At 32.6% G+C, this 72,089-nt stretch overlaps 6 protein-coding genes, 1 long non-coding RNA gene and 2 pseudogenes across 10 annotated transcripts; 2 read left to right on the top strand and 7 right to left on the bottom strand.

Moving 5' to 3' along the window:
- Window positions 1–3,967: 3,967 nt before the first annotated feature.
- LOC144548361 (putative F-box protein At4g17565) lies at window positions 3,968–5,005 on the bottom strand. The gene has a single exon (XM_078297029.1). It carries the CDS (start codon window positions 5,003–5,005, stop codon window positions 3,968–3,970), a length of 1,038 nt encoding a protein of 345 aa, XP_078153155.1.
- Window positions 5,006–13,605: 8,600 nt separating this feature from the next.
- LOC144548573 (3-ketoacyl-CoA synthase 11 pseudogene) lies at window positions 13,606–15,327 on the bottom strand (annotated as a pseudogene). The gene has a single exon (XR_013509391.1). The product of XR_013509391.1 is annotated as a 3-ketoacyl-CoA synthase 11 pseudogene (transcript).
- A 4,628-nt stretch (window positions 15,328–19,955) lies between these two features.
- LOC144548574 (DNA-directed RNA polymerase subunit beta) lies at window positions 19,956–22,919 on the bottom strand. The gene is made up of 7 exons (XM_078297278.1): window positions 22,733–22,919; window positions 22,584–22,626; window positions 22,394–22,486; window positions 21,651–21,713; window positions 21,361–21,456; window positions 20,340–20,420; window positions 19,956–20,209 (listed from the first exon to the last, which is right to left on the bottom strand). Exons 1-7 carry the CDS (start codon window positions 22,870–22,872, stop codon window positions 20,123–20,125), a joined length of 603 nt encoding a protein of 200 aa, XP_078153404.1. The 5' UTR covers window positions 22,873–22,919; the 3' UTR covers window positions 19,956–20,122.
- A 2,081-nt stretch (window positions 22,920–25,000) lies between these two features.
- Window positions 25,001–28,508, top strand: LOC144548586 (uncharacterized). Its single transcript, XM_078297289.1, has 6 exons — window positions 25,001–25,142; window positions 25,239–25,278; window positions 25,363–25,443; window positions 26,240–26,441; window positions 27,430–27,697; window positions 28,076–28,508. The coding sequence occupies exons 1-6, from the start codon at window positions 25,083–25,085 to the stop codon at window positions 28,286–28,288; spliced, it is 864 nt and encodes a 287-aa protein (XP_078153415.1). The 5' UTR covers window positions 25,001–25,082; the 3' UTR covers window positions 28,289–28,508.
- Window positions 28,509–31,024: 2,516 nt separating this feature from the next.
- LOC144548360 (uncharacterized) lies at window positions 31,025–33,542 on the bottom strand. Its single transcript, XM_078297028.1, has 3 exons — window positions 33,532–33,542; window positions 32,363–32,909; window positions 31,025–31,942 (listed from the first exon to the last, which is right to left on the bottom strand). The coding sequence occupies exons 1-3, from the start codon at window positions 33,540–33,542 to the stop codon at window positions 31,025–31,027; spliced, it is 1,476 nt and encodes a 491-aa protein (XP_078153154.1).
- A 456-nt stretch (window positions 33,543–33,998) lies between these two features.
- Window positions 33,999–36,378, bottom strand: LOC144548359 (uncharacterized). The gene is made up of 3 exons (XM_078297027.1): window positions 36,367–36,378; window positions 35,753–35,799; window positions 33,999–34,976 (listed from the first exon to the last, which is right to left on the bottom strand). The coding sequence occupies exons 1-3, from the start codon at window positions 36,376–36,378 to the stop codon at window positions 34,295–34,297; spliced, it is 741 nt and encodes a 246-aa protein (XP_078153153.1). The 3' UTR covers window positions 33,999–34,294.
- An 839-nt stretch (window positions 36,379–37,217) lies between these two features.
- LOC144548683 (plastidic ATP/ADP-transporter-like) lies at window positions 37,218–40,294 on the bottom strand (annotated as a pseudogene).
- A 4,908-nt stretch (window positions 40,295–45,202) lies between these two features.
- LOC144548666 (uncharacterized) lies at window positions 45,203–47,023 on the bottom strand. 3 transcript variants are annotated; one of them, XR_013509417.1, is made up of 4 exons: window positions 46,815–47,023; window positions 46,424–46,724; window positions 45,494–46,117; window positions 45,203–45,390 (listed from the first exon to the last, which is right to left on the bottom strand). It is a non-coding gene; the product is annotated as an uncharacterized LOC144548666 (long non-coding RNA). The 3 variants fall into 3 exon arrangements; XR_013509418.1 differs by having other exon boundaries at window positions 45,655–46,117; XR_013509416.1 differs by lacking the exon at window positions 45,203–45,390 and having other exon boundaries at window positions 45,397–46,117.
- A 1,379-nt stretch (window positions 47,024–48,402) lies between these two features.
- LOC144548358 (TPR repeat-containing thioredoxin TTL2-like) lies at window positions 48,403–50,188 on the top strand. Its single transcript, XM_078297026.1, has 4 exons — window positions 48,403–48,671; window positions 49,195–49,390; window positions 49,513–49,697; window positions 49,885–50,188. Exons 1-4 carry the CDS (start codon window positions 48,403–48,405, stop codon window positions 50,186–50,188), a joined length of 954 nt encoding a protein of 317 aa, XP_078153152.1.
- Window positions 50,189–72,089: the final 21,901 nt, after the last annotated feature.

Raw genomic sequence — 72,089 nt, 5'->3', positions numbered from 1 at the left:
ATTATCAAGGCCAGAACCAAATCGGTGCGGGCAACTGCATAGGTGAATCGTGCACACAACATGGCTTATAATACATCAGTTCATTGAAGTCAAATATTCCAAAATTATGATTTGGATGATATGTTTCAGCATCATGAAAGCAGCGCGACATTTGATTAGTAAAATAAATGCAATTTTCTGATATATCATGACGATCGGAACTAATTGATACTACGTAGGAACTATTGGTACCGAAAAACAAAGCTTCACCCCCTAAGTTGTTAACAAAGCTACACGAAGATTCATCCCCATTATCTCTATGTTTAATTTCACACAATACTACTCGCTCCGGTGTGTGATTTTCCAAACCTACCCTTTCTTCCTTGTCTATGAACAACATGACAAGTTCACCTTTGCATTCTAGGAGGTACCCTGTCCACCCGTAGATTCCCAAATCGGAGATGATAGTTGGTTTATTATAAGGGCTTCCCAGGTTCCAGTAACAGATACCATCCATTGTAAGGGCATAAATTTTCCCTTCATGTACAGCGATATCTTGATAACCTTCATCGTAATAATTAGCCATTGAACTCCATTTTTTATCTCCAAGCTTCATAGAGAATAAGAGCCCTTCCTGGGTCAGACAATAAGCTTGCAATTCGTTGAAGTTGTCGGGATTCTGGCACATAATTACTTTCTTGGGGTGATTTTTTCTTAGTCCTTCGCAAGGGAGAAGGACATGGGTTCCCGTAAGAGGCTTAATCAGGTGGAGTTGGAGTTGACGGTCGAGAGTCACGAGCCATCCCTTGTAGGACCCTATCCAGTGGTGTTCGCAAAGCGAGGGAATAGGGATCTGGACATCAAAATATGTGGCATTTCTGAGATCATAAAAAGTGAAGACACTGGAATTGGGGTTGATATCAGAGTTTCGAGCAGAGAAAAGCAACCACGGGATGGATTGGTTCTGATGCATTGTAGGAAAGGAAGGGAGGCAAGGGAGGATTATAGAGGCCCAGGAGGTGCACACGGCGGAGAGTCGGACGGAGGTGGCGACATCGAAGTTTTCTATGATAGAAATCAGTAGGTCGGATGAAAGATTAGCCCAAGAGGACAAAGTCTGGCAGCTCATCCTGTTAATTTAACAGACATTGATCAGCTCATTGTCAACAAATGCATATTATATTTGAATTGGGTTGAGAATTCAGATACCTCTCATATGCCTTACCTTGACAGGTTAGATTTGAATCTAAACAGGCTCCAATTCCTTGCCCAACTTGATTTGGAGCAAACCTAACAAAGAATGAGCACTCATAGGGTTGGGGGAATGGGAGCCATATATATATGGGTTTATATATAGTGAAAAGAATATATTTTTTTTTCATTTTTTCAATTTAGGTTATATGGGTTTACATAAAACAAAAAATAGGCAATGCCTGTGTTAAATCATATTCCCTATTTTTATATGTATGTTGGTTTTCTATTCCGAGACATTTAAAAAGGTCTACTAATTGAACTCTTAAATTATTACATTTTTTGCTAATTAAACAAAAAAATTCTCTATAATTATGTCAAATGTACTCCAATTTTATGCTTTATTTTTAATGTTAATTAGATTATTGTGCATTAATTCAACTAAAGAAGTAAAAATAATATACAATGAGTTTGGATGTACATTTAGTAAGGCTGGCAATGAGCTGGTTCGGTCCGAACTAGATCAAGCTCATGGCTCATTCGTTTTAGCAATGAGCGAGTTATGAGAGAGTCAACATTCAGATCCGAGTTGAAAAAGTGGCTCGTGACTCGCTTGTTTTGGCAACGAGCTAGCCGAGTAAGCTCGTGAAAGCTCGTGGGCTAAAAATCCAAATGTATTATAAAGTCGACTACCATAAATTAAGTTTGTAACTAAATTCATACCTACTAAAATACTAAATCTCCAAATTCATATAAACATAGTTCACAAAATAAATTCATACATACTAAATTCATACAAATTCATACCAATTCACAAATTCATACTTGAACTGAGCTGGCTCACCAGCTCGCGAGCTAGTGATGAGCTGGCTCGTTAACTAACGAACGAGTTGTTAGCGAGTGAGTCAGATGCGAGTCACGATTGATCCACGAGCTACGAACTTTTTTGCCACCCCTAACATTTAGAATAGCTAGAATAGTCAAATAGAGATCTGTTTTATTAGAACAACCAATTTCTACTTTTTGTAGGAATAGCCAATTTTAATAAAACAAAAGATTTAGATTCTTTATTCTAACTATTCTAATCCAACGAAATATAGAACGAGTTATTCCGAATAGCTTAATTTCAAAAATAACCTATTTAATTGCTTTGTTTAATGAAGCTTTCAAAACATTCAATATTTCTACAAAGATAAATTTAATTACCAAAGAAAATAGCAACACGAGCTTACAAAAAAATGATCATATTTATTATTAGTTTACTAACATATTTTGATGAAATGGAGATATATTGTTTCCACCAATTTTAATAAAATTAATTAGCACTCAAGAAAAAAAGATATTTACATAAAATTTCAATAACCAATTAAGAAATTCTCTCATTATGTTTTGAACTACATAGCAAATTAAATGGATTACTTCGCTCTAACATATAATTTTTTTTTCTTGTTCCCCTCTCAAGAATTAAGCATTTAGTGATTTACTTTGTTAATTATAAACTTTAACATATGTGGGCAATTTGGGCAATTCATAAATTTGATTGTACACGTTTTTTTTTTTTTTTTTTGCACACTAATTTAATTTGTTCTCAGCATGTTCAGAACTAAGGATCAAATTAATTACTTTAGAGCAGTGCATGCTCACATAGAATTTCTTATTTTTCGTTCCACCTATAAGAAACATTTATTTAGCACTTAAAAATGATTTTTTTTGGGTAATTCATATAATCATAGTTATAAATGTAAAGATCAAGTTTAAAAGTAACAAGTGTTCAGAATATATCAAGAATTTTTCGAGCTCGACATTTTTTTGTGGTTCATTTTCAGTTAATATGATGAGTAATTAATAACTGTCATCTCAATTTTCTGAATGAATATATCATGCCATTCATAATACAAGAGCTTATTTTGAGTGCTTTTTAATTTGAACAATACTGGTATGGTAGATTAAATTAATTAACTTGTTAACCAGTTGATATGAAATTCACCACTAGGTGATCTATGGCAAAGCGCAGCTAACAGAGAATTCATCATTTGGAATGATTAAACAAGCATTAGTACTCAAGTTTGTAATGTAATTCGAAATTTAAATTTTGATAAATGTAATTGTCCTTGTTAAATTTCAACCAATATGCATACGAAGAATAACAAATTAAGTACCAAAACTTCACGCCATGTGGTACATAAATGACCAAATAAAAGGAAGAATAAAAAAAAAAACAATTAATAGAAAAAACTGTTACATAGACCTCCATTTCCTCGAACAAAATCAGTGTAACCTGCACCATACAGTCTTCATGACATATATATTTGTTGGTCTGCAAGAAATATATAATTTCTATCAGAGCTGAAAGTACTAAGCACATGCTAAATTTCAAATGAGAATAAATTTCCAGAAATGACAGAAGCAAATAATGACTCAAGCAGCAGCACTGTACCAGCTTGTACCAGTCCAGACTAACTTATCAGAATAAAATCTTATTTTTTAATGTTAATTTGGCAAACAAAAACCAGCAAGTTAAAGGGTAATCTAGTTTCCATTGCAATAAGACCTTCCACATAAAAATGAAAAAAAAAATTTCAATTATGTCAAAAGAAAAAAAAGGAAAATGACAAATGGACCAGATATGTCAATGGTGGAGAGTTTAAACAAAGAAGTAAAAAAAGAAGAACAAACTAAAGTCAATGAAAGAAGAGTACTACTTACTGTTTAATTCTTCATAATTATCAAGGCCAGAACCAAATCGGTGCGGGCAAATGCATAGGTGAATCATGCGAACAACATGGCTTATAATAAGTCATTTCATCGAAATCAAACATTCCAAAATTATGATTTGGATGATATGTTTCAGCATCATGAATGCAGCGCGACATTTGATTAGTAAAATAAATGCAATTTTCACGTATATCTCATCACGATCGGAACTAATTGATACTACGTAGGAACTATTGGTACCGAAAAACAAAGCATCACCCCCTAAGCTGTTAACAAGGCTACACGAAGAACGATTCCCATCATCTTCATGTTCAATTTCACACAACATTACTCGCTCCGGTGCGTGATTTTCCAAACTAACCCTTTCTTCCTTGTCTATGAACAACATGATGAGTTCACCTTTGCAATCTAGGATGTACCGTGTCCACCCCTCGACGTCCAAACCGTCGATGGTCATTCGTTTATTATAAGGGCTTCCAAGGTTCCAGTAACACATACCATCCGTTGTAAGGGCATAAATTTTCCCTTCATGTACAGTGATATCTTGATAACCTGTTCCGTCGTAAGAATTAGCCATCCAACTCCATTTTTTATCTCCAAGCTTCATAGAGAATAAGAGCCCTTCGTGGGTCACACAATAAGCTTGCAATTCTTTGAAGTTGTCGGGATTCTTGCACATAATTACTTTCTTGGGGTGATTCTTTCTTAGTCCTTTGGAGGGGAGAAGGACATGCGTGCCTGTAAGAGGCTTGATTAGGTGGAGCTGGAGTTGTCGGTCAAGGGTTACGAGCCAGCCCTTGTAGGAGCCCATCCAGTGGTGTTCGCAGAGCGAGGGAATAGGAATCTGGACATCAAAATATTTGGCATTGCTGACATCATAAAAGGTGAAGACACTGCAACTAGGGTTGATGTTGGAGTTTCGAGCAGAGCAGAGCAGCCACGGGATGGGTTGGTTGTGATGCATCAGAGGGAAGGAAGGGAGGTAAGGGATGATTGTGGAGGCCCAGGAGGTGCACACGGTGGAGAGTCGGATGGAGGTGGTGACATCAAAGTTGTCTGTGATGGAAAGCAGTAGGTCTGGAAGAAGATTAGCCCAAGTGTCTGAAGTCTGGCAACTCATCCTGTTAACAAACATTGATCAGCTCATTGTTAACAAATGTAAATTATATATATATAGTGAATGGTTAAGCTCAAAACATTTTTTCCTAGCCGGTTTTTCGATTTTCAAAGTCTAAAAAATCGATTCAAACCGTTAGATGTTCAATCTATATTAAAATATGCTTGCAGACCAAATTTACATTTTATGAAACTTTTGTAAATCTATGTTTATTAAGATGGTTTGGAAATCAATGTTTTCCAATGGGGCAGAATTTTAATAAATTCAGCGATTTTCAAACCATCTTAATAAATAGTAAAAAAAATTCAAAAAATGTAAAATTTGGTCTCCAAGCATATTTTAATATAGATTAAACATTTAATGGTTTGGATTGACTGTTTGGACTTTGAAAATTAGAAAACCGAGTCGTTTGTTCCAGGGACTCGGAAAAGCTTAGCCATCCTATATATATATATATATATATATATAGAGAGAGAGAGAGATGAGCTACGGTGAGTTGCGAAGTAAAGCAACTATTTTACTTCATACTCATATTTTGCAATTTTAAAGTTCAAAACGTCGATCCGAACCGTTCATCTTGTTCTCCATATTGAAATGTGCTTGGAGACCAAATTTTACAGTTTTTTGGAAGTTTTTTACTATCCGAAACGTTCATCTTGTTCTCCATATTGAAATGTGCTTGGAGACCAAATTTTACATTTTTTTGGAAGTTTTTTACTATTTATTAAGCCACTTTGAAAATTACCGATCCGGTGGTCTAGAAATTTTTATTGTTTCTACTGTTCACTCGGATTTTCAGATTTTCAAAGTGGCTTAATAAATAGTAAAAAAATTTCAAAAAATGTAAAATTTAGTTTCCAAGCATATTTCAATATGAAGATCACATCTAACAGTTCGGAACGACGTTTTGAACTTTGAAAATGAAGATATTGTGTGAAGTAGAAACGCGTTTTACTTCTCAACTCACCGTAGCCCATCTCTCTCTCTCTCTCTCTATCTATCTATATATATATATATATATATATAGATAGATAGAGAGAGAGAGAGAGAGAGAGATAGGCTATGGTGAGTTGCGAAGTAAGGATCTTATTTTACTTCACGCTCATATATCTGTTTTCAAAGATTAAATAATTGATCCGAACTGCTCAACATGATAACCATATTAAAATGTACTTGGAGACCAAATTTTATATTTATTGAAGTTTTTTACTATTGTTTTTAGATAGGTAGAAAATCATTGTTTTTGGACGTATCCTGGACCATAAAAATAGCGATTTTGAAATATTCTAAAAAGTTAGTAAACAATTTTCAAAAAAATGTAAAATTTGGTCTCTTAGCACATTTAAATATGGAGATTATGTTGAGAGGTTCGGATCGTCTCTTTGAAATATAAAATATAGAAAATATGAGCATGAAGTTAAACAAGGCCCTAATTACTTCACAAGTCATCATAAATCAACTCATACACACTTATATGTGAGTTGAGCAATGATGAGTTGCAAAGTAAGATACTTGTTTTACTTTACGCTTATATCTCCGTTTTAAAGTCTAAATTGCCGATCCAAATCACTCAATATGATCTCCATATTGAAATGTGCTTGGAGACCAAATTTTATGTTTTTTGAAAATTGTTTACTATTTTTTTGGATGGGTAGAAAATCATTTTTTTATGGAGTCTGAACCATAAAAAAAAACAGTGGTTTTAAAAATACTAATTTTTTTTTCAAAAAATGTAAATTTTGATCTCCTAGCATATTTTAATTTGTAGATCATGTTGAGTGGTTCAGATCGGCTATTTGAATTTACTAACATAAAAAATATGAACGAGAAGTAAAACAAACCTCTTACTTCACAACTCATCATAGTCCATCTATATATATATAAGTGGATTGGAATTCATGTACCTCATACGCCTTACCTTGACAAGTTAGATTTGAACACTGTTCATCTAAACAATCTCAAATTCCTTGCACAACTTGATTTGGAGCCAACCTAACCAAGAATATATGAGCATTCATTGGCTTGGGGGATGGGAGAGGGACCTTTGATAATATAAGAGTTTATGTATAGTAAAAAAGAATAACTTTTTTTTGTCAGTTTTTCAATTTTGGATGCTTGGGAGCTATATATGGGTACATAAAAAATAGGCAGCGTGTTAAATCATATTTTCTATTTCGAAATACATTTAAAAAGGGGACTACTATTTTGAACTCTTAAATTATTACATTTTGTGCTAAATTGTTCTCTTTAATTGTGTCAAATATATATATATATAGAGAGAGAGGTAGGCTAATATACAATCGATTGTTCGTGAGGTCCCGTACAACCAAGTTATTTTCCGATTTTTAAAGTCCAAATGATCGATCCAAACCGTTCATCTTGTTCTCCATATTAATATGTGCTTGGAGACCAAATTTTACATTTTTTTGAATTTTTTTACTATTTATTAAGCCACTTTGAAAATCGCTGATCCAACGGTAGCTTCTGGTTTTACTGTTTTGTTAAGCCACCGTTGGATCAGCGGTTTTCAAAGTGGCTTAATAAATAGTAAAAAAATTCAGAAAAATGTAAAATTTGGTCTCCAAACACATATTAATATGGAGAACAAGATGAACGGTTTGGATCGATCATTTGGACTTTTAAAATCAGAAAATGACTTGGTTGTACGGGACCTCAAGAACAATCGATTGTATATTAGCCTACCTCTATATATATATATATAGAGTAAGGCTTGGGTGCTATGGATAGCATAGAGGCCTACGGTGCTACGGCTTAATATTTAATTTTTTAAAATTCTAACAGTCGATCCGAACCGTTCATCTTGTTCTCCATGTTAATAAGTGTTTGGAGACCAAATTTTACATTTTTTGAAATTTTTTTACTAATTTTTTAGATAGGTAGAAAATCAAATATCTGAATGGTGCAGAATTTTTTAGATCAAGTGATTTTCTACCTAGCTAAAAAAATAGTAAAAATTTTTCAAAAAATGTAAAATTTGGTCTCCAAACAAATATTAACATGGAGAACAAGATGAACGGTTCGGATCGACCGTTAGGATTTTAAAAACTCAAATATTGAGCCGTAGCACCATAGGCCTCTATGCTATCCATAGCACCCAAGCCTTACTATATATATATATATATATATATATATATATATATATAGATAAAGAATGGCTAATCTCAAAATATTTTTTCCTAGCCCCCGGAACAAACTACTCGGTTTTCTAATATTCAAAGTCCAAACAGGTAGATGTTTAATCTATATTAAAATGTGCTTGGAGACCAAATTTTTCATTTTTTAGATAATTATGAACTATTTATTAAGATGGTTTGAAATCGTTGTTTTTATTAAAATTCTGCACCATTGAAAAACAGCGATTTTCAAACCATCTTAATAAATAGTAAAAACAATTCAAAAAATGTAAAATTTGATCTCCAAGCATATTTTAATATAGATTGAACATCTAACAGTTTGGATGGACTGTTAATGCTTTGAAAATCGAAAAACTGAGTCATTTGTTCCGGAGGCTAGAAAAAAATATTTTGAGATTAGTTACTCTCTCTCTCTCTATATGTGTGTCTGTGTGTGTGTGTATATATATATATATATATAGAGAGAGAGAGAGAGAGAGAGAGAGAGAGTAGAACTAGGGTGTTCTTAAGTTCACCAAGCCTCTTGGTGAACTCAAGATTAAAACCCATATAATCGTTTCCAAACGGCGAATCTGAACCATTGAAACCCGCCTACCTTACGAGTGATGCGTCTACATATAAAAAAAATTAAATTTAAAATTAATTTTGTATAGAGTAAAGTGGTCAAAAAAGATTAAAAGAATGAATGCATTAAAATTAATTTATTAACCTTCTATTTTTGACCGCTTGACTTTACACTAAATTAATTCGAATGTTTAAAATTTTCACACGTAGACACATCACTCGTAAGGTAAGCGGGTTTCAATGTTTTAGATTCGTCATTTAAAGCCGATTCGATGGATTTTAGACTTGAGTTCACCAAGGAGCTTGATGAACTTAAGAACACCCTAATTCTACTCTCTCTTTCTCTCATATATATATATATATAGAGAGAGAGAGAGAGATGGGCTATGGTGCATTGCAATGCATGGAGGGGTTTGTGCATTGGACCATAAATCTAAAATTCAAAATCCAAATGGCTGATCCAAACCGTTCATCTTATTCTCCATATTAATATGTGCTTGGAGACCAAATTTTATATTTTTCTGAATTTTTTTACTATTCATTAAGTATTTTACAAAATTGTTGATCCAACGGTGGCTGCTGATTTTACTGTTTTGTTAAGCCACCGTTGGATCAACAATTTTGTAAAATACTTAATAAATAGTAAAAAAATTCAGAAAAATATAAAATTTGGTCTCCAAGCACATATTAATATGGAGAACAAGATGAATGGTTTGGATCGGCCATTTGAATTTTGAAGTTTAGATTTATGGTCCAATGCACAAACCCCTCCATGCATTGCAATGCACCATAGCCCATCTCTCTCTCTCTCTCTCTCTCTATATATATATATATATATATATATACTATTTTATGCTTTCTTTTTAAATTTAGATTATTGTGCATTAATTCAACTAAAGAAGTAAAGATAATACAATGACATATTTAAGTGCTTTATTTAATGAAGATTACCAAGAATTTGGGAACTCTTTTTTCAATATTTCTAAAAAATAAATTTAATTACCAAAGAAAATAGCAACACAAACTTACAAAAATTAGATCATATTTATCAAGATTTAAATAGCGATTATCATGTCATAGCGGAAAGGCTAAAAAAAGTTGTCTCGAATAGCATAGCTATAGTGAAAGCTATTCTACATAGCATTTATTTGTTTAAAAAATTATATTTTATATTTCTACTAATTATCAATATTATCCAAAGTCTCATAAAGAAATAAGTAATACAAAATTGATTAAGAAATTAGAATATTCATATTGAACCAGTACAAAGTACAAAGTCCAAATTCCTATTCAAAATATCTCTAATAATATCATAAACTATCTATCTGTTTCCATTCAAAATAACCTAAGCATCATAGCATAAACTATATTTTTTTTATTAAAAATGCTAAGCATCATGGAATAAACTATCTATATTTTTCTATTTAAAAGAAAAATCAATCTATACCTTGAAAAAATGATCTTTAAAATTAATTTTCAGTTGGGCCTTTATGTAAAAGCCTATATAGCATAGCGTGTAATGTAAATAGCGAACCGCTATTACTGCTATAGTAGTCACGGCTGAAATAGCGCACTTTTATCCCATAGCTTAGCGTTCAAGGTCCAAAAACGCTATTGCGACACGATAGAGCGCTATTTGGAACACTGATATTTATTATTAGTTACTAACATATTTTGATAAAAAAAAATGGAGAAATAATATTTCCGCCAATTTTAATAAAATTACATAAAAAAAAATATTTACATCAAATTTCAATAACTAATTAAGAAATTATCTCAGTATGGTTTGAACCACATAGCAAATTAAATGGATTACCTCGCCCTAACATTTAAACTTTTTTCTTGTTCCCCTCTCAAGAATTAAGCATTTAGTAATTTATTTTGTTAATTATAAACTTTAACATATTTGGGCAATTTATATAAGAGGAGGGTTCAAATGCCTCAATTTTTTGTGTCTCCATCATGTCTCCATTTTTTCAAACTTTAATAATTCAAAATTTGAAACTTAAAAGTCAAAATAAAACCGTTGGATATGATTTACATCATTCTATCTATGCACAAGTAAAATATTACGACATTTTAACTTTGTTTTTGTTATCATCAAGAGATTGTAAAAAAAATGTACTAATGTTGATAATTTCTAGATGTTGATTTTTCAATTTATTAATTCACATAAAAATAAAATTGAAATGTGATAATATTTTATGAGCATATAGAGAAAATAACATAGATCACATCTAACAGTTTTAATTATTTTAATATTTATAATTTAAATTTTGAGTTATTGAAGTTTTTAAAAATAGAGACATTTGAACCCTCCTCTTCATATATAATTTGATTGTACACGTTCTTATTTTTTCACACTAATTTAATTTGATCTCAGCATGCTCGGAACTACATAACAAATGAATTACTTTGGAGCAGTGCTCACATAGAATTTTTTACTTTTTGTTCCACCCTTAAGAAGCATGAATTTCAGCACTTAAAAACGTCTTCTTCTTTTTTTGTAAGAAACATGTATTACAACATCTTACAATAATTTAGTTTTCTGATTTTCAAAGTCCAAACAGTTGATCTAAAATGTTCAACATAATCTTTATATTAAAATGTAATTGGAGATCTAATTTTACATTTTTTTCATTTTTCTATTATTTATTAAGTATTTTACAAAACCTCTGTTTTTAGACAATTCGGAACCACTGAAAAACAATAGTTTTGTAAAAAAATTACAAAACCAAATTGTTTGGTCTCCAAATTACAAATCCTTAATAAATAGTAAAAGTTCAAAAAAATGTAAAATTTGATCTCGAAGTACATTTTAATATAGAGATCATGTTTAACTGTTTGGACTTTGAAAATTATAAAACCAAATTATTGTATAATGCATTATATAGATAATAATAGATGACAGCCACCACGAATTCATACTTTTATTTTAGTATTTACAAAAGTATTGCATGAAATGCTTGCATTAATTAAATCATAGCAGAAAAATAGAACAGTTTTATTAAGGATAAAATTAGTATACAAAATATTATGTGTGCGCTTAATTTTAAAATTCATTCGATCAAAATAGCTCCTCCCTTTAAAATATTGGGATGTGATATGAGTATCCGCACTCTCATCCCTCCATTATCTTCCCAATTTTATTTGTTCAATCTCATCCACATTTCTCATGATCTATAAGGGATTTTGCGAATCTAAAATCACGAACGTCTTCTACGCAATTTTATCTTTCAAATGACATCCATGATGACATACTTTCGAGCTCGTCATCACACAAGTATTTATACCTCGTCATTTAAGTATTTATACCTAGTATTTTTCACATATGACACTGCTGACATTTAAAAGTATTAATATCAAGTACTACAAGTATTTATACATATGCACGGAAGTATTTATACCTATGTGGTCAACTATTTTTGTTAGAGAAAGGTTGACGCAGGGATGATTAGGGAAATGTGATGCGGAGATGAGGAGTCCACGATTAAAGATAAAATACTTACAAGTATAGGTATAAATACTTACAAGTATAGGTATAAATACTTGCACGATGAGGTATAAATACTTGCACAGTGAGGTATAAATACTTGTGTGACTATGAATCCGAAAGTACGTCATTATGGATCTCATTTGAAAGATAAAATTGCGTAGAATACGTTAATGGTTTTATATTCGCAAAATTCCTCATAGAACGTGAGAAATATGGAAGATATTGAAAAAAAAAACTCACCTCTAAAAACGTGTATGATTCTTCTCCCATGTAGTTTGAGTGGTCCATCTATATAGTTATATCAAGTTAGACATGCAAGTATTAACTTATTATCTTTCAAATATTTATACCCATGAATTTAATTAAACTTGGAAGATCACAGTGTTGTGAATAAATTTAATTAAACTAGTTAGTTAAGTTAGTTTATGGGAAGTTAAAATCTGTTTAAGAGATGGGGGTACAATGCAGGTACTGGAGTGTGAGAATTGAAATAATTATTCTAAAATATTAGAACCTCAACGCGTCTCTCTGTTTTCAGCTTGTGTGTTGGACCAAACAAAAAGTTTCTAAATTAGGAAATAGAGAAGTTTCTATATATCTAACCTAAACAAGAAACATTATCATGCACAACTATTTGTTTAGAATAAATTAAAAAACTTCAAACATGGTAAAGGAGAAGCTTGAGATCAATTTATTTTTCTCATCCTTTATCTTCAAAATTAATAAACCCATAAATTTTTGTTGTTATCTTTCCCCCTCATGCTAACTAACCAGACACTGCTTATTAATTGAAATTGAGATTATTTTTTCCTACTTTTTTTTATTTGCATTGAAATCCCTTAATTAGGCATCTAATAAGGGAAATTGGCCTCTAAGGTGCAGCAACGTGACAGTTACAATCATTATAATTAGGGTTGAAAACGGTATGGATAATATTCAATCCGTATTCGATCCATATTCGAAAATTTAGATGTGGATATCCCGATATCCGAATATCTGTGTGTATAAGGATACTGTATAGTTTTATATTTCAATTATTTGTATCCAAATTGTAGATATATATTATAATATTTTAATATATATTATGAAAAAATTTATGTTATTCACCATTATAATTACATAAATATTATGAACTTTAATATTTTTTATATTCTTTTCATAAATATCCGATCTAATATGGACCTGTATCTGTATCTATTTGATATCCGATTTGTATCCGTATTCAGAAAATAAAAAAGAAATATGAATATGATTTTACCACTATCCATTCCGTATCCGCTCCCTTTTAAACCCAAAATTTACAATTTACAATAGTCCATTTCATTAAAATAAAAAATATATATGATACTTTCATTGGTATTTTACATTATAAAGACACCAAAAACATATAAATGAAAAACAGAGCGTAAAATGAAAAAAAAAAAAAAAAAAAAAACACTCCATTTGATCATACATCAATCCGAAATGAAAAGCAAGTTATAATAGAAACAAAATATGAATGCTAAATTATATATTAATTAGGAAGCAAATTAAACAGGGTACTTGTGTATTTCATCTGTCCAAGGGTTCATCTCCTTTACCGGGTCGATGGTTCTAAGCGCCTTCCAAACCGCACTATTGCACTTAAAACCCGACCCGAACGCAATTTGCCATGTCCGGTCCCCTTTCTTCATTCTTCCTTTAGACTCGGCATATGCCAATTCGTACCAAATCGAGCTGCTTGACGTGTTACCGAACCGGTATAGGGTCATTCTAGAAGGCTCCAAATGCCATGGAGTCAGTTGTAGATTCTTTTCGAGTTCATCTAATACAGCCCGACCGCCAGAATGTATGCAGAAGTGTTCAAATGCTAATTTAAAATCAGGTATATATGGCCTGATTTTCATTTTTAGCACTCTCCTCAGAACTAGGGTTGCGAAAAAGAGCAGTTGCTCTGACATGGGTAGTACAAGTGGTCCCAAGGTGGTGATATTTGTCTTTAATGCATCTCCGGCGACATTCATGAGACTTTTTGAGAGAGAAATACCGATATTTCCCGCTTCATCCTCTTGTTGTGACACGCAACTAAATGCATTGTCATCCGCACCTTTGTGTGTACGCATTGTGCATTGCAATTGGTACTTTGATCGCCATCGATCGGACCGACGGTTAGATAACAAAATGGCAGCACAACCGACTCGAAAGAGAGCATTCGACACAAGCATTGACCGGTCATTACCCCAATAGCAATTCACATTTATGACCTCAACACTTACAACCAAAGCAAATGAATTGCTATGTGTTTGTAAGAGATCCTTAGCAAGATCAATGGCGATTACACCGGCACTACAACCCATTCCGCCAAGACTATGACTAATTATGTTCTCTCGTAATTTATAACGATTAATCACAATAGCAGAGAGAGAAGGAGTCGGGTTGAATGTACTACAATTCACTATCAAAATACCGATATCCTTCGGTTTGATCTTGATTTTGGCAAATAAATCATCTAAGGCACCAAACATGTCTGTTTCGACCTCCTTACGTGCCTCGGTTATTGAATGGATAGCGGGTGTTGTAGTAACTGCTGGAGGAAGATAAGTTTCATCACCGAGCCCGGATCTCTCTATAATTTTCCTCTGGAATTGTATATTCTCATCAGTGAACTTGTTTGATAACTCCAAACATTTCATGTATTTCGATCGAGGACACTTTAGTTTGTCGTCTGGCTTGTAACATGCATAATTTACCAAGTAAACAGGTCGAGGACGGGTGAGGAAATACACGGTGCAAAGAAGGATTAGGAGCATGGAATAAAGCAAAATGGAGACGAGATCAAACTGGAGATGCGACCAAACAGGGGAAATGTCATCGATAGAGAAAGTAGAGAGGTTAACTAAAATGGCGGTCGCAACGAAACAAAGGATGAAGTTAAAGAAGTGTGTAATCGCATAGTGATAACCGAGTTTTACGTACTTGAGTTTTACGGATTGATTCAGGTCGGTAAGTTGAGTTTTCGGTGAAAATTTGATTTGAGGTAATGGATCAGTGCTTGAAGCTTTCAATTTAGTTGATTCAGCCATGTTTGAGAGAAGATACCTTAAACAAAGAAGAAACAAATAACAAAACTTAAGAGATTTAAGGTAGGAAATTAATTTGCATTTTATAAAAATAAATAACCCAACAAGCTAAACTAATTAAGAATAAATAGATATATGTTAATTAGATGTAACATAATGAAACTAACCTTGAGTTCTCAACTGCTATTTTGTTTGTTTTTTGAGCTGATAAGAGGAATCATATATACCCTATTTTATAGCCAGCCGAAAGCGGGTTTGGATTTTAGTTGTTGTAAGATCCACTTTCGGTTGAGTAGCTTACGGCTACTAATTAAAGTACAGTACTAATTGTCAAAATTCAATCAATTTTAAGAGAATTGTTTAAGGACACCACTTTCTGGTGAAGAAAATTTTGAAAGTAATCTTACAAATCATAAAAGCAATATATAACAAATTAAATATAATCAGTAGTTTTTTTTTTTAAGAAATATTATAATTTAGATTGAAATATTGAGAGACTATTAAAATATTTATTTTAATAATTAGATAGAATGAGAATAGGAAATATTTATTGTTTAGTCTTTTTTTTTTCTACTATGATAGTTTATACTTGTAATAATTACACACAATATTCTTGCTAGAAATCTTTTCCATCAATAACCATCCAAGCAAATCAATAATGACTGTCTATTTTTCAAAATTGATATTTGATAAAAAAAAAAAAAAAAAAGTGTTAAGCCATCAAACTTTTAGTTATCATTTAGTCAACAGCTCCTGACCAAACTTTTACTTATACACCTCACATTGTCAATAATTTCTATCCGTTCATATCTATTTTATTTTTTAATCTTCGTAGAGGCTGTGAAGTCGTGAAACTCAAAGTCTCAACCTTTGAATAATCACAAATCATAAGACATTTTTTTTCTAATAAACTCTTCGATCCATCCACATCAGTTTGTTTCTTGTCATTTTCAATTAGATGAATATTGTATCATTTATCTCTATCATTTAATGGGTGTGTATTTTTGTACCTAAAATAGAAATGTTTAAATTTTTAAAACAACATGACTTTTTTTTGTTCTCTGTAAATTATTGTATATGTTTTTAATATTTAATAATATATTTTTGATATTGAGTATGACTTAAAACCGTCCAATCAATTCTCTGGTTTTTGATGATTTTGAGGTAGCAAATGTTTGGAGTTCGTGTCCCCTCAGGTGCCTGAGGTACAATTTAAAAAGATGGACGGTCCAGATTAATTCCAGCTGAGGTAAATTTAATCCGGAACTAGTTGGAACTGTAGGGATCTGCATTGAGATTCGTGCCACATAAAAAAAGGGTCCAGATTTATGACTTGCACCTCAGTTACCTGAACTTCGGAGTAGGTCCGATGCCCATTGGACCTACTTTGGTTCGATAGGTGATCTGGTCATCCAATTGCATCAAGAATTGTGCACTATGTATTAAAATCCGTATGAGTTTTTATCAATTTCCGTGCGCACATATCTTAATGCTAATCGTACGGTGATAGAGCTAATTGAACCTTAAAGTAGGTCCAATGCCCATCGGACCTAACCTGAGGTGATATGGATTCAATGTTTGAAATTCCATTTGAGCCACCTTCTGTAGTTTTGAGTTTTAAACTTTTAATTAAAAAAAAAATTGCATGCCAATATTTAAAAAAGAAAAAACAGAGAGAGAGTTTAGAAGATACAATATGCAAGTGTATATTTAATTATTTATCAATTAAATTAAATGTATGCTTTACAGATATTTGTAAGATGTAACCCGTTAAGGATTTGTAGTCTGATATGATTTGTCATTTGACCCACAAAAATTAATATCAATAAATTTGTATTAGAATATATTGAATCCCACGCTTAAAAATATATTGAATCAGACTATACAAATCCTTAACGGGTTACATCTTACAAATATCTGTAAAGCATACGTACATTTACTGATATAAATTTATTGACCCACAGAAATTAATATCAATAAATTTATATTAGAATATATTGAATCCCACGCTTAAAAATAGTTGACTGTGATATTTAAACAGCATTGAAACTTGAGTCAGGTTTACAGAAGAAGAAAGAGTGCTTAATGGCTAATTGGTTCTAATTTAGTAATAATTCTCCTTCAGATTCAATCTCAGATTAAATTCTTTAAATTTAACTACTTCTCACTAGGGCTGCAAACCAATCAAACCAAATCAAACTTATCCCAGTTTGAGTTTGAGTTTGAATAAGATTCGAACCGAATTAGTTTGATTTGTTTCAGAACAAACTAATTTTGAATCCAATTAATTACAAATTTTTTATGAATCATTATCAAATCGAATCACAAACTACAGACTTTTTGTGCAGCCCTACTTCTAACTATGATCATTTTTTTAAAAAGTCGCTAGTGCATTCACAAACCTACGCGTACAATCCGTTAAACCTAACATATCAAGTTTTTTTATACATAATATATCAAAAAAAAAACAGCGATATGAATAACTGGAAAACAATTCATTATGCATCTCATTTGAAAGAGAAAATTGAATAAAATATGTTTGTAGTTTAAGATTGGCAAAAAAATTCACATATCGTTAGAAAAATGGACGAAATTGATTGGTGCAAAAAAAATTGTGGTTTCAAGTCTTTAAAAAATTTAAAGTGTGGTCTTTAGACATGACATATCAAGTCTTTATATTTAGCATATGAAGTCTTTAAATCTAATATATGAAATCTTTAAATCTAACATATTAAATTTTTATACATAGCATATCAAAGCATATCAAGAAGAAAAACAAAACAGTGACATAAATATAACTTAAAAATATTTCATTATAGATATAATTTAATTTAAAAGAAAAAATTCTTCAAGGTCATCGGAAAAATAGACAAAATTGATTGGAGAAAAAAATGGGTAAAAATATATATAGAGAGAGGAGGGTTCAAATGCCTCCATCATGCTTCCATTTTTTAAAACTTTAATAACTCAAAATTTAAAACTTAAAAAGTCAAAATAAAACCGTTAGATATGTTCTATGTTATTTTCTCCATGTGCTCATAAAAAATAATCATATTTCAATTTTGTTTTTATGTGAATCAGTAAGTTCAAAAATCAACGTCTAGAAATCATCCACATTAGTGCAATTTTACAAGTTCTTGATGACAATATAAATATAATTGAAATGTCATAATTTTTTACACGTGCATAAATAAAATGATGTAGATCATATCCAACGGTTTTATTTTGACTTTTAAGTTTTAAATTTTGAATTATTGAAGTTTTTAAAAATGGAGGCATGATGGAGGCACAAAAAATAGAGGCATTTGAACCCTCCTCATATATATATATATATATATATAGAGGTCGTTATTCTACTTCCATAAACATATGTAAGCATATACTTATAACTCGTTTTTGTGTTTCCAATGTTCAAATGGTCGATCTGAAGTGCTTGACATGTTTTCCATATTAATGTGCTTGGAGACCAAATTTTACAGTTTTTGGAACTTTTTTTTTACGCTAAGCATAGAAGGCCTCCATGCAACAGCTCAATATTTGAGTTTTCAGAATCCTAACGGTCAATCCGAACCGTTCAACATGATCTCCATATGAATATGTACTTGCAAACCAAATTTTACATTTTATAAAAAAAAATTTACTATTTTTTTAGATAGGTAGAAAATTACCTGATCTGAAAATTATGTACCCTTTAGATCAAGTGATTTTCTACCTATCTAAAAAATAGTAAAAAATTCTAGAAAATGTAAAATTTGGTTTGCAAGTACATATTCATATGGAGATCATGTTGAACGGTTTGAATTGACTGTTACGATTTTGAAAATTCAAATATTGAGCCGTTACACGGAGGCTCTCTATGCTACACATAGCAACCCTCTATATATTTTTAGTTTTGGGAGCAGATTGAGGAATGGAAACGTCAAGGCCCAAAAATTTTCTCTATAATTTAATCTGATGAAATAGTGAATTAGTGATATGTTGAATATATTATAAATTTAGAATATATTGAATCCTACGCTTAAAAAACATAGTTGACTAGGATATTTTGAACTGCATTAAAACTTGCGTCAGGTTTACATAAGAAGAAAGCAAAAAGAATACTGAATGGCTAATTAATTATAATATAAAACTTGTGTTAGGTTTATTTTCCATATGGGTTCCGTAAAAATAGTGATATGTTGGCTACATTGAGGCCAAGCAAATAACAGAGCATAAATTATCATTGTACATTTTTCTTGGAAATTGTGAGAGGTGGTAGGTTTCTATAATCAAATATAAATTATTGGAACATGCTTCAGATATTTAATAAAAATGTTAATTTTTTTTTTTGCTTAGAAAAGAAATGTTAAGTTTGCCCAATTTAGTTATCTTTTAACATAATTACACTCTATTTTTTTAAAATCAGTCTTTATTCTAGTGACAAAAGTTAATGTTTTCTGTTTGAGACATTAATTTTTAAAATTTATGTGCTCATACATAATTTTCTATAAAATTTTAGAGTAAAATGCAAGGAGCATGGTAAAAATTAACCTCCATTAACTTTTATATAATTTACATGAAAATTTTATATAATTGACACTCAACGTGTATTTTGACCACAGAGCTTGAAAGTCTAGAACTTGACTAAAGATAATATTAAACAATTGAATGGATTTACCTATTAAAAAAAAATCAGAATAAGAACTCGTAACAGAAGCAATAATGCTCCTTTATACAGTTGAGCCTACCAGCTAAGATATACACATATACACACTTAGTTATAAATCACATAATTAAAACTAGTAACAGAGGCAACATCTGTACATCACTATGCTTATAAATTCATTCAATAATTATATGAATTTTGTTAATAAGCAACACCACCCGAAAAACCGTCGCCATCATGGAGCAAACTCTCTGTTAACCAATACCCATCCCATGAACCCCCCATTCTCTGCATAATATTCAAAAGGAAAAACAAAAAATTATTGTAAATTATATGAAAAAATAATAATAAAGAGGAGATTGGACAACAGCTTATTACAAATGTTATAAATTTATAATACAAATATAAAACAAATGACCTGAACCATGGTGAATTGGAATACTTCTTCTTCCTCTGGCCTTGACCCTCTCACCCATACCCTTTGGTTGAACCGATTCTGCTAAAATCATAATAATACATGTAAATATTAAAGTATGTTATACAGGGAATATTCTACTGTTCTGATGGGGGTAAACAAAATGCTTTTTTGTTTTCCAGGGATGCACATTTCGAGTTTGGATCTCCTAAAGTAACCCAATTTTTTAGTTTATATCCGAACTGTCATATTTCAATCGGGCCGTCAGATTAAAGGGGCCCCATGTGCTCCACCTCGGGCCGGATCTAAACTAAAAAATTGGGTTACTTTAGTGGATCCGGACCCGGACATTTCTGGGGCATACTCACAATAGCATTCTTCTTTTATTTCAACAAAAAATAGAAGTTTGTGTTACAAAGCCTTAAAAGGTAAATCCAAATTTAATTATTGAGTTTTGACCTTTTGAGTTCTATTTTGCATGCAATTTTTCGAAAGAAACATAGAAAAACATGCTTTGAAAAATTTAACAGAAAAATACAATACAATGCACAAGCCCAATTGGGTTGAACTTAAACTCAGCTTTAAAAATGAAAAATGAATTATAATGGCAAAACATGAGCTCCATACAAAACTAAAATTTGTAATTGGCAAATGTCAGCGACTTGTCATATTTTATGGCCATATGATTCATTTCAAATAATATTCCTAAACCTGATCCAAGCCTACATAATTTCTCGGCCTAAATTTATAAAAGCCCAACCAAAATTCGGCCGATTTACAGCTTTCCTCATAGTTTCATAAGAGATGAACCTTTTGAGGTTAGTTGGTTTTTACAAATGAAACACACACTTAAACATTTTAAAAAGCAAAATATATGGATAAAGAAAAGAACAAATCTGACCTAAAATTTTAATAAAAAGGAGGATGAAAGCTCGTGAAAGTTGATGATTGAATAGATTTTAACATATTTCAGAAGTTAAAAAGTAAAAAATTTGCTATATTTCAAAAGAAACTGAATACTAACCTCTTTAACCCATAAGCTGCTCAAGATCTTTCTTTCCTTGTGTGAAAGAAGAACCCTATATGTCGAATGGTGAAATATTCGTCTGAATCTCTCAAACTGAGTTTACAATTTAAATTTTTTTAGCATTGGGAAAGAATAATTTATTGCTTGTAAAAGCGGTAAAGAATAAATTTCAAAGGAAAAAACTTCTTTCATCATCACCCAGAAAGCATGAAAAATACCATCAATGCCCAAAATAGATGCAAATGTTATTTTAACTAACGTACACTTAAAGAAGCAAATTTCATTACCTGACCAAGATCAAAATGACGGCCAAAGTAACTTGACCTTTCAAAAGGATCAAATCCTGCAAACTAACAAATCAAACACAAAAATTAACTTTAATAGATAACATAAACTAAAGAATTTATCTATATGTGCACAATATTTAATTTTGTTACTGTTCAAAGTCTGGTACCAGCAACAAATGCAATGTTGTCTGATTTAATTCTTATATAAACCATGACCAGTTACAGCATATGATACCAGTACTGGTAAAGTATCCTAATTCAGACTTAACCTTCAATTAAAATAAACAATGTAAGAACTTGAGAATACTTATTTTGGTACCAGCAACAATTGCAATGCTGTCTGATTTAATTCTTATATAAACCATGACCACTTACAGCATATGATACCAGTATTGGTAAAGTAATCCTAAGTCAGACTTAACCTTTAATTGAAATAAACCAAGCAAACAACTTAGAATACTGGTAAAGTATCCTATATGTGCACAATATTTAATTTTGGTACTGTTCAAAGTCTGGTATCAGGAACAATTACAGCATATGATACCAGTACTGGTAAATTATCCTAAAGACATAACCTTTAATTGAAATGAAGGAAGTCAAAAACTTAAAATACTGGTAAAGTATCCTACATGTGCAAAATATTTAATTTCGGTACAGTTCAAAGTCTGGTATGAGGAACAATTGCAATTACAGCATATGATACCAGTACTGGTAAAGTAATCCTAATTCAGACTTAACCTTACCCGATACATGACCTCAATTCCATAATCCTGACGAGGCTGATCATTGTATTTAAGAGCATCAAGTTGGCACTGCACCGCCTCCTCTGCACTAAACTGAAAAAATTATACCACTAAATGTCTAAATTATGATAAGATTTCTTACAATTACAAGTTAAATATAATAGTTATAATTGTGAGCAAATCGAATTACATTAAGTCGGGGTCCAAATTGCTTTTTCTTCCGCGTCTCTAGCCTGTTAGGAAAGAAATGGTAAAAAGGAAGAGAATCAGTGTTGGGTTTCTCTCAGGAAATATAGAAAGAAAGATAAAGGGGGGAACTGGAGAGGAGAAGTGAAGCACCAATTGGAGGAGAGGAAATCGGGAACGGGAACATCCGACGAATCTTTGGAGCAAGCCATTACCTTGCGAGTGTTCAATCGGCCTGATCGAGTGGGACCCGCCGTCAGAGAGACCGATCGGAGAGAAGCTGAAGTTGCCATCTCTCTCGGCTCAGCCTGAGGTGAGTGCTCGCTATTTCGCGGGAGTTGATTGTTCTATTTATTGGGTAAAGATTTTAACATAATGGTTTTAGCTTCAAGCAGCGCAATTACTGTAGAATTAAAACAGTGTGTACCTGGTTTGTGTGCTGTATGAAGCCAAAATAAATCTGTTAAAAGTTTTACCCTATTTATTTATGACCGTTTTTGGCTTCATGCAGCGCACGGACTGTAGAATTAAAACAGTGTGTACCTGGTTTGTCTGCTGTATGAAGTCAAAATTGCTCTGTTCGACGTTTTACCCTATTTATTTATGAGGTCATGAAAAATCTGGGAATGTACACTTTGAGTTTGAGGTCCATAAATTATTACTATGGTTCTTTATTCAGTGATTGTAGATTATTCTCTGAAAGTGATTATAACATTTTTCGTATTGATTTTGGATAGAAAATATTCGTAATCTGTGCTTTATAAATGAATTTCAAATATTTTTTTATTATTTGATTATATACTAAATTAATTCAAAATTTTATAAAATTGACATGTAAACGCAGAAATAAAAAAATGATTTCATGCTGGAAAGGAAAGGGATGTAATTGATTTTGGAAAAATGGCTGACACCGCAATAATGGTGCGGTTGTGCGGTGTGAACATAGAGAGTTGCCTCACACTGCATAAAAAATGGTGTGGTTCCTTCAAGCATTCATACCGCACTAAAGTATTAGTTTTTACATTTATTTTGTCAAAATCGTAGAACTAAAGAGTTTTCAACTCTATGGAACGAGCCACAAACTATGGTACAAATAGATCGCAAAATAGGTGAATATTTTGAAGAAATAATTTTTTATTTTAAAAATCACCAATAGAGGGGAGAGAGTTCGGCTAAAGAGAGAAGAGGGAAGAAGATGAGGACAAAAAGGAAAAAGAGAGAGTCACGAATTGAAAAATTTGTAAAAAAAAGGAGACTTATTCCGCATTGTTGGTATATTGTAAGAGAGTTTTGAAATTTGTTGAAAAATAGTCACACCGAATGGTGTAGTGTAAAAAAAATCTCGATGTTTACACCACGTACACACTAACAGTACGATGCCATTTATTTTTCAAATATTAACTTCAACCCTTTTCTTTCCAATAGAAAATATATTTTTATTTTCAAATAAAAAATCATAAACAAATTACTTGTAAAGCAGATTGATTTCAACGATATAAATTCATTTTTTGAAGTCAATCCAACAAATTAATTAATATATATATATATATATATACAGTTTTTCTATTTATTTGGTTAAAGTTCGGTTACTGAAAAAAAAAATTATTAATATGATATTGGTGAGCGGTTTAAAAAATTAGTTATTAATTTGTTAATAAATAGGGATTTATATCATGTTAATTAGTTCGTAGAGAAAAAAAACGGAAAAAAAGGTTAGTATATTTTTCATTTTGTGCTTAATTTCTTCGTTACACTTCATCATTAAGAGTAATAAAATGGTTAGACAGTTAAAACTTAAAAAGGAAGTTTATTCATACCTTCCTAATAAATATCCAATTAAATAATTAATTAAGAAAAAAAAAATTTCTCCATATGGATTCCTACCGAACTTGGTCACCCCTGTAATCCCTTTTGGAGGGTAAAGATATTAACAAAGCAGTTTTAGCTTCATGCAGCGCACGCGCTTTAGAATCACGACGTCTTAGTACAAATGTAATAAATGGCATCCAAACAGAATTAAATTTTTATTACCTAAGGTAACAGAATATTTCTGTTTCGATCTAGACCGTACAATGAAAATCTGCACGACTATTAAAGCATCCCATGCGTTACACCTCGGCCGGATTGGCCCAGATTCCGATCGGACGGCCATAATACAAACCGAAATATTATGTTACCTTAGAGAATTTGGCTTCAGATGTCGTAACAACTAATTAGAAATGAGTGGAGATTTTATCAAAGAGTTTTGGACAAAATCTCATTCAAAGTAAATTGTAAACCGTCCGATATGTGTTAAAATATGTTAGCACGAATCATAAAGTAAATCTAACGGTAGGATATAGCTTTGGATAAGATTTTGTCCAAAGCCCTCTGGACAAAATCCCAATTCCAATTTGAAATCTCCCAAGCTTCCTTCCACAGGCACAGGTGCTGCCTCCGGTTGTTGCGATAGAGAGTGCGAGAAACGAAAGAGGAGGAGAAATAGAAACTCGCTCGAGCGAAAATGATGTCCGGCGGTGGCTACACCTCAATCGACAACCAGAAGGTCTCCGGATCTGTACCGGTAAGCTTACCTCTTTCTTTCTTTCTTTCTTTCTTTCACCTCCCTTCAGATCTTATCACCTTCTCTCACTTCACATTCCCTAATCCCTTCTCACAGGCAGCCTCCGGTTCGGATCCCGTCACCGTCAAATTTGCAGGTGACCATTGCATTGCCTCCTCTAGAGTCTAGATCTACCGTTAATTCAGATCTCGAACAACTATTTACTATTTTGCCATTGCAGATTCAAATCTCCAGACTTTCCCCCCTTCAGAAACTCAAGGCAAGATCTCATCTGTCTTTCGTCCCCCGCAAGATGCTGATGGTACTCATTCTCAGATCTCCTTTTCAATTTTATTGGTATTTTAAAAGGTTTCAGATTTACACACTTTCTGAAGAAATTCAGGACTCGAATTAGTACCAAATACAGAATTTGTTGACAGCTTAAATTGTAAAAATAGGGGCACATAAGTGAAGCAGTTCATCAGCATTTCTTCTTTTGTTAGTCTGAAGTTATATATGTGTAATTGGGATTAGTGTATTCCTCAATTCACTGGTACATAGAGTTCAGTACAACCCTGTTAAACTATTTTATCTGGTATCACCTCCTTTCCACTTTTTGGGTGGGGAGTTCATGAATTTTTTTATGAAATCAACTCCCTTGACAACAAGGGTATGCCAGAAATTTCTCAATTTTCGGGAGAACATGTGAAAGTTTCCTATTGTTTCTTATGTTAATCAATTTGAATTCATTGTATGAATTTAAATTTGTGATTTTGTCTGAAGCATATTTTAACATGGACGAACTGGTTTTCTAGCATGCCTTGCCTCTTAAAACCTCAAATTTGCAAAATAGGGGAAAAAAACCAAAATATATAAAGGTAATCCCAATGTCAGTTTTCTTGCTGTTTTCTCTATAAAATATGCCCAAACTATCCTTCCACTATTTTTTTCTACATCAAATTAGTTTTAGTTTTGTTGCAAATAATGAATGAGCTGAGTGTCTTTCGTTGTTACTTTCCATGCACAATAGGCTTTATACTGATACATTACACACATGAAAAATCCATTGTAATTACATTAATTTTTAATGAATTAACTATATTTCAAATTTATTGTAGATACATTCTCTAGGCCGGGTAAGGGGGCGAAAACGAGCTCTGATGAATCTAACCAAGCTACTGGCTGGTTTAGCATGTTCTCAGTTGCAGCATACAAGCAATACTTTGATGTTGACACAACAGACGTGCTGGAGAGAATAAAAGATTCGCTCTTCCCTTTCAGGGGAAGCTTCAATGAGAAAACCACTGACAATCCTGATTTGTCAGTTCCTTTTTCTATAATTAAAATATTTTGTTGCCTTGTTGGAGTGAGGCTATGGTACTATGCATAGCGCAGATTGGTCCGTACTATGGATCAATATCTCTATTTTTAAAGTTCAAACAATCGATCTTAACCGTTCAATACAATTTCCATATAAGAATGTACTTGCAGACTAAATTTTACATTTTTTATAATTTTTTTTACTGTTTTTTTAGAGAGGTAGAGAATCACTTGACCTAAAAATTCTAAAGTAGTGATTTTCTACCTATCTAAAAAATAGTAAAAAAATTCTAAAAAATGTAAGATCGTAAAGTACATTTACCTATGGAAATCATGTTGAATGGTTCAGATCGACTGTTTGGTCTTTGGAAACAAAAACATTGATCCGTAGTATGGAACAATCTGGCTATGCAATAGTACCATAGATGAATTTTTCAGCTCTACATGAAACATCCAAAACTTGGCCAGTTTGGCAATACCATTGGGTTAACCTAATCTAACCTGACTTAAAACTATAGGACCTAACCTCTTTTTATATGCTAATGGTACTTCTGTGATTTTTTTGTATGAGTGAGGCTATGGTACTTTGCAAAGCTTGGATCAGTTCATGCTATAAATCCATATCTCCATATTTAAAATATAAATAGTTGATCCGTACCGCTCAACATGATCTCCATATGAAAATGTACTAAGAGACCAAATTTTAAATTTTTTAGAATTTTTTTACTATCTTTTTAGATAGGTGGAATATCACTACTTTTGAATGGTCCATAATTTTTAGATCAGGTGATTTTCTTAAAAAAAATAAATATAAAATTTGGTCTCCAAGTACATTTTCATATGGAGATCATGTTGAGTGGTTCAAATGAACTATTTAAATTTTAAAAACGAAGATATGAATACATAGCACGTACAATTTTGCACTCTTTTTTTATTCAGTTACTATATAACCAGAAAGAAACAATTCTTATTCCGTATTTCTTATTAGGTACGGTCCATTCTGGATATGCACTACACTGATGTTTGTAGCAGCTGCGATCGGTACATTTGTTACGTACCTGGCACATAAATGGCAAAAGAAAGACTGGAACTATGATATTAACCTAATAACCTGGTCTGCTGGATTATTTTACGGCTATGTTACGGTTGTGCCCCTTGGCCTTTATTTAATTCTCAAGTACTTCTCGGCCCCCTCAGGACTTGTGCAGTTGTTTTGTCTCTATGGATACTCTCTCTTTGTCTTCATTCCAGCCTCTGTATGTAAACACACTTTTTTATTCTTAATATTGTACTATTTTCTTTACCTTTTTTTATTTATTAGAGGAATTTCATGGATTGTCAAAGAAAGACAAAATAAAAGATATTTCACATCTCTGAATAATGGATAAAATCTTGTATAGCTAAAAGAACAGAACTGAAAAGTAGTGCTAGTTTGGGCACCATTCCTAGTAAATTGGTAAAGGTACACGGGATATTATCATTTATTTGGGGTTTTATATATATATTTTTCCTACGTCTGCATTATATTTCACATCTTGTAAGGGTATATGAAATATTGTTGACATCTTGTAAGGGCATTTTATACAAGGTCCTATATGCCTTCAAATCAGAGTTTTTTTTTTTCCTCAATGCAGTGCCTCTCCATAGTGCCAATAGAGATATTCCGATGGGTTATTGCTGGTGTTGCCGGATTCATGTCGGCTACATTTGTGGCTGTAAATCTGCGGGCCCACATTGTTTCTTCAGGCGAGAGATGGTTTTTAATTGTTGCTGGTATTTTCTTACTCCAGCTGGCTTTAGCTGTGGTTCTAAAGCTTTACTTCTTCACCATAACAGTAAGCAAATGATTGAAATTAAAATGATAGAAGATCGGTTTATGTAAGGTATTAAGGATTTTTATTTAGTTTCTCTAATGCCAAATATGAGTAATTTTGTTGATATGTTCTTTAGGTATCTATCTTCTTATGTCTGTTAGTTTTGCTGGCATCATTCTTTCCTGTTATACAAAACAAAACAAAAGAGAATAATATGAGCATTCATTTATAGAATAATATTGTGGCAGGTATACAGTATATATTTGTGCTATTTTATAGAAATTTTAGAATGTTCCTTCTCCAGTTTCAACAAGGACTAGACCATCCATTACCTGCATTTTGTATCATGAGCAGCAGTGCAATTCAAGTATAGTATATTTTTCTTGATTTTTAGTTTCTAACGAAATTGATGGCAGTTCTGTTGTTACATCTTATATATACTTGATTTTATTTTGTAGCGGAATTGATGACTTGAAAAAAAGTTAATTTATATAACTTTCAAATCAGACTATAAATTTATAATTGTGTCGGTGGTAGCACTAAGCAATAGAATAGAAGGATATATATATATACATGAAATGACTTTGTACCAATTTCTGTTGATTTTTTCTTTTGATAATACATGAAACGACCGGTGAAGTTGTAATAAAGGCCGAAACTTTTATAGCCACCATCCTAATAATTCAAAATTAATTACTTACTAATTGATGAATCATCTGCGGTGCATGAAAAATGTTATATCAAAGTGTTATTAATTGATGAATCTCATTTGGTGAGGCGGGTTGGAATTTAATTATGTAAACATGTTTCGACTAATGGTAACTTGAATTGTTAAACATAATTTTTATATGAAAATATACTTGAAATTTTCAAATTTTATACTCTTTTTTAGAGTTTTTTTTTTACTATATTTTTAAATATGTATAAAATCACTTGATCTGGAAATTTCGTACCATAGTGATTTTCTACCCATCAAAAGAAATAATAATAAAATTCTAAAAAATAAAGATATAAATTTATATCACGGTTCAATTTGTAATTTGCAATTGCATATAGCCTCACTCAAGTCGGCATCTATTATCTAACATCATTATCAGGACTTATTAATGTATTATTTGATTGTAATAATTTGTCTAAACATAAATTGTGAATAAATTATATTTTTATCATTTTTTTCTCTATTTTTTAGTATAAAACAAGCTTCTGGCAAAAAAGTAATTTCCAATCTAATTCAGCTGATTTTGACCAATTCACCCGCTATGATCAAAAGACCGATTCCGATTCCGATTCCGGTTTTTCCTTCAATGTTTTTAATCAAAAAGCAAAGTCATAAAGCATATGAACAACAAAAATATTTTTACAGCATTATTTGGGCGAACAAAACATGGAAAAAAATGGAATAATAATATAAGGAAGATAATTAACTGCTGTCCCAATTGAATTTGAATGCCAAAAATAACTCAGATTTTGAGTTTAAATCAGTAACTGTTCGATCATAATCCGCACAAATATAAAGGAATTTGGTGAATTTTAACTTGGATCAGTTCGTCCTCAATCAGAATGAACGGTCCTGATCCAAAGTCAAGGTCTGAGTTACTTTGAAAGGATCCTGCGGGTTAGCCCATGAACCAGTGACTAACTCGGATGGTAAAATCAGAAAAGGCAGAGCAGGGACTATGCAAACTTGTATCTGAAACGTCGCCTTGAGGAAGCTGAGGCTGAGAAGCAATACCTCTTTGATTTTCTCAAAGAGATATTGCTTCTCAGCCTCAGCTTCCTCAAGGCGACGTTCAGGGACGGATTTACACATAGCCCCGGGGTGCTAAGCTACCCCATGATTTTGAAATTTTTAATCACGTAAGTTGAAATTTAATTGAATTTTTATTTTCTTAGAGTTTTTATATAGTTTAGTCCCCCTCATAAAATACCAAATGTGTGGTTGTAGTCTGGTGGTTAAGGCTCTATTTTGTACTTGAAAGATCTTGGATTCAAATCCCATTAGCTACAAATTAATAATTATACATTTTAATTTTTCAGCCCCCTCTATATAAATTTTCTAGTTCCGCCCCTGGCCAGAAGGACCCATCTGGCTCCTCAGGGACACCTCCAGTAGTTGCCCCGACTGGTGGTACTGCAAGCAGTGCCGGCGACCACTCACAGAGGCTCATGCTTGCCAAGATTCAGGATTTGTTGAAGAACATCAGGAGAAGAGAGTCGGATGGAGAGGAAGAGGATGGGAGGGTATTTTAGTCATTAATAATTATTTGTGAAAATATTAAAAATTAACTAAGTTTAGAGTGGCATTTTTCAAATTTTAAGGTTTTGGACTGACAAATAACTAATTTTCCCTTTTATGTATTAATATGAATATAGAAGATCGCCTCCTGACCTTTAAAATAAAAAAAGGAAGAGAGAGATTTAAATTTCGATTCAGATCTTAAGTTTGAGAGTGGATTTGAAAATGTAAAATACTTCTAAGGTAGATAGTATGGATTGTTCATCTTTGACAGCAAAAGAGGATGAGCTTGAGGTTTCAACTTCAATTGATTTGTGCTTGTCTAGTTGCTTTCTTGTCAGATCTATCCACTCTCTTTTATTTATTTTTTTCTTTTCTTATCTTTTCTTAGTCCGTCTGTCATAGATTAAATCTTGTTCTGATATCATATTGAATTTTAGCATTTTGATCAAACTATTTAACTCAAACAACAAAAATTGAAAGGAGAAGAAAATAGTGGGAATGAAAAGAGAATTACTTTAGTCTCTTCAATTCTATTTTAATACAATTTTAGCAGATAGCACTACTACTGCGTACAAAATGAATAATATTGCCAAAATGAATGAAAATTGTCCTATTTTAGTCGAGAACAACCTTTTAGATATTACAGACAATTTATTCCTAACTATATTAACCATCATAATCCCCGCTGGAAAGGAAAGAAGGAAAGATAAGATAATTATTGCAATGCCATAACCCAACACTAATACGGTTGGTACTAAAGCACTGTGACTAGGCACTAGACTACCTGGCAAAACCAAGAGAACAAAGATGCCAAAAAAAATGTTAAGCCAAATCTCCCACCAAATAAACCCCAAAGTTCCTATCATTGTTAAATATTTATATAGTGCCTTTATGACCAGAAAATTTGGATAGTGTGAATCAATAAATATACTCACAACTGCACCAGTTAGACAGACCAAGCATGCGAGCCACTTGGACACTGGAGTCAGTACGACATATAATCCTATTGCAAATGAAGCCACAAAACCCTCTGTTGCCAATTTCATCAATCGTGCAGATATCATGATGTAATTTCTTCGATTTATTGGATCTGAAAAGGCCAAGGCTACTTGGATAAGTACACCTGTGGCCACAATGGAACAAACAAATGCACACGCAATCATCAGAAGGAAGGAATTGAAAGCAAAATCCAAACCAGGGGATGTTTTTCCGGCAAGAAAATCATCTTTATATGCCGAAGTTACATTGAATGCTGCTGTAAATGCTGTTGAAGCAATTAGCACAGTACCAATGGCCATGTTTCTGGCCATGCTCTCATAGTTCTCCACTATTTTCTCTTTCTTTTGGTCATATTGCAGACGATATTCTGATACAAAATGATCCCTCCCATTTATACCACAGTGACTTCCAAGCAGCTGTAGAGTTTGGAGCATCATGAGGTTGGGGTTCTGCAAAAGAAAAAAGAAAAAAAGGAAACTAAAATGTATTAATCAACAGACTAATTTCGGTAGCGCCGTATGTTGAAATAAATAATTAAATCTTTGAAATTTATTTTCCAGAGCATTATTTAATTGCATTAATATTTTTAATTTGAAATTTATATAATTAAGCATAAAGAGAACAAGCCTGATCAGTCAACACATGCCAAAAATCAAAGTTCATCCTAGGGAATACCAGAGAACTACATTCTTTAATTATTTTGTGTTCCTTGATTCCAAGCATGTTGAGACACTTATCACTATGACTACATGTTTTTTTTCTAGTTGAAATGCGTGTTGTTGTAATAAATAGTTATGTTGAACAGGCAGATGATGACAGGCTGATAATCAAATAGTAAGAAACAAATAGTGAGAGATGATGTGGGTGACCTTCCAATATGAAATTTCAACTGGTTTCTTGGATACGGCAAGGTCAAAAGGTGTCAACCCTTCCTTGTTCATCATACCCAATTGTGCATTTTTGGTTTCCAGAAGACGAGCGAAGATGTTTATGTGTCCGATTTTTACAGCCAGATGCATAGCCGTGTCCCCATTGTTATCCTGGGCATTCATTGCTTTTGCAAATTCAGTTTTTCTGCAGACCCACTGCACAATATTCTCCATTCGGTCTTCAACTGCAAGATGAATAAAGTTTCTGCCATTTTTATCAAGTAACTCGTCCAAGTCGGGACATTGGTTGAAGAGCTTAGCCACTACTTCCCCAAAACCCATCTTGACTGCAACGTGCACAGGATATAATCCAGAGGAGTCTGCCACATATACACAATCTATATTTTTCTGCAGTATCGCGCTTACTGCTTTCAGATTGCCAGATGATGCTGCATAGTGAAGAGGTGTTCTGTCTGAATTGTCAGTGGATTTTGCTAATTCGGGTTTCCAGTCTAGTACATGTGCACCCTGAACAAAATCTGGTGAACTACAAATGAGTTATTCACGGGCACAACATACTTGGGTATAGGCAGAATTATTTATTTCATACTTTCAGAGAACTGATCCAGCACTGATAAGTTGAAGCCTCAAAGCATCACAAAATAAATATTCCAAGTTTCTTAAGCAATTGAGTACATTTATGGATAAATCAAGGTACAGTGAAAAAGAAATCTGATAGTATAAAATCACCTACAATATCAGTACCTACGGGAAGTACATGGGAAAATTTTGAGGTCAGTTGGATGCTATTAGAATTGTAAAGAAATAAAGAATAATTTTTTTTTTTGCTTTTTTTATATTCGTAAGATGTGACTCCGGTTGGGTTTCATTTTTAGTCTAACCCAACTTGTTTGGGACTAAAAGCTAGCTTTGTTGTTGTTGTTGTTATATTCTTCAAATCTCAATTCTCCGAATTTTTTATTAATAAGAAAACAAAAAATTAAAAAATTTTAAATTTTAAATGTTGTATGGGAATTTCAAAAATGAGAAGGCAGGACTAGCCATGGCGTCCTTGCGGGATGCTATAACACATCTCAAACCAGGAAAAAAATGAAAAAACAAAAATTATTCATGGGACGCCATGGCCCCATCCAAACAGAAAAAAAAACTGGGCCGCCATGGCCCACCCTAGGTGCATAATCAAATAAAATTTTCAGCGGCACAACTAAGGAATCCATGAAGTAATTTTCATTAAAAAATAGTTATTTCTTTGGTTGGGATGAACCATGGCGGCCCTTTCCTTTTTTTTTTTTTCTTTTTTTGCTTTTTTGGTTTGGATGGATCATGGCGTCTCACTTTTTTTTTTCTTTCATTTTTTTTCTGGTTCGAGATGTGCCATGGCGTCCCTGCGGGATGCCATGGCTTATTCCTGCCTTTCTATTTTTGAAATCCCCATACAACATTTCCCTTCTTTTTTTTTTTCATTTTCCTATGAATAAAAATTTCGGCTCAATGCTCCTCTAGTTATAGACTACTAGTCCTTGTTACCATTGTTGTGTTGCCTAAATTACTAAAAAAAAAACGAATTTAGCCTAATCATAGAAGGACAAACGGCTAATTATAGAGACCATGCAATTAATCTTCCAAATATAATTCTAATGGCTATTGTACAAAAAAGAAAAAAGAAAAATAGAGGCCAATATTTGTTGATTAATCGGATGGCTTGGTCAGATCGATGAATGATGAATATTCTCTGAGATTAACTTTATTGCAGGCCTCTTTTGTTTTTTATTCTAAACACTCCCCGTTAAGTTGAGATCGTATGAATTGATAAAACTCAACTTGTGTTTCATTATTTTTCCTACCTCTTTTCTCAAACATTTACACACACACACACTCACACAAAATATTCTACAATTTAATTAGTTGAGCTTAAATGATTAAATAGGATTTGCATCCAGTTTTACCTCTAGAATTTAGAACCACAGCATGCAGAGCTGTTTGTCCATTCGGGCCTGCATATGCTTCTTGCGACACGTCCCCACGTCCACGTAATGAATGGATCAAAGAACTAACAATATCATGGTTTTGTTGCAGTATTGCCAGATACAGTGGATATATATTTTCGCTGTTGGGGATGCTCAGCAATTGAGAAACATAAGGGTTCGCACGTGCATGAAGGAAGCTGTTTATTACAACAGCTGGATGATTGTAGAGAACAGCCTGATATAAGGCAGTCTCTCCATCTCTGTTCCTCTTTGTCAGCATTTCGCCCAGGTCGATGTTGTTAGCCCCCGAATTGGCGAGTTGGATGAAGTGGGTGACTATGTTGGACCTCCCAGCTTTGGCGGCATAATGCAAGGGCGTCTCCAACATGTCATTGTCCTTCATCAAGAGGGACACATTTTTAACACATATCGCTTCTGCTACCTCACGGCGGCCAAAATGAGTGGCAATATGCAGTGCCGCATTTCCACCATGGGTAACTCCTAAGAGGCATCTAGCTCGTAGTGTGGTGTGCTGAAGAGGAGCCTCATGAGCTTCCCCTTCAACGGGGACGGCTATTTGACCCTCTACCTTTGTGGGTGTGGGAACAAGCCGTTCTAAGGTATTTCTGTCACCATTATGAAGAACAAATATACAATTAAAGTTTAAAATTTGAGCAATATTTTTTTTAAATATCAAATGATTTAACATTAATGTTGAATTTGCGCCGACAAATTTTAACATGGCGATTATGTTTAGCAGTTCAAATCGATTGATTCAACTTTGAAAGGAAAAAAGAAAAAAATAAATAAAAGATAAGGATGTGAGCGATAGTTCAATTTTGCTCCTTTTAATTTCCAGATTAAACTAACAAACAAATTTGAACACTACATATATAGTATCTTAATTAAATGAAAGCTTTTACATTTGCAAATTGTGTTATTCATAATATGTTTCAGTTTTATCACCATATCAGCTATTCTTTTAATTTTCTTATTTTGAAAACTCCTTTTATTAAAGATCCGAAGTATTGAATTAGCTAGGAGCACATACCGTGAGAGGCATTTTAACAAACACTTTAGGTGCAGAAAACACTCTTATTGAAGGTCATATTTTTCTGATACAACACACTTACTGAAGATCATTGCTGCACAGGTGACACCAGCTTAGGGTTTGAGATGGAAAGAGAATAGAGTAACATGCCCTGCGTTATTTGTAGATATATTTAGACTTTTAGAGGAATGGCAGCTGAAGAAGTGGTTTTATTGTTGTTGTTTGCTTTAATGGGCCGTGTTTGGGCCCATTAAAATCAGGCCTGGCCAACATAACAAATGTGCTAATAAAATAATCTGAACCCATTAGTCTTGGATTCTTTTAATTTGCTGGCAACGCTTGGTTGTCTACTTGTCTATCACATCTATCTTTACTATACCGATGTATACTAAAGGGGCCTTTAAAAAGAAAAATAACTTAAATTAAAATATATAATTGGAAAAAATTAAAATCATTGACCCAATTCTTTGTAAAAGAAGAAAAACCAAACAGAATTTTGCATTGACATAAAAAGAGAATTGTAACAAGTAACAACTGTAACGAAAAAAGGGATGCTGGCAATTTCAGTCATATCACTGATTAAGTAGAACATATGGCTTGATCTGATATTACAAGAGCTTCATTTCTCTTTTGCACATTGTTCTCTTCCACACAAATTTATTCATCATGAACTATTTATTCTCTCCATCCCTTTATAATTAAAAAACATACAACTCAAGTATCGTTCAGCCTTGGTACTGTTACATGAAACAGGCACTCAGTTTCAGCAATGGTATACTGTGTTTTAGTTTGGTAAAATTTCTCTCATGGGATGCACATGCACTCCTAATTTGATCATTTATAACAAGAGAGAATTCTTGTCACCTAAAATAACTCAAATTTTGAGTTACTCCGAGGATCCGAACTCCTCTTATTGAAAGAATTTGTAGCCCTGGTGATACCAGATTTGAATTAGGAGAACATACCATGAGAGACATTTTAGCAAACACCTTAGCTACAAACAACTCTTATTGAAGGTCTTAATTTGCAGCATTAATCTTTAATAAGAGTGTTGCAAATGATCAAGATTTGAATTAGGAGCACATCCTGATCATTTACAACACACTTATTGAAGGTTTTTTGCTGCACAGGTGACACCAGATTAGGGTTTGAGCTGCATTAGGATTTGCATTTCTGTAGATATGTTTAGACTTTAAAGAGGAATGGCGGCTGAAGAAGTGCTTTTATAGTTGTAGTTTGGTTTTACGGGCTTTTTTCGGCCCATGAAAATCAGGCCTTGCCAACAAAAAAGGTGGTTTGTAAAATCCGAATCCATTGTTGGATTAAGGAATAGACTTAACCTGTTAACCAGACCCCTCTCTAGTCTCTTTTACTGGTACACCTCCTGTACCAGCACCAGCCAACAAAATAACCCTTTATTCAATAAAACTAAACCCTTCTGATAATAAGTTCAGGCAATGAAAGACAGCAAAAAAAATGAAATGATAAGATCAAATTCGACTCTCATATTTCAAATTAAAATGTGTTTATAGTTAATACTTTATCTAATTTTCAGTCAGCCTCTTTGTTAATCGACAAAGGTTTTAATTTGGTCAGCAATGCATAGTTGTCTGTCACATCTATCTTTGCTAGAACAATATATATTGAAGGGGCATTTATAAAGAAAAATAACTTAAATTCAAATATATTATTGGCAAACATTAAACTCAAGCCCCATTCTTTGTAAAAGAAGAAAAACTGAACTCGACAACCCATTTTTTGTACCAGAATATGAAACTACAGGTTATTTTGTGCCTTAGAAGGAGGCCCATTTCGGTCATATCGCCAACTGAGTAGCACATATGGCTTCATCTGATATTACAAGAGATTCACTGCTCTTTTGCACATTGTTCTCTTCCACACAATTTTTGCTCTCATCATCATCATAAGAGTCAGCATTTTCTTCTTTCTTTTCTTCTTCAAGTTTAATGAACTGCGAGTTGAGAGAATTTGCAGCGCGTAAACAAGAAAGTACAATCATAAGAAGTGCTCCTCCAAGGTACGGTGTCGAATTGGCAAGAGAACCAAATACCAAAATCATGACTTGTTGAATTAGTGAACCTCCTGATTTTCCCAAGGGACTGCATACCACATCTATCGCCGCCTTCCCTTTGAACTATTGATAGATGAATAGAGATATATTATATTCCAGAATCATAACTAATGAAGGGAAATGTAGCATATTTATTCCAAAATCACATCTAAGGAAAATGAAAAGAAATGCAGAAACAGTAGTTTGTATTAATTCCTAGTTTAAAATTTGTGATTTTTGTATCCAATCACATTTTGATTTTTACTAGTATCAATTAAAAAATTGGACTACAATTAAAACACCAATTTTGGAACTAATATTTTCCTTGGGTACTAAAGGAATCATGTAGTTTCAAAAAAACAGAGAATATTCAACCTAATTATGTATGTACATAAAGCAAAATTAATGCAAGTTGCTAACCTTCATATCTTGATCTAATGGGATATAAGCCATCTCTTTGCAGGGATCGAATAAACTATACTTTGCACTCTTGCTAAAGATATTTTGCATTGCACCGACATAGACAGCAGCAAGAAGAGGCGTTAAGCAGAAGTGACTGAGGAGTGGAGTTAGAGTTTGCCCGAACAATACCAAGTAGAAGAACCCGACGCCAGTTATGAGCAAAATTGTTGGTGTTACCAAGGCAGCTGTGCCCCAACCAAATTTTAGAAGGATTTGCCGACCGATTAGCATCATGATCAATGTTGTTACGCCTGTTGCTGTTGAGAAATCTCCCATGAAAGAAGCTTATGCATTCGGACTCGGGAACTAAAAAATTTAAAGGAGAACTTTCAATGGATAATTAAGAGAGCTTTATAAAAAAGGATAAACAAATTATGTTGCTCACAAATATCATGAAGTGGTACATACGAGGGATGATTTAGGGTTTAGAATTCTAATTAAAAAATTATTTAATGATAACTTTTCTGAAAGGCTCTGACTCTTAATTTCTTTTTATCTTTTTTTTTGTATGTGAAGTTGTGACATATATAATACATATATTATGTTCCATGAATGACTACAATTTTGTAGAAAAACAGAAACATTACCTGAGCCTTGAGCTTAGATTTCCATGTAACTTCGACGAGGTTGATACTGATACTGTAAGAAACAACCAGTGTGGCAAGATCTTTCAAGTCATTCGACGAAAGCAGCAGCCTTAAGCTCTCTTTCACCCCTTGCTTCGGTTTCTATTATCAACATAAAAACTATTTCATTACATATTATTAAACCGCAGTACTAACTATTAGAAAGTTGAGTTAATGAACTTTCAGGATTAATACAAATTTGTAACAGAAAGTTTACAATTAATACAAATTTAATGACCTTCTTGTTCTTGTGATGATGTTGATAATGATCGGGTTTTGGAACAGTCGGATCTAGCAGCACAAATTTGTTAGTAGCCCAATAAATACCACAAATTACAAATCCCATAATTACAACCATGCTCATCATGCCTTTCAGAGATACTTCCCATCCATCAACACCCGGCCCCAACCTCTCGCGTAGGTTAGAGAAGTATCTCACCGTGCGACCCGCGAATATGAGGGAGACATTTGCACCAAGACCAAACAAGGAGTAGAATTTCTTCGCCTCTTCAACCGTCATTATCTAAAAGTTGTAAGAGTATATATGAAACATTAATTAATCTAGTTGAAAGGAATATTTTTCTAAAATCGTTATATAAAGTGGTTCAAAAAAAGCTTTTGTCAAGCTATAAGACCGTCAATACAGGACTTGAATAATTTTGTGCTTTTAGCGCTGTAATCTGATATAGAGAACTTGAAAAGGGTATTTTCTTAACTAAACGGACCTAATAAAAATAAAATATTCATTGCAAAAAAACTTGATAACATAAGCCAATATATACCAATCATAGAACTAGAACTAGTGCAATACTAAAAAGGGACAACTGTGATTTTCTCTACAATAAAACATGTTGAGAAATACTAACCACTCCTAAATTTAATGAAATTTAATGAAATTAAGGTGAAAAGAAATTAAACAATGATACAAATTCAGCATCGCATTCATCATAAAATTGACATATACAAATTCCAAACGATATTACTTCAATTTGAAAACACTACTTACCTGGTTAGCAAAGCCCCAAAAAAGAAGCGAGAGCACAACACTGCCCCACAATTCAGCCATGACATAAAAAAGACAAAAGCTCCAAATTCTCAAGATCGCCACTGGCCCAACAGAACTCGGCCCGAGAGCTGCAACGAGCTTATCAGCCAACCCGATTGGATGTATTGCATCCCTTAACGGATACAAAACAAATGCAAAAGCACCAAAAAATGCAATAAAAGGGAATATCATGCTGTAGAATAGAGCCTCCTTGGTGAGTATATCGGACAATTTGGTGTAAATCAGCATGAACCCGATCGCCGTCGGTAAAGTGACCCATGTTTTCAAAAATGGAATGATTTCAGCACTGCTTCCTTTTGTGGTTACCACAAGCACATCCTTTGTATTTCTTACAATTGTGTAGTTGAAGAGAATACAAAAGAACATGAGCCCGAGTGGCACGATTTTTTTCCACGTGTGTATTTCAATACCTAAGAATTTTTTTGTTTCCTTTTCAGAGTGATGATCATTGTTGGATGACACCACAGATGCTGTTGCCGGACAAACGAACCGATCTTGCCTATGTTGCCAAAAGAGCAGATTTTGCGGTGTTTGAGCGAATTTGTGGGTATTTTGCAACTTCAGATGGGGGATTTGAGTAGAAGTGATTTGTAATCTTACATTTGTTTCTCAGAATATGAGATTTTGGTTTGAAGGAGGGGCACAAGTTACCTTTAGAGGCAATAAGCCCCTCCATGTATTCTTTGAATTAAGGGTTACCACCTTGAGTTCTATTTTAACCTTACCAAAATGGTAGAGAAGGGAAATTAAATGGAGCTATGGAGAGATATTAAGAGAGGTTTAGATTGAATTTTCATGATAATTAAGATATCTGATTGGAGTCTAGAAAGGTCAAATTCATTTTGATTACAATCCATGCCACTACTTAAAAAAATATATATACACAGTACTACGTATACTGTTCAGAATATTCAGTTCGTATTAAGTATTTATTTGAATTTTAAAAAGTATATTTTATATTAAATGTTAAAGTCTCACAAGTCCAACACGCTTTCAATTTGTTCAAGTACTTACTGAACTTAGAAAATACATGCATTTGCTTGTGCGTCGATGGAGGAAGAATCAAATTTTAATTCGTAATAATGAAATATTATTGAATATGACATAAGAAATACAAATTAAGGTATAAGAAGGCAAAATGAAGTTAATAGACTAATTAAATTTAGTGATAGAGTGCTTTAAAAATTTGGAAATTGAGAAGATAATTAAGGTGTCCCAATTCATGCTAAGAAAAATAATTAAAATGAAAGGGGTAATTTTGTCAAATAACTTTTTCAATTATAATTAGCTCATCATTATTCTATATTAATCTATTTGCACTCTAGGTGCCTTAAAAATCCATGATTTTTTTAACATCATCCAAATATCTTACTTCTTGAGCAACCATGTATATATTTAGATAATATAGTTATAACATTTATGAGCAGCCCAATGTATTTTTTTTTTAATGTACAACACAATTACTTATCATGTGAGACAAATTATTGACTATGGTTCCTAATTAAGGATCAATCCAGTAATTACAACAAATTTTAAGGGTCATCTATGTAAATTATACTAACGTATTCAAACCAGTGGTATATGCGTCGAATTTTTCTACTATTTATTTATTTATTTAATAACTCGCCTTCTAGGCTTCTCTGAATCTGTACTACATGTATGTTAACAAATCTTATATACAAGATGAGAAGTTGACAACAAACTGTGTACATTAAATTTTGTAATTTCTTAATCCCCTCAGAAAAATTTAAATATTACTTTTTTAAGTGTCTATGTAGAAAACAATTATATATATCACATTCATCGATTTTATAATAATATTTTTTTAGATAGAACATTCATGGGTTATTGTGTTGCAATTTTAATGTAAATTTTTTAAAACTATTGCATGTTTTTCAGCTAGATTTATATATAGAAACAGTAACTAAGATAATTAGGATTCGACTCCTTTTACTTTTTACGTACTTTATTCCATAATATTAGACAGATCTAAACTATTTTTTTGTAAAAATTAGAGATCAAGCCACCAAACTATTTAATATCTACAAAGAATTTTGCCTTTTAAATTTCAAACGTGCAACTTTTCACATAGAGAGCATTGCTTTTAAACTATCTAATTTAAACCTAGTAGTTGAAATTAGAATATATATATAGAGAGAGATATGGGCTATGATGCATTGCAATGCATGGAGGAGTTTGTACATTGGACCATAAATCTAAAATTCAAAATTCAAATGGCCGATCCAAACCGTTCATCTTGTTCTCCATATTAATATGTGCTTGGAGACAAAATTTTACATTTTTCTGAATTTGTTTACTATTTATTAAGTATTTTACAAAATTGTTGATCCAACGGTGGCTTAACAAAACAGTAAAATCAGCAGCCACCGTTGGATCAACAATTTTGTAAAATACTTAATAAATAGTAAAAAAATTCAGAAAAATGTAAATTTTGGTCTACAAGCACATATTAATATGGAGAACAAGATGAACGGTTTGGATCGGCCATTTGGATTTTGAATTTTAGATTTATGGTCCAATGCACAAACCCCTCCATGCATTGCAATGCACCATAGCCCATCTCTCTCTCTCTCTCTCTCTCTATATATATATATATATATATATATTCACTGGGAAAAAAAACAGACTGGATATATAGACAGAAATAAACGTACTTTTTTTTTTACCTAGGAGGTAATGACCTCCGTTTTTCTCTTTCTTTTCCAGTCAACAACTCGAGATCAAAGTGGCATATATATATATTGCACAAAACCAATATTTTATTTATTATATTTTTCCGGTTTATCCAATGAAAAATAGTGCTTGAATATGTTAATTTCATAAAATATTGTTTTAAGTTAATTATTATTTAGTTTAACTAGATATATATACTGGAGCGCACATATATGCACTTAGAGGAAATCAGCCAAGGGCTTACAAAAATAACAAGTTGAAAGATTGTAACATCAAATTAGCTACAATTAAACTGTTGATTGACATGGAATCATCATTTATAATGTATAAAAAAACTTTCATGTGAAATTGATATTTCAGAACCAACCGTTTCCAATATTAGTAGGTTGTTTATATTTAGGGTGAAAACGGAGCAAATTCGAAGCGAATATGCTAATATCAAATTTGTATCCATGCATTTTTCAATGAATGGATACAAATACGAATACAGAGAGTAAACAAATGTCAAAATTTGAAATCAAATCTACTTTAAATGGACACGGATACAAACCAGATAATCTACAAATGCGGATTCAAATATAAAACAAATATTTATCGGATAATTGAATCATAAGAATTATAATGGAAACAATTTTTTTAGGTAATAAGAACACATTTTTTTTTAGGCAATAGGAATACGTGACAGAAAAGATTTTGCATTAGCAAAACAAAAGAGAAATTTCTATAACCCACTCTTTACAAAGAGCATGTTGCCGTCATTGGTTTAGTTAATGTATTATAATTTTGTTGTTGTAAACTATATATATATTATGTTATGTACTGAATCTTTAATTATATTTTGACTTTGAATTTATAAAGTTTGCTTATTTATTATGATGCGCATAATTTTGTTTAAACTAAGCAAATTACTTAAGAAGCCCGAACGAATGAAGATTATTAACCATTGTTAGAAAGAGTACCAAATTACTTAGCGCATGACCGAGATTTATTTCCTTTTGACTTTGGGTACCATCATTGTTGAAATATGAGCACCGCCTTTCAAGGCCCAAGCCCATTACAAATTCTGGAATCATCCAACCGCGCGACTTATATGGTTCGGTAGTACATGCAGGAAATTTATAGAGATCAGTACAATATAGTTAGTAAGAATACAAGTATAATTCAAAAAAGTCATTAACTGATCTTATAGGTGTATAAATAAGGAGTTTGGCTAATATAACATCAGTGTCATTTTGACCTATATAACACCAACTATAAAACCTATCAAATCGACTTCAAACGACTAATCCAAACCGTTCAAACCGATTTACATTACGAGTGATGCGTTTACATACAATTTTTTTATACTTTCGAGTTATTTTAATATCAAATCAAGCGGGAAAAATATTTTAAAATGAATGTATTAAAATTAACTTAAAACTCACACTTTTGACCGCTTGACTTGATATCAAATAAACTCAAAAACTTATAAATTTTACATGTAAACGCACAACTAATGAAGTATATCGGTTTGAACGGTTTGGATTCACCATTTGAACTCGATTTGATATGTTTTCGAGTTTGTGTTATATAAACTGAAATGACACTAATGTTATATTAGCCATACTCATAAATAAGTGAGCTCTTGTAATATCAGCGTCTGAGATGTGTATGAATTAATGTAAGTGAGAAATATATATTAGTCTTTGTACTCTCTTCATTAAATAATATTCAACAATTATAATTTAGGTAACACGATATTGCTCAAAGTAAAAAATGAGATTAATCTCGACGATATCTGTGATATTTTTGTATTGTTTTACACACATAAAGAGAAGGAGAGAAATTGTTGCTCAAATTTTGATATATTGTTAAACAAAGATTTGAACTTTATGATTCTTGATATTGTTGGAGTGCACAGAAATTTTATTTATTACATTGATTTAGCATTAATTATAGGATTTACACTTTGGGCGAATTGAATTACTGGAAACTTTTTTAGTGGTTCAGTTTAGTAAAAGTTTGATCTTTATGCTATATATACCTAAAATTTGTTGGCAATTTTTTAAAATTTCATGCGATCGCCCGTAGTCCTCGTATCCGGAGGAAGACAGCAATCTTTTTAATATACCAAAAGCACGTTTCTTTCAAAATATTTTAGTGCGTGGGGTACCTGCGTCAGATTCTGGCTGGGGTGAAACTATTTTCTGCATCGTTTCTCTCTTTTAATGCATAGTGACAAGTCCAAGGATTTTAAAACCATTTGACGATTTCTCCAATTCGTGATGCAATACATACAATATATAAAATATTATTTCAGATAATATATAAAATAATGAGTGAATAGTTTGTAGATTTTATGATAACTAGATGCTTCATGTTGCGGCTACGCCGCAACCGTTATAAATCTGGTGTGTGTCGATATCAGCTCAATGGTGCTGGTGTTGTTAATGTAGAAGCATAGATATATGTAGATTAGTAGTCACAGAATTAACACACAGCAATTACTGAACAGAAAATCAAGGAAGAAAATTGTGTTTATTTTTCCAGTGATGGCACATGTTTGAGTTACATTTAAAAGGAATGGAAATTTTTCATAAAAAGCTGTGAGATCTAGGTACATTTCTTAGAAGAAAAAAAGAGCATTCCTTTCATCTGTCCTCCTTGCCGCAAGGTAACCATATTGAAATAAGTGTAAGAGACTAATAATTGGAAAAATTGCCGCAAGGTAACCATATTGAAATAAGTGTAAGAGACTAATAATTGGAAAAATTATGTTTATTGAATCGGACAAATTTATAATAACATCTAGATAAAGTAAAGACATTCAGAACCATAATAGGAAAACAAAATATATCATACTGATCTTTTGATTCCATCAGTTCACAGATTTGACCATCTCCCTATTACGTACTATACACACAGCTCAAAAAAAGGAAAAATTGATTGTATTGATTGAAATCAAAATATATCATACTGATCTTTTGATTCCGTCAGTTCTCGGTTAGGACTGACATTAGTATTGATTGAAATTTTAAAACTTTTGTCATTTAAATTTATGCCTCCTTCCACTCTGCTATTGCCGTCATTCCTGTAATTAAACAACGATGAAGTTTACCTTAGTATGTAACGTAAAATAGTTGTTTAATTCCAAAACAAAATATATATTGCTTTCTCGTACTTCCGTTAACCACTTGTAGATCCTAGTAGCATCATCGGTTGGTCCACTATGTTCATGTTTATTTTTTCAACCAAGAAAATTTAGAAGTGATCTGACAGAAATAGAATTATTACTAACTAAAACAATAAAAAAAAAATTGACGTGGCCAAGAAAAATAAAACGAAGTTCTCTTACTTTGATCTTTTCCTCGTATGCATCATCCTGAACTGCATACTCATGCAAGCACTAATAGAAAAAACATTGGCCTGGGCGCCTGGCATAGTGGAAACTTGATCATTAAGCAGAAAGGAAATAATGGTACATGGAGGAATTTTAAATTTCTAACCACCTAAAAATATAAGGATAACCAGCGTTGAACATAATACCAGATCTGAAAATAATGTTAGTTTTTCTTCTCTCTTCAGGTGGTAATTTGAAATCAGATTACTGAGACATGAATAGTCTGATGGTAAATAGCAATCATATCAGTTTCCCTTGCGTAAGGCAAACAGGCAGGGTACAATTTCCTCCTTATTTGGCGCTTCAACTTCCTCCTCCGATTCCTTCACAAATCCTACACAGCTGTCCCTCACTCTCCTCTTTTATGGGGCGGCCGCGTGCCCAGGTCATCCCACACGAATAGTTTGAACAGGCAGATCTGAAAATAATGTTAGTTTTTCTTCTCTCTTCAGGTGGTAATTTGAAATCAGATTACTGAGACATAATAGTTCGAACAGTCTGATGGTAAATATGATGGTAAATAGCAATCATATCAGTTTCGATTGTCGTAAGAAATCAGATTACAAAGCTGAAACATATAAGGTGTCAAAGTATGAATATTCTGATGGTAAAAAGCAATCATATCAGATTCCCTTGTCATAAGGCAAGCAGGCAGGGGTACAATTTCTCAGCTTCATAGTGTGAAGAAGAATGGGAAATAGCTGAAATATAGAAGAAGAACTACCTCCAAGGATGAAAGAAGTCTATTAACATGTAGGAAGCACACTGCAAGACAACGGTAGTTGTTTCAACTTTCAGTTAATGCACACCAATCCCTGCAGAATAAGACCGGATTAAAGTGGGAAATTTTGGGGGCAAGTCAGCTGCTGCATGCAGATTGTGCAGAATTTTAACATGAAGTAATTTTTCTTATTATGTAAGAAATAGTAAGAAGTTTGAAGTGAAGGCCAATTTTTCTTCGTCAGGATCACTCCTCTTGTTGTAGCTGCTCCCGAGTGGGCTGGTTTATACCTCAAATTGGAAGACTAGAAATGTTGACAAAATAGGGAGAGATTAGGAAATCGCACAAATGATAGACGAAATTAGAGGCGTTGAGAATATAGGTGGCTACTGACCTGATTGTTGGACGCTGAAATTAGTGGGGAGAATGCGATGGTAGACTGCGAATAAGCTGACGGAGCGCGGAAGCATATACTGATCATTAAATAGAGCGAGCTAGGTCAGCCTTCTCAGTGGCGGGGGAGAGTACTGAAAGAGTCCAAAGAGAAGGGGAAGAGCCGAATAAGATGGAGGAGGCCACGTGTGGGATGACCTGGGCACGCGGCAGCCCCGTAAGAGAGGAGAGTGAGGGACAGCTGTGTAGGATTTGCGAAGCAATTGGAGGAAGTTGAAGCGCCAGATAGGCATCAAGATTCGCTGGAGGGGTCAATTTCAGGGTGATGACGAGAGCCTACGTCAGAGAAAAAATTGGAGGCGCCTCATCCAGGATCAGACGATTAAAGGCGGGGGTATCACTGTTCCTCGCTACAGTAACACCCCATTCTCCTTTTATGAGTTATAATATGATGAGAAGAGCTCCAATATGCTTCATTGCTCTCATGCTCAAATCATACTTCACATCTTCATCTTTGATTTTAAAATCAAAATAGATAATTCGAACTAATCAACATGCATGATATCCATATTAAAATATACTTGGAGATTAAATTTTATAATTTTTTAAAACTGTTTACTACATTTTTAGATCTATACAAAATTATTGCTTTTAAATGTCAATTTTTTTTAAAACAGTAATTTTGTACATATCCAAAAAAAATAGTAAACAATTTTCAAAAACTATAAAATTTGATCCCAAGCACAATTTAATATGAATATTATGTTAAACGGTTCAAATTGTCTATTTGAACTTTGATCAGAGATAAAAATATAAGGTACAAAAACAAATGTCACATTTAAGCCTTCCTCTAATATGATATATCATATGACATTTATACAATTCGTTAAAATAATTCACAAATAATTTAAAAAGATGCACAAAAATAACAATCTCGATTTAAATTAAATATTATTAAAAAATGTTTTTACTATGCTTAAATCTATAGTGACAAATGAATAGTTCGGGTTTGATTTGGCGGGGTCAAAAGTTTGTGATTCGAGAATATTTCAGTTATATTTCGCAGATGATTCACTACCACAAGGAAGCAAAAAAAAACCAAAAAAATTACAAAAAAAATAAAAACAAAATTTCGCGTTTTATTTGCGAATAACTAATGATAGCGTGTTAATTATTCGCAAATAAAACGTATTATACGTTTTTTTTTCTGTTTTATTCGGTGTTCGGTTCAGAAACGTCGAAAAAACAAATTAAATGTGAATTATTAATTCGCGAATTAATCACGTATATTGTTACTATGCTTAAATCTATATGATTTGACCAGCTACATAATTGACTATAGAAATATGGCAACAGAAAATCTATTATTTTAAAATAATAAATTAAGAAATCCCTTACTATGCATTGCCCCCCGTCTTAACGCCAAGTGTATTCATTTTTTACAATTTTGCCCCTGATCCCTCCTTCGTTAATCATTATATAACGGCCTCTCACTACTCTGTTTCTCCACATTCTTGTTTTCTTTCTCTATCAGTTGCCATCCAAGAAAACAATCCCTTGTCATTCTCTCCACCCCTGTTCAAACTAAAATGTCAGCAAATGGGCATCTCCCCACATGGAAAGAGACGGTAGAGTATGGAGATCATGCGTTCAATAGGCGCGAGTACGGAGAGGCATTGCGGGAATATGACAAGGCGTTACAAACAACACCCAGAAATGTAAATTTGAAGATCTCTCGGGCTGAAACTTTAGTTTGTCTGGGCCGGTTTGCGGATGCTTGTACTGAGTTTGGTGGAGCATACACAATTGATTCAACAAATGATAGACTTTGGCATCGAATGTCTCTGTTCCATCTAAGGCAAGTAAAACACTACATATACACACACTCGTTTCTTCTAATTATTGGTACCATTCCATTTTTCTGTCTCTGGACTCAGTGTAAAATTAAAGAGTTAATCTTTTAAAATGAAGTGATTCTTAATGATTCTTGATATATTGTTAAACAAAGATTTGAACTTTATGATTCTTGATATTGTTGTAGTGTACAGAAATTTTCTTTATTACATTTATTTAGCATTATAGGATCTACACTTTGGGCGAATTTAATTACTGGAAACTTTTTTAGTGGTTCAGTTCTGTAAAAGTTTGATCCTTATGTAGTACTGTCATATTTTGTAAGGATTGAAATTAACTTCAATTAGTAGGAACTCTATGCTGAGTGTTTGGGCATAAATATCTGTAATTTTCTCTTCTGGGTTTTATTTATTCTGATCTCTAAATTTGACGCTTTCTCAAATTGATGAAAAAAGGTTCTCCTAATTCTTCTTTATGAGTAATTAAGTTAATTTGTTAACATCATTGTTTTTAAATTTGAATTACAGGCTTGGAGCGATTGATATGGCAGAATCTTTCATGCTTGGGGCAAATGAAGCGTGCAGGGAGGACCTACGTGTAAAAATAGCAAAAGCGAAGGACCGCCTGGTAAGGGGTGAAAAGGCAAGAAAAGAAGACAACTGGATTGCCGCTCTCAGAGAAATCAATGCCATGATAGCAGAAGGAGTCGACTCTTCTCAACCAGTAATTAACTGCTATTCTTCTAGGATACAGTTCGTGTACCATGCAGTATTCAGTGGTACCAAAGAAAAATATACAAGTCTCAAAATTCGTTTATTAATTACCAATTTATTTGAAAATTTCAGATCATGACATTTAAGGCTGAGATGCTACTTAGGTTGGATAAACTTGACCAAGCCGAGGAAATAATAAAAAGTGCGTTCGAGCTTGACACAATGCTATTGCATATCCGTTTATCCAAATTTCTCGGTATGCCGCTTGAGGCATATTTAAGGGCCGTTAGAGCACAAATTGAGTTGGCACAAGGAAGGTAATTAATTAGGCAAACTATATACTTCTATTATTTGTTTAGGAGAGTACCAGATGAAATTTTTTGGAATAATAGTGTTCTTCTATTATTTTTTGGGATTATAGAATGTTGTTTAAAACCCTTTAGCATTGGAATTGGATAAACAATTAGCATTGAGATGAATTGATTAACCTCTTGTACTGTACAGGGGTGACATTGCAGTTGCAGAAGCAGAAGAGGCCCGCAGGATCGACCACTTGAATGATGAAATCTCTGCCATACATACACATGTGCGACTGGTATACACGGGAAACAAGCATTACGATTCGAGAGATTACTTGAAAGCACTGGATGAATACACGGTTGCGTTGAAATATGCAAAGCCTAATGTATCCATGCTAATGAATTTGGCGACTTGTTACTGGGAATTGGAGATGTGGGAAAATTACATTGAAATTTCCGATCAGGTTCTTCAAATTCGGCCGGTTTACAGCAATGTTCTCGAGCTTTAATAGAAGCCTTGGAGCCTGAACCGAGATTCTAAAGTTTCTAGAGCTCCCTTAATTTTTTATTTTTTTTTGGTTTTTTAATTACCTGCTATCATGACATTTATGTAACTGATATTGAGGAAAAGTATATTTGTACAATATTTCCTTGGTGTTTGTTTTCTGCTTATTCTTTTGTTTTCTTTTATTGTAGTCAAATTTAACACTTTATTGATTGCCAACTGATTTTTCCTTTTTCAAAAGACAAACACAAGAATTGAACCATTTTAATTTGTCTGGATATTGAAAAGCCAAAGCATTCTCTGAATATTGAAGATATATAGCTGTTTAAAAGCTTGCCAGGAGATGAATAAATTTTGAATTTAGGTTACAGTTCCAGCGTTAAAATGAAAACAAATATAATTATATATGAAAAGCATTTAACTTCACCAAATGATCTCTCTATGAGTTGTGGAAAGATGCATGTATTTTATGATCTTGCATTCGTTAATGTCAATTTCTTAGGGGCCATCACTATTGTTGAACATATTATTAAATTTATTCAATTGAACATTTATTAAATGACTTGAAATTTGCAACAATTGCATAACGTTTGATATACACAGTCAATCTATAAGACCATTCCTGTATTTTATGAGCTAAATTATGCACTGCTACTGCCTACTGGTAAATGAATTCGGTGGCTTTCTGTACACTTTAGTAATAAAAAAATTGCACTGCTACTGGCATGTACCAGTATAAATTAACAAGTTACCTCAATTTGTTATAATCTGAAGACAAAAAGATCCTTTGTTTATTTTTGGAACATTAATTAGTTATGTTGATAAGGATCGGAATCAAAATTCAAGCGAAATTAGAACAAATTAACTAATAAATGATAAACTGAAGTACTGCAGCAACAGTCAACACTAGTGGAAAAACTGGAATCAGGATCGGCCTATCTGGATCGGCTATAAGAAACAACCGATACTAATACCTATCTGGATCGTTTTTATTAATAAAACCGTTTCTAAAAACTAATAAGATCGGATTTTTTGGTCAACCGATCCTAATTTATGAACTTTTAGTATCGGTTCTTATTAAAAACCGATCCTAATTTTTAAAGTCCAAATGATCGATCCAAACCATTAGATATGATATCCATATTAAAATCTGCTAGGAGACCAAATTTTACATTTTTTGGAATTTTTTTACTATTTATTAAGCCACTTTGAAAATTGTTAATCCAACGGTGGCTTAACCAAACAGTAAAATCAGAAGCTACTGTTGAATCAGCGATTTTCAAAGTGGCTTAATAAATAGTAAAAAAATTCCAAAAAATATAAAATTTGGTCTCCTAGCAGATTTTAATATGGAGATCACATCTAACGGTTTGGATCGATCATTTGGACTTTAAAAATTGGGAAATGACTTGGTTGCACGGGAGGCCAGGAACAATCGATTTTATATTAGCCTATCTCTCTCTCTCTCTCTCCCTCTATATATATATATATCTCTCTCTCCCTCTATATATATATATATATATATATATATATATATATATAGAGAGAGAGAGAGAGAGAGAGAGAGATGGGCTATGGTGCATTGCAATGCATGAACCCCCTTATGCATTGTATAAATCACGGATTTAAAGTCCAAACGACCGATCTGAACCGTTAAATATTTAATCCATATTGAAATGTGCTTGGAGACCAAATTTTATATTTTTTGGAATTTTTTTACTATTTATTAAGCATTTTTGAAAATTGCTATTTTGCTGTGAACAGTAAAAAAAACAGTAAAATTTTCTGGACCGTCAGATCAGCGACTTTCAAAATTGCTTAATAAATAGTAAAAATATTCCAAAAAGTGTAAAATTTGGTCCCCAAGCACATATTAATATGAAGAACAAGATGAACGGTTCGGATCGGTCGTTTGGACTTTAAATCTGTGATTTATAGTACAATGCATAAGGGGGTTCATGCATTGCAATGCACCATAGCACATCTCTCTCTCTCTCTCTCTCTCTCTATATATATATATATATATATATGAGGAGGGTTCAAATGCACCCAAATTTTTGTGCATACAAATGCACCCTATATTTTAAATCATTTTTCTCCGTTTTCAAAGACCGAATAGTTAATCCGAACCGTTAGATGCGATCTATATATTAAGATGTGCTTGGAGACCAAATTTTTCATTTTTTGGAATTTTTTTACTATTTATTAAGCCACTTTGAAAATTGCTGATTTTACATTTTCTGGACCATTGGATCAGCGATTTTTCAAAGTGGCTTAATAAATAGTAAAAAAATTCCAAAAAATATAAAATTTGGTCTCCAACCACATCTTAATGTATAGATCGCATCTAATGGTTCAGATTGACTATTCGGACTTTGAAAACGGAGAAAAAAGATTTGAAAGATAGGGTGCATTTGGGTGCACAAAAATTTGGGTGCATTTGAACCCTCCTCTATATATATATATATATATATATATATAGGATTTGGCTACGGTGCTATGGGTTGGATAGAGGGCTACGGTGCTACAACTCTATATTCGAGTTTTCAAAATCCTAACGGTCGATCCGAACCGTTCATCTTGTTCTCCATATTAATATGTGTTTGGAAACCAAATTTTATATTTTTCGGAAATTGTTTACTATTTTTTTAGATTTATTGCATATTGTTGTTTTTTATGGTCCAGATTTGTCTGAAAAATAACGATTTTCAATAAATCTAAAAAAATAGTAAAAAATTTCCAAAAAATATAAAATTTGGTCTCCAAACACATATTAATATGGAGAACAAGATAAACAATTCAGATCGACCGTTAGGATTTTGAAAACTTGAATATTGAGCCGTAGCACCGTAGCCCTCTATGCAACTCATAACACTGTAGCCATATGATATATATAGGAGGGATCCGATTATACCTTTTTTTAGTGACATCGAATTACACTCTCCATTTTTAAAGTTTTCAAAGTCCAAACAGTCGATCCAAACCATTCAACTTGTTGGATATGTTAAAATGTGCTTGCAGATCAATTTTTTTTTATTTTTTGGAATTTTTTTACTATTTATTAAGTATTTAACAAAATTGCTATATTCAGACCGTTGAATTTTTGTATCCATCTTAATAAATAGTAAAAATAATTCAGAAAAATGTAAAATTTGATCTGCAAGCATATTTTAACATATCCAACAAGTTGAACGGTTTGGATCGACTGTTTGGACTTTGTAAACATAGGGTGTAATCCGGTGTCACCAAAAAAGGGTGTAATCAGATCTCTCATATATATATGTATCCTATATGTAAATATTTTATAGACACGATTATGCAACTATGTACAGTATATCAATCTTTTTATACACAATGGGTACATATACGGTTGTAGAACCCGTGTGACTTTAGTTTTTTAACAGTGTATAGTCACCTTTTATGTAGTAGTGTATGACCAACGCACTGGTATTTTTAACCTGTACCAATAACTCTTTCCATATAAAAGAAAATATAAACAGTGCGTTAATAGATGAAAACATACAAACAAATAGTTAGGTATGTTATTTGAAATTTATTTCAGAAGCTTTTATTTTGTATAAATAACTAAAAATATAATTGCAATTAAATAAGGAGTAGAAATAGGTTTTTCTTAATCTCACCAAATTCTTTGTGATATCTTAGCTCAAAAATTACCGGAATAATTTCATACGACGAATTTAAAATGTTAAAATTAATCTACTTCACAAGTGATGTGTTTACATGTCAAATTTTAAAAAAATTGAATTAATTTACTACAAAATTAAGCAGTCAAAAAATGAATGCATGGAAGTTAACTTGTAAACCTTTTTTTTGTTGCAAGAACTATCATGTCTAGCAACAAGAGCCATAAATATCAATGCCTTGATTCTTAGTGTTTTCATTTGTTAATTAAACATCAGCGTTGATATGCTCTAGATAGATGGTTTCTTTTGCTCTACATTATTATTATATATATGTACTTATTTTCTTAACAAGGTTAGTTACTGACAAGGATACTCTTATATCAAAAAGTTACACGCGTATTCATTTTTTTACAATTTTGCCCCTGATCCCTCCCGTTAATCATTATATAACGGCCTCTCACTACTCTGTTTCTCTATCATTCTTGTTTTCTTTCTCAATCAATTGCCATCCAAGAAAACAATCCTTTCTCATTCTCTCCACGAATCCATTCAAAACCTCTCTTGTCTCTCAACCCCTGTTCAAACAAAAATGTCAGAAAATGGGTGTCTCCCCACATGGATAGAGACGGTACAGGATGGAGATGATGTGTTCAACAGATGCGAGTATAGAGAGGCATTGCAGGAATATGACAAGGCGGTAAAAGTGAAACCAAGAAATGTAAATTTGAAGATTGCTCGGGCTGAAATTTTAGTTTGATGAGGCTTTTACTGAGTATAGTTAAGCATACAAAATTGATTCAAGAAATGCTAGACTTTTCCATGGACTGTCTCTGTTCCATCTAAGGCAAGTAGAACATATCCTCGTGTAAAATTCCATTTCTCCCTGTCTCTGGACTCAGTGTAAAATTAAAGAGTTGATCTTTTAAAATGAAGTGAGAAACGGATGTGCAGTCTCCTTTTGGTCATATTGTTAAACAAAGATTTGAACTTTATGATTCTTGATATTGTTGTAGTGCACAGAAATTTTCTTTATTACATTGATTTAGCATTATAGGATATACACTTTGGGCGAATTGAATTACTGGAAACATTTTAGTGGTTCAGTTCTGTAAAAGTTTGATCATTATGTAGTACTATCATATTTTGTAAGGATTGCAAATTCAATTAGTAGGAACTCTATACTGAGTGTGTTTGGGCATAAATTTTTCTTCTGGGTTTATTTATTCTGATACAATGATTTATGATCATCAAATTTTGACACTTTCTAAAATTGATGAAAAGAAGTGCAATTGAGATTTGTCTTGTGTGCAAATGTGCAATATTTTGTTTTTCCTGTGACTTTTCTGGATGTACTAAAAAGATCAGGTTGAAAATTTTAAAGGCACCAAATGATTCCACATTTTTTTATGCAATCCAAGATTCTCCTAATTCTTCTTTATGATTCCACATTGTTTGCAAATTTCAATTACAGGCTTGGAGCTATTGATTCAGCAGAATATTACATGCTTTGGGCAAGTCATCTGTACAGGAAGGACCTACGTGTAAAAATAGCAAAAGCGAAGGACCGCCTGGGAAGGGGTGAAAAGGCAAGAAAAGATAGCAACTGGATTGCTGCTATCCAAGAAATCAATGCCATGATAGTTGAAGGAGTCGCCTCTTCTCAACTGGTAATTATCTGCTATTCTTCTAGGATACATGAGTTTGTGTACCATGCAGTATTCAGTGGTACCAAAGCAAAATATACAAGTCTCAAAATCCGTTTATTAATTGCCAATTTATTTGAAAATTTCAGATCATGGCATTTATGGCTGAGATGCTTCTTAGGCTGGATTTACTTGACCTAGCCGAGGGAACAATGTGGAGAGCATTCGAACTTGGAACAACGCTAATGCATATCCGTTTATCCAAATTTCTTGGTATGCCGCTTGAGGCATACGTATGGGCCGTTAGTGCGCAAATTCAGTTGGCACAAGGAAGGTAATTAATTAGGAAGACTATATATTTTTAATTATGCTATATATTATATTACTGTTTGTTAAGGATGGTACCAGATTTTTATTTGATTAACAGTATTCTAATGTTGTTTTAAACCCTTTAGCTTATTACATATATATATATATATATATAGGCCTTGATAGATTAGCATTGGAATTGGATAAACAATTAGCATTGAGATGAATTGATTAACCTCTTGTACTGTACAGGGGTGAGATTGCAGTTGCCGCAGCAGAAAGGGCCCGCAGGATAGACCACTTGAATGATGAAATCTCTGCCATACATACACATGTGCGACTGGTACACACAGGAAACAAGCATTATGATTCGGGAGATTACTTGAAAGCACTGGAGGAATACAAGGTTGGGTTGAAATATGCCAAGCCTAATGTATCCTTGCTAATTAATCTGGCGGCTTGTTACTGGCAATTGGAGACGTGGGAAAATTGCATTGAAATTTGCAATCAGGTCCTTCAAATTCGGCCGGATAACGGCAATGTTCTTGCCCAACGTGCTGACTCATATGCCAAGGTGACTTATTGATATCCTTCTGTACTCATTTTCAAAGCATTGTAGTTGGAACAAATTAATGGTATTATACCATATGTTTACATGGTAAAGACCCAAAACACAGTTCATTATTGATTTACACATTTTCTAACTTTGTAGTTGGAACAAATGGTATTATACCATGCATATGTTTACATGGCTGTCTTGTGTCAAGGGAAAAAAATAAATTGCAGATACACGCACAGTTCATAATTAATTCCTGAATCTATAATTGTTGGATAACAACTGATACTCTGTGTGCCAAACACTGGATCATGAAAATGTGATTATTTTTTTTATTTTTTTGGGTAATAGCTTGAAAAGTGGGCCGAATCTGTGAAGGACTATGAGGCAGCAATAAAGATTTATCCTGGAAATGAGAAAATTATCAAGAGACTAAAAGAATCACAAGCTGCGCTAAAAAAATCACAAGAAATGGCCTTCCTTACTGAGATCTCATTGTCTGCTTTATTAACACCTTCTGAGACGGGTTTCTTCAACTCTTTCACCAGGAGAGAGATTGAATAAGTCTGAACACTTTTGAACCAACAACAAGCTGGTACCGCTGGATCCGGTTTCTGCTTCTGGCATTGTTGCAGATGGTTTTGGTGGCTCCAATCTAGGAAGCTCAGGTTCAGCCAGAGAATAAAGACTCTCTGACCCAGATCAATTCTTCTCTCAGACCTTTGATTTGTGATGTGAGGCTGTATATGTCTTTTGCTATTTCTAATCTTTGAGATTTGAGTTTTTCTTTTTCATTCAGAACCAATTCCTAATGACTCAAAATTGAGGCTCTCAGAGACTCGATTTCTGTCTCTTCTGATTCTTGTCGCTTTTCAGTGGTTCTCCCAAGCTCTTGCAATACCTTCTCCAGATTTTTTAAGAACACAGATCTTATGCTCACTCCTTGAAATCTCATATTTAAATTCTCTTTCTTATCGACCACAAGTATAAAAATCAAAAGTCAATTTAATAAATACATTTTTTTTTTCGATTAAATATTTTTTCAAAATAATAGTTGATAGTTTGCTTCATTTCACATATTTTAGATAATATTTTTTTATTTTAATTAATAAATTGACGATAAGACCGTTAGGTAAAATATTTTAAGTTGCTATCTATACAAAAATATAATTATAAAACCATCAAATAGACAACTGAAAAAGCAATACAAAACTTGGCACCAAGCACATCTAATTTTCCATAGATGAATAAGTTCAATAAGCTAAACATGCTACAAGCATCAAAACATGATAAAGTCCCATTCTCCTAATTCAATTTGGCACTAACATAGACTTTCATATTCTAAATTCTAACCAAATATAAAGTAAATTAAAACCAATAATGGTTGATTACTTCTAAATTTTTTACATTGTAAGAAATATCAACATGCCCATACCCATAGATTTTAAATATATTGCCTCACATGGCATCGTACTGCAAAAAGCAAGAACAAATAAAAATATTATTAAACAAGAAGGGAAATAATACAACTACTCATTTTTGTTTGGAGGAATTTCATGTATACCCTTCAAAAGTTCGAAATATCATATTTACCCTTCTAAATTTCAAACTCACAAATTTACCTATTTTATTTTTTTTTCTATTAAAACTCATTTTAAATTCATAAAATACCCATTCTAATTGGACGGTTTGAAATATGTAGAATGTGTAATTTATATACTAAAACTGAAAAAAAAATTTGTAGAATGTTTCAGAAAAATGTCACTCTAATTGGATGGTTTCCAAGGACTAATGTGTAATTTATCTACTTCTACACTTACAACAGCATATACCTAGAACCTACATGTCACTCTCTGAGCGTTAGAAGTAGAAAAGTTACTCATTTGCCCTTGGAAAACAAGAAATCACTTCAGAACCATCTATATATTTGTTTGATGGAATCAGCAAAAATCAGAATGACAGATTTTTATACAAAAAAAAAAAAATAGAACATACAGTGGTTGTTGGCTCCATATTGCCTCAAGCATCTCCTTTTTCCTGATTGGTCAGATGATCTTCGACCCTTGCCTTCACCCTGTTATTGAAAGTTTTGAAAGAATACAATTCTCGTGTCAAAAGAAAGACATACTTCAGACTGTAGCAATAAATTTCATATATCCCCAGCCCATGTAGATTTTATGAAAAAAAACAATTTGCAAAAAAAAAAATATATATAAGAAGGCATTAGAGAATGTAAATACTGGTACATATATATATACTTATGGAGAATTGTAAACAATGGATATAAAGTTTCTTGGTTTTTCATATTTTACTGTCATTGTCTATGAAATCAGATGTTCAATTGAATCCTTCAAAATCATAAAAAAATTTGTCATTAGGGTGCCACTACCAATACAATCCTAGAATTAGGTTCCACGTCACTATATGGAATTTATTGAAGCATCCTTGAAAGATCTGTGCCACCCATTTCAGATTGGGCAATCCAGATTGAATTTGAACAGATAAATTTAAACATATTTAAACAAATTTTATAAATTAACATTTATGTTTAACAGATAAATCACACACAGATTGATCTCTTGAGGTGGCAATTTGCTCTACTAGTTTTGTATGAACATTTCTGTTTCTCTGTTTTAGTTAGAACCAGTGGTCTTTAGGGCCACATTCATTAAAAAAAAAAATAAAATAAGTGTGACAAGTAAATTCAAAAGCATATTCCAGTCCTTCCCTAAAAGAAAAATTAAAGGTGAAAATGCTGCTTGGTACAGATGCTAATAAGGCCCTTTTATATTCTCTTTCTTTTAACTGGAACTTATATGTGATCAATCCCTAATCATGGCCCAAAGAACCTGATTGAATGCCAAAATTCATAAACATATCATAGAACTTACATGGCAGAGTTTCTTAAATTGTATCCCTTCTCTCCTGGAGTCTGGCCTATAGGGCCCACTGTCTTCTGTCTCTTGTGCCTCCCACCACCTAGTGAAGCACTCTCAGAATAAGCTTCAATTTCTTCCACTACAGTTTCCATCACTGAGCGGGTTCTTTTAACTGATTTGGCCCGACTTTGCCCCTTCTTCTGGCTTGTTTTCTGACTTTGCTGCCCCTCCACATTTTCAGAAATGGCCTTTCCTTCTGAGATCTCATTGTCTGCTTTATTAACACCTTCTGAAACTGGGGTTTCTTCAACTCTTTCACCAGGAGAGAGATTTTTTAAGAACTCCTCAAATTTTCTGCTCACTCCTTGAAATCTCATATTCAAATTCTCTTCCTTAGTTTGAAATTCTTTCTCAAGTTTCTCTCTGTCCTCATTCAATTTACTCCTCTTATCATCCAATAACTCGCATTGCCTCTCAAAACTCGATCTTTCCGCTCTCAGCTTTTCCCTTTCTTTTGAAAGGGAATAGTTGAGTTCTTTCTGTTTTTGTATCTCTTGTTCCAGTTGTGCGGTTAGCATCAAATGTTTTTCCTTCTCTTCTTCCTCTAGTGATTTTTTCATGATTTCCATTTGAGATCTTAAGTCACTAAATTTCTTAGTGATTTCCTCTTTCACAGATGATTCCCACTCATTCAGCAATCTTAATTTTGTGTCAAAATCTCCTTGCATTTTTTTAACTCCAAAGTCCTGATGAGAAATGGCATAAAAAACTGAAAATAAGCAAAACAAACTATACAAATAATTAAAGGCATTAGACAAAAGAAAAAAGAAAGAAAATCATTTTGAGATGCAACTGAAACCAAGTCTAAATTTAACGAGTTCTTTCGCCTTTTTTTTTTTTTTTAAGAACTTGGGCAGAGGGTTTTCATGCCTATTTTGTATTCCATCTTCATGTTTCAGGATTAATCAACACTTGAAAGACACTCATAAAGCAATGAAGAACCCAAAAGTTTTACCTAGTTGAATCAGCACTCGAAAAGTCAGTACCACCTCAGCTCCGGCCAGCCTCGAGCTTCACGCAGCAGCAAGCAAGCCAAGGAGTTTAGCTTTTGTGAGAGAAAAATGGGAATACTTGACACCGGCCCGGCCAATGAGATTCACAAGGACACACGCTATCTCAACAGAGAACACTCAAAGAGGAGTAAGCTCAACTCAAAGAGACAAAGAGGAGATTAAAACTCAACTCAAATTGATAAATTGGTAATATTTCAGATGATTCGTTACAATCTGACCTTGGACTCTTATATAGCCATATTCCATCTCTAGATGCTTCCTAACAATTAATACAACATTCAACCACTTTTTCTAATACCAAAATACAATTAATAAACGCCTAGAGACACTCAAAAGACACTTCTAAAATCCCACAAAATAAAACTTGAAAACAGAAAAATATACAAGTCTCAAAAAAGTGTACCATGCAGTATTCAGTGGTACCAAAGCAAAATATACAAGTCTCAAAATCCGTTTATTAATTACCAATTTATTTGAAAATTTCAGATCATGGCATTTATGGCTGAGATGCTTCTTAGGCTGGATTTACTTGACCTAGCCGAGGGAACAATGTGGAGAGCGTTCAAACTTGGAACAACGCTAATGCATATCCGTTTATCCAAATTTCTTGGTATGCCGCTTGAGGCATACGTATGGGCCGTTAGTGCGCAAATTCAATTGGCACAAGGAAGGTAATTAATTAGGAAGACTATATATTTTTAATTATGCTATATATATATTACTGTTTGTTAAGGACGGTACCAGATTTTTATTTGATTAACAGTATTCTAATGTTGTTTTAAACCCTTTAGCTTATTACATATATATATATAGGCCTTGATAGATTAGCATTGGAATTGGATAAACAATTAGCATTGAGATGAATTGATTAACCTCTTGTACTGTACAGGGGTGAGATTGCAGTTGCCGCAGCAGAAAGGGCCCGCAGCATAGACCACTTGAATGATGAAATCTCTGCCATACATACACATGTGCGACTGGTACACACAGGAAACAAGCATTATGATTCGGGAGATTACTTGAAAGCACTGGAGGAATACAAGGTTGGGTTGAAATATGCCAAGCCTAATGTATCCTTGCTAATTAATCTGGCGGCTTGTTACTGGCAATTCGAGACGTGGGAAAATTGCATTGAAATTTGCAATCAGGTCCTTCAAATTCGGCCGGATAACGGCAGTGTTCTTGCCCAACGTGCTGACTCATATGCCAAGGTGACTTATTGATATCCTTCTGTACTCATTTTCAAAGCATTGTAGTTGGAACAAATTAATGGTATTACACCATATGTTTACATGGTAAAGACCCAAAACACAGTTCATTATTGATTTACACATTTTCTAACTTTGTAGTTGGAACAAATGGTATTAATATTATACCATGCATATGTTTACATGGCTGTCTTGTGTCAAGGGAAAAAAATAAATTGCAGATACACGCACAGTTCATAATTAATTCCTGAATCTATAATTGTTGGATAACAACTGATACTCTGTGTACCAAACACTGGATCATGAAAATGTGAATATTTTTTTTTGGGTAATAGCTTGAAAAGTGGGCCGAATCTGTGAAGGACTATGAGGCAGCAATAAAGATTTATCCTGGAAATGAGAAAATTATCAAGAGACTAAAAGAATCACAAGCTGCGCTAAAAAAATCACAAGAAATGGCCTTCCTTACTGAGATCTCATTGTCTGCTTTATTAACACCTTCTGAGACGGGTTTCTTCAACTCTTTCACCAGGAGAGAGATTGAATAAGTCGGAACACTTTTGAACCAACGACAAGCTGGTACCGCTGGATCCGGTTTCTGCTTCTGGCATTGTTGCAGATGGTTTTGGTGGCTCCAAATCTAGGAAGCTCAGGTTCAGCCAGAGAATAAAGACTGTCTCTGTCCCAGATCAATTCTTCTCTCAGACCTTTGATTTGTGCTGTGGGGCTGTATATGTCTTGTGCTATTTCTAATCTGTGAGATTTGAGTTTTTCTTTTTCATTCAGAACCAATTCCTAATGACTCAAAATTGAGGCTCTCAGAGACTCGATTTCTGTCTCTTCAGATTCTTGTCGCTCTTCAGTGGTTCTCCCAAGCTCTTGCAATACCTTCTCCAGATTTTTTAAGAACTCAAATCTTCTGCTCACTCCTTGAAATCTCATATTCAAATTCTCTTCCTTATCGACCACAAGTATAAAAATCAATAGTCAATTTAATAAATAAATATTTTTTTTCGATTAAATATTTTTTCAAAATAATAGTTGATACTTTATAGTTTGCTTCATTTCACATATTTTAGATAATATTTTTTATTTTAATTAATAAATTGACGATAAGACCGTTAGGTAAAATATTTTAAGTTGCTATTTCTACTAAAATATAATTATAAAACCATCAAATAGACAACTGAAAAAGCAATACAAAACTTGGCACCAAGCACATTCCATAGATGAATAAGTTAAATAAGCTAAACACGCTACAAGCATCAAAACATGATAAAGTCCCATTCTCCTAAGTCAACTTGGCACTAACATAGACTTTCATATTCTAAATTCTAACCAAATATAAAGTAAATTAAAACCAATAATGGTTGATTACTTCTAAATTTTTTAGATTGTAAGAAATATCAACATGCCCATATCCATAGATTTTAAATATATTGCCTCACATGGCATTGTACTGCAAAAAGCAACAACAAATAAAAACATTATTAATAAAGAAGGCAAATAATACAACTCGTCATTTTTGTTTGGAGGAATTTCATGTATACCCTTCAAAAGTTCGAAATATCATATTTACCCTTCTAAATTTCAAACTTACAAATTTACCCATTTTATTTTTTTTTTCTATTAAACTCATTTTAAATTCATAAAATACCCATTCTAATTGGATGATTTGAAATATGTAGAATGTGTAATTTATCTACTAAAACAGGAAAAAAAAAATATATAGAATGTTTCAGAAAAATGTCACTCTACTTGGATGGTTTCCAAGGACTAATGTGTAATTTATCTACTTCTACACTTACAACAGCATATACCTAGAACCTACATGTCACTCTCTGAGCGTTAGAAGTAGAAAAGTTACTCATTTGCCCTTGGAAAACAAGAAATCGCTTCAGAACCATCTATATATTTGTTTGATGGAATCAGCAAAAATCAGAATGACAGATTTTTATACAAAAAAAAAAAAATAGAACATACAGTCGTTGTTGGCTCCATATTGCCTCAAGCATCTCCTTTTTCCTGATTTGTCAGATGATCTTCGACCCTTGCCTTCACCCTGTTATTGAAAGTTTTGAAAGAATATAATTCTCGTGTCAAAAGAAAGACATACTTCAGACTGTAGCAATAAATTTCATATATCCCCAGCCCATGTAGATTTTATGAAATAAAACAATTTGCAAAAAAAAATATATATATATAAGAAGGCATTAGAGAATGTAAATACTGGTACATATATATATACTTATGGAGAATTGTAAACAATGGATATAAAGTTTCTTGGTTTTTCATATTTTACTGTCATTGTCTATGAAATCAGATGTTCAATTGAAACTTTTAAATTCGAAAAAAAATTTGTCATTAGGGTGCCAACCAATACAATCCTAGAATTAGGTTCCAAGTCACTATATGGAATTTATTGAAGCATCCTTGAAAGATCTATGCCACCCATTTCAGATTGGGCAATCCAGATTGAATTTGAACAGATAAATTTAAACATATTTAAACAAATTTTATAAATTAACATTTATGTTTAACAGATAAATCACACACAGATTGATCTCTTGAGGTGGCAATTTGCTCTACTAGTTTTGTATGAACATTTCTGTTTCTCTGTTTTAGTTAGAACCAGTGGTCTTTAGGGCCACATTCATTAAAAAAAAAAAAAAAAAATTAAGTGTGACCAGTAAATTCAAAAGCATATTCCAGTCCTTCCCTAAAAGAAAAATTAAAGGTGAAAATGCTGCTTGGTACAGATGCTAATAAGGCCCTTTTATATTCTCTTTCTTTTAACTGGAACTTATATGTGATCAATCCCTAATCATGGCCCAAAGAACCTGATTGAATGCCAAAATTCATAAACATATCATAGAACTTACATGGCAGGTTTTCTTAAATTGTATCCCTTCTCTCCTGGAGTCTGGCCTATAGGGCCCACTGTCTTCTGTCTCTTGTGCCTCCCACCACCTAGTGAAGCACTCTCAGAATAAGCTTCAATTTCTTCCACTACAGTTTCCATCACTGAGCGGGTTCTTTTAACTGATTTGGCCCGACTTTGCCCCTTCTTCTGGCTTGTTTTCTGACTTTGCTGCCCCTCCACATTTTCAGAAATGGCCTTCCCTTCTGAGATCTCATTGTCTGCTTTATTAACACCTTCTGAAACTGGGGTTTCTTCAACTCTTTCACCAGGAGAGAGATTTTTTAAGAACTCCTCAAATTTTCTGCTCACTCCTTGAAATCTCATATTCAAATTCTCTTCCTTAGTTTGAAATTCTTTCTCAAGTTTCTCTGTCCTCATTCAATTTACTCCTCTTATCATCCAATAACTCCCATTGCCTCTCAAAACTCGCTCTTTCCACTCTCAGCTTTTCCCTTTCTTTTGAAAGGGAATAGTTGAGTTCTTTCTGTTTTTGTATCTCTTGTTCCAGTAGTGCGGTTAGCATCAAATGTTTTTCCTTCTCTTCTTCCTCTAGTGATTTTTTCATGATTTCCATTTGAGATCTTAAGTCACTAAATTTCTTAGTGATTTCCTCTTTCACAGATGATTCCCACTCATTCAGCAATCTTAATTTTGTGTCAAAATCTCCTTGCATTTTTTTTACTCCAAAGTCCTGATGAGAAATTGCATAAAAAACTGAAAATAAGAAAAACAAACTATACAAATAATTAAAGGCATTAGACAAAAGAAAAAAGAAAGCAAATCATTTTGAGATGCAACTGAAACCAAGTCTAAATTTAACGAGTTCTTTCGCCCTTTTTTTTTTTAAGAACTTGGGCAGAGGGTTTTCATGCCTATTTTGTATTCCATCTTCATGTTTCAGGATTAATCAACACTTGAAAGATACTCATAAAGCAATGAAGAACCCAAAAGTTTTACCTAGTTGAATCAGCACTCGAAAAGTCAGTACCACCTCAGCTCCGGCCAGCCTCGAGCTTCACGCAGCAGCAAGCAAGCCAAGGAGTTTAGGTTTTGTGAGAGAAAAATGGGAATACTTGACACCGGCCCGGCCAATGAGATTCACAAGGACACACGCTATCTCAACAGAGAACACTCAAAGAGGAGTAAGCTCAACTCAAAGAGACAAAGAGGAGATTAAAACTCAACTCAAATTGATAAATTCGTAATATTTCAGATGATTCGTTACAATCTGACCTTGGACTCTTATATAGCCATATTCCATCTCTAGATGCTTCCTAACAATTAATACAACATTCAACCACTTTTTCTAATACCAAAATACAATTAATAAACTCCTAGAGACACTCAAAAGACACTTCTAAAATCCCACAAAATAAAACTTGAAAACAGAAAACAAATTATAACTCTCACAGACTCCAGCCAGATCAGTTGACTTAACATGCCCTTGAGATGAATTGATTAACCTCTTGTACTGTACAGGGGTGAGATTGCAGTTGCCGCAGCAGAAAGGGCCCGCAGGATAGACCACTTGAATGATGAAATCTCTGCCATACATACACATGTGCGACTGGTACACACAGGAAACAAGCATTATGATTCGGGAAATTACTTGAAAGCATGGTTCCAGAAATCGGCCGATTCCGAGTCAACTCGGAATCGGCTGTGTCCGACCCGATTTTCACCCGAGTTTCTCGCCCGTGCGAGTTTTTCGGCAAAACTCGGATGAACAGTGCTTGACTCGGCCGAGTTAGCCGATTTCTTATCCGAGTCACCCGAGTTTTGGTCCGAGTCATCCGAGTTCAGCCGTGCCGAAAAGTTCCAAGCCGTTTTTTTTTTCGGAGAGGAAGTTCAAGCCATTTTCGTTTTTTTCTGAAGAAGAAAGTTACAAGCCGTGTTTTGAACTTTGAAGAAGAAAGACTAATTGACAAATATTATGAATAGACATGGTGTATAAATTTCATGTTTCTAGATATCAATGCATTAATAGGTTTATGCACACCGGGATCACAAAACTAAAATTCATGACATTTATTACCCCGTTTCAACTTCCAAGACTACAGCTGTAGGCTAGTAAAGGTTAAAAAAAAAAAAAAATTCACTGACAGCCATTTACCATTCACCCAAACTAGATCAACGGCTAAGATTGTGCACAAGAAACAAACCTTGTCTCAATCCGTGCCTTTATATAACTCCCATTGAGAGGGTTCCACGTGGATCTCTTTAAATGGCTGATTTTTTCAATCATTCATTTGACTTAAAATATTATGCTAAATATTTCTCGTCAAGTAAATACCGGTGCAAAATACCAAATTTAGTACATTTTTAAATTATTAATTTGTGGGTGTATTTTTATTGTCAAAAGTCCCAATATAATGCTACAGCCTATGAGTTTGATTGTTATAAAAATATAGAATATAAATTATATATTTTATTTCTCTTTTGTTAATATTTTTTTATTATCTTACGGAATAGTCTATTTCATTTTAAAATCAGATAAATTTTAATTTATAAGTGATTGCATACAAATTTTATTGTTATCCGTCCAAATTTAATTATTATAAGGGATATTAATATTTAAATAGTTAATTACCATATAATGGAAATTTTGAGAATGGTTCTAATAGTGAATTATTTTAGTGTAACTTTTGTTTTAACATATTTTTTTAGCAAATTATTTTTTTAAGTACAAAACAAGCTTCTGCTAAAAAAATCCGAGTTTCCGATCCGATTCAACCGATTCTGACCGATTCTTCCGATTCCAATTTCACGGTCAAGTATCCGATTCCGATTCCGATTCCGATTTCGAGTTTCGGAACCATGCTTGAAAGCACTGGAGGAATACAAGGTTGGGTTGAAATATGCCAAGCCTAATGTATCCTTGCTAATTAATCTGGCGGCTTGTTACTGGCAATTCGAGACGTGGGAAAATTGCATTGAAATTTGCAATCAGGTCCTTCAAATTCGGCCGGATAACGGCAGTGTTCTTGCCCAACGTGCTGACTCATATGCCAAGGTGACTTATTGATATCCTTCTGTACTCATTTTCAAAGCATTGTAGTTGGAACAAATTAATGGTATTACACCATATGTTTACATGGTAAAGACCCAAAACACAGTTCATTATTGATTTACACATTTTCTAACTTTGTAGTTGGAACAAATGGTATAAATATTATACCATGCATATGTTTACATGGCTGTCTTGTGTCAAGGGAAAAAAATAAATTGTAGATACACGCACAGTTCATATTTAATTCCTGAATCTATAATTGTTGGATAACAACTGATACTCTGTATGCCAAACACTGGATCATGAAAATGTGATTATATATATATATATATATATTTTTTTTTTTGGGTAATAGCTTGAAAAGTGGGCCGAATCTGTGAAGGACTATGAGGCAGCAATAAAGATTTATCCTGGAAATGAGAAAATTATCAAGAGACTATAGTGTGTTTGGATCACCCAAGAATAGAGCTATTCTTGGATTAGCTCCACTATTCTCAAATCTTGGTGATCCAAACACAAATTTGGAAATAGAATTAGCTCAAGAATAGCTCTATTCTACTAATCCAAAGAAATGGTGGGTTAGCAAGAATAGCTATAGTGGGGTTAGTGATATTAATAAAATATTTGATTCCTCTCAATTAAAATATGTTTAAATATTAAATTAGTACTAAATATAATATAATATAATATTAGATCAGTATTAAATAAAATATTTGTGTAAATATTAAATATAATATAATATCAATTTAAAATATAGATTAGTATTAAATAAATATAATATTAAATAAAATATTACATTAAATATCATATCGTAGTCATTTAAATAATAAATATAATATAATATTAGTTTAAATATTATATTAATATTAAATAAATATAATACTATATTAGATTAGTATTAAATAAAATATTATATTAAATATAATATAATATTAGTTTAAATATTAAATGTAATACAGTATTAGTTTAAATGTTAAATGTAATATAATATTAGTTTAAATATTAAATGTAATATAATATTAATTTAAATATTAGATTCATAATTAAATAACTATAATATCAAATTAGATTAATATTAAATAAAATATTAATTTAAATATTATATTAGTATTAAATAAATATAATATAATATTTTTTTGAATATTAAATAAATATAATATAATATTTTTTGAATATTAAATGTAATATAATATTACTTTAAATATTAGATTGGTATTAAACTAAATATTAAATTAAATATTAAATTAAATATTAAATTAAAAATAAAATAATATTAGTTTAAATATTAGATTAGTATTAAATTTAATATTAAATTTAATATTAATTTAAAAATAAAATAATATTAGTTTAAATATTAATATAATTTGATATTAATTTAAATATTAGATTGAAGTATTATTGAAAAATATGATGCTATATATATATTTAACAAGTCATTATAAATATAAAAGTTAGTTGAAAAAATAAAAATAAATAAATCATTATTATATTTCTTCCCTCCATTTGCTATTCCTAACATACAATCCAAACAACATTTCTACAAATTCGGAATAGCCAAAGTTAGTGTTATTCTTGAATCCCTTGGGTTAGCACTATTCTCAATCACTAACCCAAAAATCGCTATTCTTGAGCTATTCCTTGCACGATCCAAAAAAGAATCACAAGCTGCGCTAAAAAAATCACAAGAAATGGCCTTCCTTACTGAGATCTCATTGTCTGCTTTATTAACACCTTCTGAGACGGGTTTCTTCAACTCTTTCACCAGGAGAGAGATTGAATAAGTCTGAAGACTTTTGAACCAACGACAAGCTGGTACCGCTGGATCCGGTTTCTGCTTCTGGCATTGTTGCAGATGGTTTTGGTGGCTCCAATCTAGGAAGCTCAGGTTCAGCCAGAGAATAAAGACTCTCTGTCCCAGATCAATTCTTCTCTCAGACCTTTGATTTGTGCTGTGAGGCTGTATATGTCTTTTGCTATTTCAAATCTGTCAGATTTGAGTTTTTCTTTTTCATTCAGAACCAATTCCTAATGACTCAAAATTGAGGCTCTCAGAGACTCGATTTATGTCTCTTCTGATTCTTGTCGCTTTTCAGTGGTTCTCCCAAGCTCTTGCAATACCTTCTCCAGATTTTTTAAGAACTCAGATCTTCTGCTCACTCCTTGAAATCTCATATTTAAATTCTCTTTCTTATCGACCACAAGTATAAAAATCAAAAGTCAATTTAATAAATACATTTTTTTTTTCGATTAAATATTTTTTCAAAATAATAGTTGATAGTTTGCTTCATTTCACATATTTTAGATAATATTTTTTTATTTTAATTAATAAATTGACGATAAGACCGTTAGGTAAAATATTTTAAGTTGCTATTTATACAAAAATATAATTAAAAAACCATCAAATAGACAACTGAAAAAGCAATACAAAACTTGGCACCAAGCACATCTAATTTTCCATAGATGAATAAGTTCAATAAGCTAAACATGCTACAAGCATCAAAATATGATAAAGTCCCATTCTCCTAATTCAACTTGGCACTAACATAGACTTTCATATTCTAAATTCTAACCAAATATAAAGTAAATTAAAACCAATAATGGTTTATTACTTCTAAATTTTTTACATTGTAAGAAATATCAACATGCCTCACATGGCATCGTACTGCAAAAAGCGAGAACAAATAAAAACATTATTAATCAAGAAGGCAAATAATACAACTAGTCATTTTTGTTTGGAGGAATTTCATGTATACCCTTCAAGAGTTCGAAATATCATATTTACCCTTCTAAATTTCAAGGGACAATTTCATGTATATCCCTCAAAAGTTTTAATATTACGTATTTATCCCTCCAAAATCAATAATTACATATTTATCCTTCAAAATCATACAAACTCACATATTTATCCAATCTCACTCTATAACATATAAAATATCTCCAAAACTTATTAAATAATATTTTTTAAACTTAAAAAAATATTTTACAATATTAATTAAAAAATATGTTGACTATTATACTCTTCGTTTTTATCTCTTTAGTTCGTCTAAGTTCTCTTCTCTCTAAGGCGCCAAACCTCCTGCCTCTCTCTCCAAACGAAAATGAAAAATTAAAGCAGCGAGGGGCGGCATAAATATGTGAAAGAGGAGGCGACTAGGGCAAGTGAAGAGAAATGTGTGATTTGGCGCGTTTGGAGAGAGGCAAGGGATGTTTAGCGCCTTACAGAGAAGAGAACTCAGACAGACTAAAGAGATCGAAGGGCATAATGATCAATATATCATTAATTAATATTATAAAATAAATTTTAAAGTTTCAAAAGTATTATTTAATTATTTTTCGAGATATTTGATATGTCATAGAGTTAGATTGGGCAAATATGTGAGTTTGTACAATTTTCAAGGGTAAATATGTAATTACTGATTTTGGAGGGATAAATACGTAATATTAGAACTTTTGAGGGATATATATGAAATTCCCCCAAATTTCAAACTCACAAATTTATCCATTTTATTTTTTTTTTCTATTAAAACTCATTTTAAATTCATAAAATACCCATTCTAATTGGACGGTTTGAAATATGTAGAATGTGTAATTTATCTACTAAAACAGAAAAAAAAAATATGTAGAATGTTTCAGAAAAATGTCACTCTAATTGGATGGTTTCCAAGAACAAATGTGTAATTTATCTACTTCTACACTTACAACAGCATATACCTAGAACCTACATGTCACTCTCTGAGCGTTAGAAGTAGAAAAGTTACTCATTTGTCCTTGGAAAACAAGAAACCGCTTCAGAACCATCTATATATTTGTTTGATGGAATCAGCAAAAATCAGAATGACAGATTTTTATACAAAAAAAAAAAAAAATAGAACATACAGTGGTTGTTGGCTCCATATTGCCTCAAGCATCTCCTCTTTCCTGATTGGTCAGATGATCTTCGACTCTTGCCTTCACCCTGTTATTGAAAGTTTTGAAAGAATATAATTCTGGTGTCAAAAGAAAGACATACTTCAGACTGTAGCAACAAATTTCATACATCCCCAGTCCATATCGGTTTTATTTCTCGGTTACGAATTAAAAATGAACAAATATTATGCTTTAACACAGAAAGAGACACGAATTTGGATACATCTGGTCCCTAAGACCAGGTAAATCATATCATATCATATCTAGGTTTATGTGGAGGATTGTTTTCGGTTTTATTTCAATGCAATTATGCACTGCTTGAATTAAAGGATCCGAATCTAGCTGCTGCGATTCTTGACATCTCAATAGTATTTTGAGATTGTGTGCACAGAAAAATTAAATATTTTGAGAAATCCAAATCACTCGTCATGTTAACTGGTTCCACATCCTTCCAATAAACTTTACTGATTAACGTTCAATGACAATTTTCATTGAAGATCTTGAAAGTTATTTGTCAATGACCCTTATATTTATTTATTTTACAAGGAAACCCAATTACTAAATATTATCAATAATGTTATTCTTCTTTTCCATAAAACAATTTTAAATCTAATTACTTGTTTTTTAAAACTAATAAGTCAGATTTTCAAGTACTATTAGCAATTTTCCAGAGTTACAATAATCAACAAATATAATTTTAAAAATCAACGGTCTTAATTTAATTAGTTTAAAAGAGAAATTCCAAGAATTAATG

The sequence above is a fragment of the Carex rostrata genome, chromosome 33 (genome assembly GCF_964058835.1).
Source record: "Carex rostrata chromosome 33, lpCarRost1.2, whole genome shotgun sequence".
Taxonomy (NCBI): Eukaryota; Viridiplantae; Streptophyta; class Magnoliopsida; order Poales; family Cyperaceae; genus Carex; species Carex rostrata.
Note: the sequence above shows the minus strand (reverse complement) of the source record. Positions and strands in the feature narration are given on the sequence as shown.

Excerpts from the sequence above, each read along its gene's own strand:
- LOC144548361 (XM_078297029.1), bottom strand. The coding sequence starts at position 5,005 with ATGAGTTGCCAGACTTCAGACACTTGGGCTAATCTTCTTCCAGACCTA.
- LOC144548574 (XM_078297278.1), bottom strand. The coding sequence starts at position 22,872 with ATGGCAACTTCAGCTTCTCTCCGATCGGTCTCTCTGACGGCGGGTCCC. Across the intron at positions 20,421-21,360 it reads GCAGCTTATGGGTTAAAGAG|CAGAATCGGTTCAACCAAAG; the intron begins GTTAGTATTCAG and ends TTATGATTTTAG. Across the intron at positions 20,210-20,339 it reads TCCAATTCACCATGGTTCAG|AGAATGGGGGGTTCATGGGA; the intron begins GTCATTTGTTTT and ends AATATTATGCAG.
- LOC144548586 (XM_078297289.1), top strand. The coding sequence starts at position 25,083 with ATGATGTCCGGCGGTGGCTACACCTCAATCGACAACCAGAAGGTCTCC. Across the intron at positions 25,444-26,239 it reads TCCCCCGCAAGATGCTGATG|ATACATTCTCTAGGCCGGGT; the intron begins GTACTCATTCTC and ends AATTTATTGTAG. Across the intron at positions 26,442-27,429 it reads ACCACTGACAATCCTGATTT|GTACGGTCCATTCTGGATAT; the intron begins GTCAGTTCCTTT and ends ATTTCTTATTAG.
- LOC144548360 (XM_078297028.1), bottom strand. Across the intron at positions 31,943-32,362 it reads TTGAAATTTCATATTGGAAG|AACCCCAACCTCATGATGCT; the intron begins GTCACCCACATC and ends TTTCTTTTGCAG.
- LOC144548359 (XM_078297027.1), bottom strand. Across the intron at positions 34,977-35,752 it reads AAGATAGATGTGATAGACAA|AAATACCTTAGAACGGCTTG; the intron begins GTAGACAACCAA and ends TAATGGTGACAG.
- LOC144548358 (XM_078297026.1), top strand. The coding sequence starts at position 48,403 with ATGTCAGCAAATGGGCATCTCCCCACATGGAAAGAGACGGTAGAGTAT. Across the intron at positions 48,672-49,194 it reads ATGTCTCTGTTCCATCTAAG|GCTTGGAGCGATTGATATGG; the intron begins GCAAGTAAAACA and ends TTTGAATTACAG. Across the intron at positions 49,391-49,512 it reads GAGTCGACTCTTCTCAACCA|ATCATGACATTTAAGGCTGA; the intron begins GTAATTAACTGC and ends TGAAAATTTCAG.